Source organism: Miscanthus floridulus, chromosome 6 (genome assembly GCF_019320115.1).
Source record: "Miscanthus floridulus cultivar M001 chromosome 6, ASM1932011v1, whole genome shotgun sequence".
NCBI classification, from domain to species: domain Eukaryota; kingdom Viridiplantae; phylum Streptophyta; class Magnoliopsida; order Poales; family Poaceae; genus Miscanthus; species Miscanthus floridulus.
Window position 1 is genome coordinate 65817260 of NC_089585.1, and position 71147 is coordinate 65888406.

Consider the following 71147-nt stretch of genomic DNA (forward strand, 5'->3'; position numbering starts at 1 on the left):
AGCTTTTTCATGACAAGATGATAGTGTTCCTCATGCTCACTCTTAGTTCCCTCATGGAGCACACAAACGTTCGACCATAGTGCATGGGTGTCTTTGTGGTTCCTCACCCGATTGAACACATCTTTGCAAAGGCCTCTAAAGATGGTGTTTCGAGCCTTTGCATTCCACTTCTTATAATTTACCTCATCTCCTTGTAGGTGAGTAGCATCCCGAGGTTTTGGGAAGCCTTGTGAGGTGGCTCTAAGAATACCAACATCTAGAGCTTCTAGATACGCCTCCATGCGAATTTTCTAATAAGGAAAATCATCTCCCTCAAAGATAGGAGGTCCATCCCCGTGAGACATCTTGCTCTAGGCGGTTAAGTCTAAATACGTGAGCATGAGGCTCCGATACCAATTGAAAGGATCAAGATGCCCAAGAGGGGGTGAATTCGGCTAATTCTAAATTTCTTTGCAATAATTAAATCCTATGGTTAGCCCAATTAACCCCTTGTGCTTAGAAAGTGTTTCTAATAGTTCTACCGCACAAAAGACTTGCAACCTAAGTTCCAATCCTACTCTAGTATGACAATTCTATGAATGTAAAGACAAGAATTGAAATACTCAAAGTAAGTGCTCAAAGTGAATGCTCAAAGTAAATAGAGAAGGAGGAACGCGGCGATGTTTTGCCGAGGTATTAGAGAGTCGCCACTCCCCACTAGTCCTCGTTGGAGCACCCGCGCAAGGGTGTAGCTCCCCTCTTGATCTAGTGCAAGGATCAAGTGCTCTCTATGGGTTGATTCTTCGACACTCTATCAGCGATGAATCACCCACAACCGCTCACAACTTGAGTTGGGTCACCCACAAGCTCCACCGGGTGATCACCAAACTCCCAATCACCACCAAGCCGTCTAGGTGATGGCGATCACCAAGAGTAACAAGCATGAACTCTCACTTGACCATGACAAGCCTAATAAGAAGGTGGATGCACACTTTGCTACTCTTGATCTTCACTAATGAGGGCTCTCTTTGGGATTCTCAAATCTCAATCACCTCATTAGGACCTTACTCTTCTTGGCACTCTCTAAGGTGTTTCTCAGTTGTTGGAATGAGCAAAAGTACCCCCACACACGAGCGGAGGATGTATTTATAACACCGACTGAAAAACAAACCATTATGTGCCTCTGCGGGGTGACCGGACGAGTCCGATCATGTTTTCCCTTCACTAAAACCTTACTGATGTCGACCGGACTCTGGACCCCCAGCGTCTGGTCACTTGCTGAGCAGCGTCCGGTCAGTAACCGGAACCTGATCAGCGTCCGGTCAGCATTGACCGGACATGTCCGATCAGGATTCTCCCTCTCTAGGACCTTACTGGAGTCGACCGGACGCTGGCCCTCAGTGTCCGGTGACATGACCTCGCAGCGTCTGGTCACTTCCAGACACTTTCACCTTGGTCAAATGAACTGACTGGACCCTGAGCCAGCGTCCGGTCAGTATTTGACCCTCCATTCACTTCCAACTCTCGAACATTTGTGAATAAAGTTTGCTCTATTAGATCAAAGGGCTGTTATGGAGCTACCTTGTGCTAGTTTCAACAAGTGTGCACCACACCTAACTCACTATACTCACCTAGGTCAAGCTACCTGTTCATACCCCCCTTAATAGTATGGCCAAAGGAAAAACAAAGTCCTAAACTACTCTAAGTGTCTCTCTAACTGCAATCAACACTTAGAACTAGTCTATCCTTAACCTTGTCGTCCATCCTTTGAAAACCGAAACGATTTCCATCGTAGGGGCATGACAACCTTGATTGCCCAATCGATCTCCATTACCATGACCTAACTTAATTGTTTCTGCAAAACACACGTTAGTCATAGTAATCACGTATTGTCATTAATCACTGAAACCCAACTAGGGGCCTAGATGCTTTCAGTATTTGCGTACCTCGGTTGGAGACATGGGGTCAGAGTCGGAAATGGTGCTTTGGCCAGGCCTTTCGGTCGGAGAGGCCATCCGGAGGCGGGCTGGAGACCAAAGCGAGCGCTCTGGTCGGAGCGGTGGGTCGGAGTCAGAAGGCGGGTGTCGTTCCTCCTCGGCCAGGCCTTCCGGTCGGTGATTGGATAGCCTGCTTGGCTTGTCGTTTTGATACTTGGGCCGGCCCATGAGTTGCGCATTGTTTGCTTAGGTCGAGCCTTTGTTGAGAAGCCGGTCCACGAGGGACCCCGTGTTTTATGAACCCGACACAAATTGATTTGGAAATGTTGGCTTCACGCCAAGTGCCTGAGAAAAATGCCTTGACAGAATTTGGAAATGTTGGCTTCACACCAAGTGCTTGAGAAAATACGATGATGGAGCATATGAATTTAATTTGAAGCCTTAACTGATTCACAGAACTGAGAAGTAGACTTTCTTAGGTATTTAATTTTAAAGGGATTCTCAGAAACACATTGTACCATTTGTTGAATGGGTTATTAGAAACTTGTGGAAGTTGGTTTCAGATATTTCGATAATGATCTTTCAGCTGCTACCTTACTAAACTCATGTTCTGCCGTTGGAGCAGGGTGTGCTAAAAAGCAGGCCAGGGGTCCTAATCTACCCTCAACGTCGGCGTTGCCACTCCTAGGTTAGCTAAACCATCCATACATCTATCATGTCTGGACTTTGTAACAATGTGATTTGGTCCTAATCTACCGTCATCGTCAACATTATTTGTTTCATTCCTCGACATTTTTTATAAGGTCCTCGACACTGATTGTGTGGTCAGTGGGACACAGTTTATGTAGATCTAAAGCCACACATATTTATACGGTGAGTATAACATATTTTATTTTAAGGTTTTGTGAGACATTTATAAGACACTCAGTATTACCCATGTGACAGGCACTAATATTTACATATATACTCGAACCTGTGTACAGGATGGTGTGGAAATACAGCGAAACTTATTTGTGGAATTATTGACGCACGAAAGAAATGGATATCGGAGATTTCTTCCTGCCGATATAAAACATCATCTTAGTCGCATCACGGAAAGGTCTATACAGTAGAGTTTGTGTGACTACGACGCCGCGCTCTCCGTGACTATGTTAATTTCACGAATTTGCTTTTTTGATTAAATGTCACTTTAGTGTCGGTATTTATTTTCACAGTATTGTTATCTTATCGTGCGATCCGTGTGTTTTTAGTACAAAAATTTAGCTGTCCCATAGTAACGCACGGGCACTGTTACCTAGTATAAAATATATATATTAGATTCTAATATGTCATTCAAATGTCTACTTGTTTTACTTTTTTCTTTGCCCAATCAGTGTATAGATGCAAAGACTTGTACATGCATACACACTCACCTCTATAGACACAGCATATACATCCTATAGCTATAAGCACCTTTGAAACACTAAAACTGAGTCAGCAGATTTCGAGATCGGCGAAGTTACCACAAGCGTCTACCCTACTCCTATAAGCACCTCGAAAAATTGAGTTGGACGATCTCAAGATTTACGAAGTCACCATAAGGATCTCGCTATTGACAGGTACGTCACCTTCCACTGAAAGAAAATCTCGAGATTGACAAAATCACCAGTTAGTTCACTATCGATGGACATGTCGCCTTCCACAAAAAAAATAATGAAGTTGAATCCTGTGATTAATCCAGAAAAAAATACCATCACCCGTGTCAAGTTGAGTACTTAAATTATGTAATAGGGCACCTGTATTAAGTCAAGGACTTAAATCCAGGTGGCCAGGTCACACCATAAGTAACCCAACCAGCTGAGTTCACATCTACTCGTTTTACTTGATATTAAGTACTTATCCAAAAGCTCAAAGTTTGCGCCTAATAGTAGACGAAGGTTTCTTACTTGATTATGGTACTAATGAACACGGATATCATGTCTTCAATAAAACCACCAGTTGTGTCGAAATAGAGATAGATGTGACTTTTAATGAATCTGATGGCTCTAAAAAAATTAAGTCAATGAAAAGGTTAAGAAATGAAAAACCACCTCACCGAGCTATTAAAAGACTTGCCATTGGTGAAGTGAGGTCTAGGGAAGCTCAAAATCAAAATAAAGATGAAGATCCTCAAGTACAAATCTTTTATGATTCGGTCTTTCATAATGGATAATCTCATGTCCATGGTGTACCCTCTTCGTCAAGATGTGATCATGGAAGGAATGTAGACAAGACACGAGATCAACATCAAGCACAAGTTGATTGTTGATAGTCATTCACTACCATAAAATAGAATATCCTTGAGGATAAAAACTCTCAAGAAAACCATGAAAACCATCAAGAAAATTATTTGTGGCAGCCAACACTTAAGGATGGACCGCCAAGGATAGATAGGAAGGGAAATAGCTATTACCTTGAGGGTTGACAGCCACAAATGATTTCCTTGGGGATTTAGCTGCCAAGGAAACAAAGGCGAGGTCAAGACCACCCCCAAGGTATATCTAACAACCGCCAAGATTACATATTTTCTTGAGAACTGATAACCATCAAGGATATATATATAGCAAAAAAAGAAAAAAAAAGTCACACGTTTGCTGTAGCTAGTAATCAAACTTGTTCAAACTTGTGACCTGATGTTTCGCGTGAATCACACTTACCACTACACCACTATGTAATTTGTGACTTAGTGAATGTTTCTTTTTTTTGTATTCACTTTAGTGGATCTTATAATGAATATATGAGACTCTAAAAAATTTCAAATGAAAAATTTGAACAAAAAAGTTTTATATCCCGTTGAGTACTACAACTTTGGTTTAGGTTGTATGTCCATCTGAGGTTGTCTAGAATTTTTTTAAAAAATGAATTTCAAAACTCTGAGAACTTGAAACATAATTTTGAATACAAATAATTTCAAATGAAAAAGTCACCAAATAGAAATTTGTATATCTCTTCGAGCTCTACAACTTTGGTTTAGGTTGTATCTCCATCCAAGGTTGTTTAAAAAATTCAAAAAAAAAATGAATTCCAACACTGTGAGAACTTAAAACGTAACTTTTTCTTGATAGGTACAGCAATTTACTTATGGCTGGCACTCAAAGAAACTAGCACTTCCTTGGGGGTTTTAAAATACATTCAAGAAAATGTACAGTTTCCTTGAGAGTACGGAATAACACTCAAGGAAATGCAAATTGCCTTGGTGTTTTGTGATAACACTCAAGGAAACATACAATTACCTTGATGGTCCAGACTAGCACTCAAGAAAACATGCAATTACCTTGGTGGTTCAGACTAGCACCCAAGGAAATGTACAACTACCTTGTCAGTTTGATTTAGCAACTCAAAAAATATGCATTTCCTTGAAGGTTTTCTACAACCGCCAAGGTAATGGTATATTGCTTGAGGGTCCAATCTCGCTCCTCAATGAAATTAGGGGTGATTGGTTGCCCTGCTCACGCCATCCGGAGCCCCATCCGGCACCAAGTGGTGCACTATGGCCATGTTTGGTTCCCCTCCTCGCACATTTTGCCTGCTTTGTTCCTTTCATCTGCCCCCCTCCATCCCGCACGCCTTCGTCTTCTCAATTTCACCTTCCCTCGCGAGCCGGGATGACTTCATACACGCATGGTGCAGGGGCCCATGTGTCAGACACTCAAAACTTTGATGCATACGTGCAACCAAACATGATCTCGTTTCGTACTGAACCAACAACAAAGACAACCAAACACAGCAAAGTGCATAGTCTTATCATGGCTGGAAAGAGCCTAGACAACCACTCCATCCCGGCTCGCTGACCCTTGAGCAACCAATCACCCCCTTAGTGACCCTCAAGGGTATTCCATTTTATGGTAGATCAAATATGAAGGGGACGAGGTTCATGATCATTCATCGGGTGGAGATAACTATCTTTTTGGTGGATATTGACACAAGAAATGACTTTAGAGATCAAAAGAACCGAATGTTGCAACCTTAGCACCATGTCTCCTTTGGTTATCAACCGTATCACAATCCGGTTGACCTTTACCAAGAAAGCTAATCCTTGCTTGCGAAATGAAGAATATACGCGAGAACTCAAAAGTAGGCAACTCACTTGAAGTAGCAATTGCAGATGAATGATTAAGCACTTGAAGTTGGGCTTTCACAACCAAATGACAGCGATTGTTTGAAGATAGATTGATCTTGTCGGTGTTTCGAACAAATACCGGCTAGTAAATTTATAATTGTTGCGCGTTAGGCCCGGATGGTGCACTAAAGGACACAAGGTTTATACTGGTTTGGGCCGAATGTCCATACGTCCAGTCTGCTGCTGCTCGTGTTATCAGTACCGAAAAAGGGCTATTCGGCGATCCTCGGTACGGAATAACACTCAAGGAAATGCAAATTGCCTAGGTGGTTTGTGATAACACTCAAGGAAACATACAATTACCTTGATGGTTCAGACTAGCACTCAAGAAAACATGCAATTACCCTGGTGGTTCAGACTAGCAGCCAAGGAAATGTACAACTACCTTGGCAGTTTGATTTAGCAACTCAAAAAATATGCATTTCCTTGAAGGTTTTCTACAACCGCCAAGGTAATGGTATATTGCTTGAGGGTCCAATCTTGCTCCTCAATGAAATTAGTGACCCTCAAGGGTATTCCATTTTATGGTAGATCAAATATGAAGAGGACGAGGTTCCTGATCATTCAACAGGTGGAGATAACTATCTTTTTGGTGGAGATTGACACAAGAAATGACTTTAGAGATCAAAAGAACCGAATGTTGCAACCTTAGCATCATGTCTCCTTTGTTTATCAATCGTGTCACGATCTAGTTGACCTTTACCAAGAAAGCTAATCCTTGCCTGTGAAATGAAGAATACAAGCGAGAACTCAAAAGTACGCAACTCACTTGAAGTAACAATTGCAGATGAATGATTAAGCACTTGAAGTTGGGCTTTCACAAACAAAGGACGGCAATTGTTCGAAGATAGATTGATCTTAAGCAAAACTCAAACCCTAATATGAGAGGTGATGACTCAATATATAGTCCAAGGGGCTTGAATAACCCCTGGATGCACCACCAGATTGGCTCAAAGACGATACACGGCCTAGCAGACTAAAAGACGGTGTCGCAGCACCTTGGTAGATTCTTGATGCTGACTTGTTTTGAGGATCCCAATTGACTCCGATGGAATTCTGATGTCAAACCAACACCATTAGTTAGCTTACGAAATTATCTTTCCATCCATAGGTGGATCATAAAAACAGAGTTTGCAGGCTGGTTCTGGAGGACGAGGCAGGCTCGAACTCGAGTTGGACTGGGCCTCCTGCTTGACTCGAACATCCTTGCTGGTCTTATCCGCCTCCATACATCTTTCTCCAAGTACTTGATGGCCCTCTCCAATGTTCCTAATCATGATATCATCATTAGGTAGCCATCTATTCTCAAAACTATGAAAAAATATCACTTAAGAACATGCTCACCTCTAGATTTAGTTGTCCATTTGAGCTCTAGTCATTTGACCTTACATAGAGGTTGAAGGATCAGTGGGTGCATCCGAAGAAATGATGTCCTCATCAAAATATATCAAGATTTGAGAAGAATCGTAACATATCACACACATATCAAAATATGCTATAGAAACACATTTTAGAGAATACGAATGTGTCGGGACTCATCCGTTGAAATGGGCCGAATTGGGCTCTAGACGGGGTCGCCCAACCGGGAGTTGTGGCCAATCCACTCCAACTTTGGCCAACACACTCCAACACATCGTCTACGTACAATGGAGATCAATAAATCAGGATGTGCTTCACATAAATCAACAGACCCACCATGTAACCATCATCGACCAAATCAACTGGAGCAACCCATAACCATGACCCTAAGCAGTGGACCCAACACTCTGCAAAAGATGAGGGCCATTGGGGTCAATGGGGGCTCGACAGACCGCCTAGGTCACTCAAAGTCCCACGGAGGCCAAACCGTGTCATCTTCTACGACATGTAAGAAAGCACAATTGTGACCATTGCTAGGCATTGGATTGATGTCGGTTTGATGCGAAGGTCATCAAGGGGCTCTCTCATTGATTAAAGGGTCCACCTTCTCACTCTCCTGACACTACAAATAGAGAGACAACGCTCACTTGTAATCATTGCACAGAGGAGTTCCTACTTGAGTGACCTAGCCAAGTCCTACCTCTATAGTAGTGTTTAGAGAATAGGGAATGAGTGACAAGAAATCCGCGGAAGTGCTAGGTCTATTGACACTCTCTCCATTTGTACCTCGAGGAGAATAGACCCTACAACGGTAGGCTATAAAATAGATTAAATAATGTATCTAATGAAGGTTATTTAATATTATAAATATTATTGTTATTTTATAAACATTTGGTCAAACAAAGAATGATTTAACTTAAGACAACTATAAATACATTATATTTTAGAAATTTACCTCAATTTGAGTGCTATTTTTTTTGGGCTGCTCTCGTCCTAATATTCATCCGTACGTAATAATGATATGTATAAGCTAGATGGACTTGTAGCAGAAGTCTAAAAGGGAATGGTGTCATACAAGTTTCCTTTCAGAAAAAAAAAAAGAAAATTGTTCCTTAAAATGGAGAATATCTATGACAGTTTTATATATGCAGAAAGAATCATCTACATCCTAGCTAGTCGAACTGAACGCGAACTCAGGTCTTGGGGTCCGTATTCAAACAGTCCCACCTGACCTCGTCCCAATTCGTCATTCAACTAAAGACATTGCTAGGCCAGAGAAGAATTACATTACATGGCATTACATTACAATTATCATTTTCCTACATGGAACTTCCTATGCTGAATTTCCTGCTCAGCCTCCAACACAAACCTGACGATGCTAGCTCCTAGCAAGCCGAGTAGCCGACGAAGCAAAAGGCTCTTTCTTGGTCCAGTAAAGCCCCCCTCCCTGTTCCACAAAGCTAGCAAGGGCTCTATGAAGCCACACAAATCTGACCTGCATAGGCACACAGCCTGCCCGTTTCTTTACCGATCGATACGCAGGGGCCACACGTACAAGCCGAGACAGGCTCAGGCCGTGCCATTGCTTCTTAGAAATTCTCTTTGTGGAAATGGAATCGGGTCGTCGTGGTACTGCTGAACTCTATCGAAAGATCTCTCAGGGTCTTCGTAAGTGTTGGAGATCCACAGTAGAAGACGCCTGCGTTTCGAAGGATCAATTTCTTACTAAATATTTGTGCATTTGTTTAAGAAGCTACGTACGTCGGTTGATTTTCTTTTCTGCTTCATCAAAACAAGGTCGGTTCAATTTTAGTGTCATACATATTTAACTCACCTATGCGTGAGTTCTTGTGGGCACTGGCCAGATCAGAGAACACCTTTCTCCAGTTTGGCCTTGCAAAATGCGTTCGAATCTGCAAATCCAAAGGTCACTCAGAACTGGAAACAGGTACAAGCATATCTGAATTTTGTGCAGACAAGAGAGGCGGAGGAAATGAAAGGAGATGTTTGTTTGTTTCACCTTGCTGCCTGAGACGATATCCACGCCGTTCTTGGCATGTTGAAGCGACTGGACCATGGCAATCAGGGCTGACCTCGCGTCGCCTTCCTCGTACACGCTGGTCAGGTAATTGTGCATCTCTATTACATCCTGTATATGCATGGATAGACCGAGGATGTATCACTTTGTCTGGTAATGCTTAGGAATTGAGGGATTGTGAGTAGTACATCGCGATCACTCTCGGCAACGTCGTTCATAACACCTTTGAACCACTCGAAGGAGCCTTGCTCTCTGGTAACCCAGTAGAAGTAGGCTCTTCCTGGCCCATTCGTCTTGAAACTGCAACCTAACTCGGTGTCATGCATGCTCTGCGCCTCCTGTTTCAGTACAACCGAACCGAGCTAAACATATTTGCTGTCCATTTGGAAAAGATTTGCAAGAGCTCAGCACTGTTTTACCTCGTTTGACTTTATGTTGTTGAGGAGATCCTTCAGTATGCTGATGAAAGGAGTTGCACCAATCCCGAGCCCAATAAGCAAAAGAATGTCGTATTTCCGGTAGTTTTGAGCCGGTGCACCGTAAGGGCCATCTATGAAGACTTTAGGGAACCTAAATGAATAAAGCCAAGTCAGATGCATAGCCTATATTTAAAAAAAAAATTAGGCGACGTCTTATGACAAACTTCCCAGTTAAAGCCCTGTCCACCTGTTGATTAAAGTGTCACTTTGAGATAATATAACTCTCTCACCATAGTGTAGTATTACCAAATCTACTCAGGAAACCATTTGTACAGCCAGCATATATATGAAACAAATGAGGCAATCAATCACCTAGTGTCCTCTGCCAGACCATGCGCCACAACAGTTGTTTCAAGTCTAGCTAGTGTAGCCTTCTTAGAAGTTACTTCTGCTTCACAAGCCTGCATCAAACATATTTTTCATGTCAAACTTAGCCTACTATGATGAAATAGGCTCCATTTTTTTTGCCCTTTCTGATGTGCTCAGTCAACTGACCTTCCCAAACAGATTCCTGAGTTCTGATGTCCAATCACCTAATGTACGGATATGAACGCTCAAGTAGTCATCTCCAGGAGCCGAAGTGATGGAGAAGGGGTGCCTGCAGTGCAGATATTGACGAATCTTATTAGGACAGCTCTTTTTCTTTAGGAGTGTCATGCATGCCTTGGAAAATGACATTACTGCCTTATTGGTACCATTCAAAAGGTGAAACGTCTGGGCATTTTACAAACAGGTACATCCCACTTTTGTACTTGAAGCTTGGTGGCTTCTTCATGTAAATTGAGAGCACGTTTCCCGGGTAAATTGCTGCCTGTGTGACACATAAATATATGTATAATGAAAATTTACTGCTAGTAGTCCTCTTTGTGTGCAGAACTTATATAAGGAGAAATTTATTTATATTAAGACAAACAAACTGAAAAGAGACCATGCATATTACTTTACCTTTATGATGCTCACGCGATAGCTTTTCTCACGAATTTTTCTGATACTTCTCTCGGAGGCATAGAAGACGACAGGGACTGCCAAGTACATCCATGTCTGAAAAGGCAAGCAAAATTGCCAGTTCAAGCTTGGGCATCGCCAGGAGGAATATGAACAAAAATATATACGTACCGTTCTCTTGTACCACTGCTTGGTGAGGAATATGAAGTATGAGTGCATCACCAGGAGGACATAGGCGATCACCAGCAGGTGGTGGGCATACCAGAAGGCGTTGAAGCCGGCCAGGTGGTGCAGTGGCGACGGCAGCTTCACGACGCTCCTCCGGAAGGAGTGCGTCGCGAGCGTAAAGGAGAAGGACATTATGAGGATGAGGAGGATCCCGGTCCATCCCGGGATGCTCGTCAGCAGAATCGGCCATGTTGGCTGAACGTAGTTGAAGAAGGGCCCCAGCTTCTCCATGAACTTGTCCTTGGGGCACGACACCAGCCTGGGGAAGTCGCAGAGGACGTGTGAAAGCGTATGGGTTGCAGATCCGATGGCGATTGCAAGCGCGATGACCTACATTGTGATGGACAATGTCAATGCGATCGAACATGCCAGCCAGATAGATGCATTGCGAACATTGTGTGGGCAAGCTCAGCACCATACCGTACCTTGTGGAAGTTTATGTTGTCGTCGAACGGCACGACCTTGCTGAGCGCGGTGGACCGCAGCCTTGTGAGCGTGTTCCGGCACACCGGCAGCAGTATGAGCGCCATGTTGAGCTTGAGGGTCTCGGCTGCGCCCTTGGCGATGCAGACGCAGTAGCCCATCACCTCGAACACAGCGCGCCTCCGGTACTGGATGAACTTGAACACGAAGAGGGCGATGTTGAGGGCGACCCAGAGGGAGATCACCCATATCCTCTTCCAGTTCTCATGGACGAAGTCCACAGCCTTGTTGATGCGCCGCTGCAGCGGGCTCCGGTGGCTGGAAGGCACCATCGTCCTCGCGAGAGATGCTGACGCCATGTTCATCTTGTCCGGCGGCCCTGATGCCGTCACCATCCCGCGTAGCAGGGTCTCCAGCTGCCAAATCTGTTTTCTGTTTTCTGTCAGAACTGTATGCTGCTGCTCTGTCACTGACTGTCTGTCAGAGAGAAGCAAATAAAGCAGGGTTTCGATAGATGTCCTCGTGCACCTCAATGTAGCCGCGGTGATCAGGGTCCAGCTCTTCCATGATCAGAGAGGCGTAGGTTGCAGCATGTTTCTTCAGTTTGGCAAGCTTGTTTGCCGAGGCACTTAGCACGATGACCTGCACATGCATGATTGTGAAATAGAAATTTTATACTTACAAGTTAGAACTCGGCAGAACAGCTGCCATATAACTACTTGTGCAAAAAAACAAAGCTTCAGAACTGTAGAAACCGACCTCCTTGACCTCATCTTCTGTCAGCTTACCATCACCGTTCTTGTCGCACCTGGTTGCAATGCAAGCACATCTCGTCAAGAGGAAAGCAATCCGTATTTCGGTATGGAAAAGAAGGGAACAAAGGTAAGGTTTACATGTCGAAGAAAATGCGTAGCCGGGAATCAAAGTTCTGGTCTGTCATCTCCTCCCAGAATTCCTTCAGTTGTTCTTTTGTCACGCCGTCGTCCGGATTGAGGTGTCTTCTCCTAGCCAATGCCACAAATACCTCGCTTGCAAACTCCTTTGAATCAGCCATACCTTTAAGACGCAGATATATGTAGTGGAGCATCAGGTAATCATACATCCAATCCAGCACAAAACAGATCAACTTTTTCTCAACAAATTTACATGCATATGCCTTTCTCAAAGAAAAACTAGCATCGTTGAAAGGACGTAAACCGTTTGGGTACACGTTCTCATTCTACAGGATATAGACAGATCATATATGTCACAGCGACGAGACGACAAGCCGTGACAAGGCTCAGCAAGACTCACCGATGCACTTGGCGAAGTTCTCCCTCTGCAGCCGGCCGTCGTTGCTCATCTCGTCGAACCGCTTCTCGACGGACTTCCAGCCGTCCTTGCCGGCAGACGTCTTGTCGAGGAAGCGCAGCCCGCGCAAGCCCGACTGCGCGCCGGAGTGTGTACGCTTGAGGCCCCGCATCTCTGGCACCGCCGACGACACCTTCGACGCCAGCCGACGCATCCCCGACGCGATCCGCGACGGCTGCTTCCTCATCGGCGGCGGCACCGGGGGCGGGGGGTCCCCGTCGTCCAGACCTCCCGTACCGCCATCCGCGTACCCCGCCGACGATGCCATCTCCGGCGAACGTAACCGATCGAGCTCACCAACACAACCAATGGTTGTGCGTGCGCGCTCGCTCACCGCAGCGTGACCGTGGGCGCCATTCCACACACAAAGATTGGTCGGGTGTAAATTTGGCAATGGCAACGGAAGGGAAGGGAAGGGAAATGTGGCGCATGCAGCGGTAGATGCGCGCGCCAATTATAGCCGTTCACGCCCTGGCCGCTTTTGAACTAAATATTTTTGTGCCTCAAAGAATTGCGATGCACATTTTTGCACATGCGCGCGGTGGAGTATCCTTCACTGTGGTGAGACCTCTGAGCCGAGGCATATTTTGATCATTGGGTAAAAGGATGTCCCTACACTTTAACAGTAGTGAAAAGAACAATAACAGGTATAATAATCGGTGGTTCTTTCTGTTCAATATTGTTGTTGATAGCTTTGATCTTAGAGAGGTCGATTTAATTGGTCGACAATTCATCTGGGCAAATTCGCTATCTATTCCAACCTATGAAAAGTTGGTTTGAATTTTGATGACAACAGAATGAGAACTAAAGCACTCCGTTGTTGTTAGATATAGGGACACCATCTTTTACAGAAAATGGAAAATAGTTCAAATTAAAATTGTCTTGGTTTACTTGGGATGATTTTTATGACCATATCTTAGAAATTTGGAATAAACCAGTGAAAGGTCAAAACCTGGTTCAAAGATGGAATAATAAATTCAGCGCTTTGCGCAGACATTTAAGATGGTGGGAAGCAAATGATAATGGCCAATACAAAGCACAAAAACAAAGTTTACAAACCATTATTAATGAGCTTGATTTGGCGGCTGAGTTGCGTGATCTGTCTAGCTGAGCGAGATAAGCATGCTCTTGCTCGAGATCAGTTAACTCAGCTACTTAGAGAAAAGTAAATTAAATATTTCCAAAGGGACAAAGTAAAGGACGTCCTCCTAGGAGATAATAACACATTGTATTTTCACGTAATTGTCAATGGCAAGCATAGAAGAAAGCACATTTTCTCGCTTGATCGGGAGGAGAGAAAGTTTGAAGGATATGATAATCTTAAAGAAGTTATTTGGGCCACCAGAGGAGTCCTTATGTGCCCTTGATAGCTCTAGGATTGGTGATATACCACAAGTAACATAGGATGAAAATGAATCTCTAGCTTTCCCTTTTACAATCGAAGGAAATTCGGGATGCTATTTTTGGTATGGAACATAAGAAAGCACTTGGCCCTAATGGTTTCCCGGCTGAGTTTATCAAAAGTTTTAGAAAATCATTAAAGGTGACCTTATGCAAAAGTTACAAATCTACTATAGAGGGGATTTGCCATTGTTTAGTTTGAAGGTATTCTACCCCTCGTTCCAAAGGTGCTAGAAGCAAATCGAATATAGAAGTATAGACCCATCTGTCTGCCCAACGTCAGTTTTAAAAATCTTTACAAAAGTGGAAAGTAATCGAGTTATTTTGGTGCCTGATCACATTATAAGCCCAACTCATCAATTGGCTTTCATGAGAGGATGCACATCCTCGAAGGAGTTGTTATCCTGCATGAGACAATACACGAACTCCACTGGAAGAAGCTAAACGGGGTAATCTTCAAAATAGATTTTGAGACACCTACCACAAGGTTAGATGGCCTTTTTTGGTCCAAACACTGTGTATGAAAGGTTTTTCGCCCAAGTGGATCAAATGGCTTGAAACCCTTATCACTGGTGGGAGTGTAGCAATTAATGTAAATTATGAGATTGGGCACTTTTTCAAACAAATAAAGGGCTTCGTCAAGGAGACTCTTTTTAGATCTCTTGTTTTTAACATTGTTGATGACATGTTAACAATCCTCATCACTAGAATCAAAGAAGATGGGCAGTTAAGCAAAGTGGTGCCCCCATATAGTGGATGGCGGTTTATCATTCATGCAATATCTCTTTATGGAACAGGATCTAGAGCAAGCCCGAAACATGAAGGATTTATTTTACGCTTTTGAACAAGCTTCTGGCCTTAAAATAATTTTCCATAAAATTGAAGTATACTGCTTTGGCGTGGCCTCGGAAGTAGAGGCCCAATATAATGAGCTCTTTGGATGTAAATTTGGAGATTTTCCTATGACTTATTTTGAGATTTTGATCCATTTTAGAAAACTGAGGAATGAGGACCGGAAAAGGTAGTAAAACATTTTGAGAAGAGGTTAAGTAGCTAGAAAGGGAAACATCTGTCAACAAGGGGACATCTAACACTGATTAACTCAGTGCTAAGTGGCTTATCATTTTACATGATGTCTTTCTTTGCCATTTTAAGAGGGGCGCTGAAGAAATTAGACTACTTTTACTCAAGTTTTTTTTTTTTGGCAAAGTAACAACCAAAAGAGGAAGTATCACCTTGCTAAGTAGAGCATACTTTATCAGCCCAAGGATCTACGAATTCATGACCTAGATATTAAAAATACTGCACTCCTTGGTAAATGAATTTTTAAATTACTTACGACGGATGGAACTTGGCAATCCATCTGCTGCTGCTTCAGACGACGCAGCAGAGCTGGCAATGCTGGCATATTTATATATCGATCTCAAGCAATACCTTACAGACCTCAACCAACTAAATAACTTTCTTTTCCATTTCCATTATTGTTGGTGCAGGTCAAATTCAAATGGTATAGCAAACTGCAGAGTAACGAAGCAGCGAAGCTTTGAATCCATGGAGAACTCTTGAGATGTTAAGAATACTTCAAGTTGTAAAAGCTATGGAGCATGTAAAAAGAACGACCTGCTGATTAGCAACAAAGCTAAGTGGTTTGCTACAGTGTAAAACAACTGCAGTTCATTGATGACCTGCTGATTAGCAACCAGCTGGAACAGGGGAGCTGTGGCTAGAGAACGGAGGCTCAGCAACCTCTTCCGGGCCCCTTTGGCCGGGGACCCTGGCTAACAGCAACGGTCGGCAGCCAAGCCCGCCCCTCGTGCTCGTGCTGATCGGTCACTGCCAACCGGGCGGCCCACAGGGCAGTGGCCTGCGGACAGCTGGGTACGCGAAAGGCAAAGCTTTTCCGTTACAACTCACCCTGCCTCTGCCTCAGCATCATTCTCCTCTCCTTTCCTTTATTTTGAACCAGCGAACGGACGCTCCCCGGCGGGGCCCCTCGACCCGTCTGGTCTCTCTCTCCTCTGAGCTGCCGCAAAGGGAAGCCCCACACCACACCACCCCGCTCCCACTCCATACTGTCAAGAGCGGAAGGCCGAAGAAGCGCCTCCCCGAGCACCCCGATCTGCCCGCCCACCAAACTTCGGGCGCCGATCGGCCGCCGCCGCGATGGGGTTTGACGGGCTCGTCGTGGTGTCCGATCCCTACCTGCAGCGCCGCTTCACGCAGGCCGACCTTCGCGCGCTCCAGACCCAGGTATTTCCTCCTCCGCCTCCATCACCTCGTCGTCAGAGCTCGGGCTCCAACTATCACCTCGTCGCCACCAGCGGCACCGGCACCGCACTTATCATGCGTTGGGGTTTACGGGTTTTTGATGTCGGGCAGTATGCGGTGCTGCGAGACGCGTCGCCTAACGGGAGGCTGCGGATGCGGGACCTCCCTGCCGCCATCTCTAGCATCCGCGGCCGCGGTGCGGTCAAGGGCAGGGACGCCGAGAAGGAGAATAGCGCGCCGGAGCCAGGCCCCGGTCTGGGCCTCACTGACGAGGAGTGGGCCTCCGTGCTTAAGGCCGTCGCGCGCGCCGACGAGAAGCCGCACCAGGACGCCAGCTTCGAGCTCTTCCTCCGCGTTTACGCTGAGATGCAGCTGCGCCTCAAGGCAGCCAGCGGCAGCGGCGGCGCCGGCCGCGCCGGAGGAATCGCGCGCTCCTCGTCCTCCTCTGCTGTTGCCTTCCTCACGGCGGCCACAACCACGCTGCTGCACACCATCAGCGAGTCCGAGAAGGCCTCCTACGTCGGCCACATCAACGCCTACCTCGCCGAGGATCCGTTCCTAAAGAGCGCCCTCCCCATCGATCCGGCGACCGATCACATCTTCCACATCACCAAGGACGGCGTGCTCCTATGGTCTGTTTCTGTCTGATGCACTTTGTGCTTCGATCCGACACTCTGGTGTTCACTGCAGTCTGACGGGGTTTTCTTGTTTACTGTTGTTCCATCCAGCAAACTCATCAACTTGGCTGTACCTGGCACCATCGATGAGCGAGCCATCAACACCAAGAGGGTGCTCAATCTGTGGGAGAAGAACGAGAACCACACGCTTTGCCTCAATTCCGCCAAGGCAATCGGCTGCACTGTCGTCAACATCGGCACACAAGACCTCGCCGAAGGGAGGGTAAAGAATCTCCCCTGATTTCTCTGGGATTCTGATGAGTTACGGCATGGGATTCATCAGAGCAGAGCTGTCATGAATGTGTGCTTCGTTCCTTTTTAGTTGTGTACTTATGCTCTTTCAGAAGTTGCTGTGAGCCTGTGAGGACACGCTAGTGTGAAGTCCATGTGATGTGTAGGACCATAAAGTATTACCTGTCGCCTGTCTATATAAGTTTTTTAGTTTCATGTCCGTACTTCAGGCATGCTGGTGGTTGCCACTTGACCACCACGGAACAATCATCTAAAGTTGGAGTGGTAACATATGGTTAGTTTGATGGTTCCTGTGCAAATTCAAGATACTTGAAATTTGCGTCCATGGTACCATGAAAGAATCAATCAATCTCAATTGATCCCACTTGATTATCGGTCTGACAGTGAAGGTCTAGGGTAATTTAAACGACCTTTAGATTCTACGGCAGGTTTTAGTAGCATCCAAGCCTTTCAGGTATCATAATTTTCATTGAAGTTATGATCTGTCTGATTTGATTTACTTCGTTTTACATCCTCCATGATCAGATTTGGATGCTGTTTCTAGCAGCCACTGTATTGCTTACTGTTCTTTTTTAGTATTTTAAAGAATTCATACAAGTCTCTTAGTAATCTTACTGAACTTTTTTTCTATTTGCTTGCAGCCTCATCTGGTCCTGGGTTTAATTTCTCAAATAATCAAGGCAAGCTCTTGTCTTTTCGTACTGTTTCCTTGATAATATCTGTATGCAGTCTTGTGTTCGTTTCATGTAAAGAAACTGATTGTGCTAACATTTTGTCACAATAACGACCAGATACAACTGTTGGCAGATGTTAATCTTAAAAGCACACCTCAATTAGTTGAATTGGTTGAGGACAGTAAGGTAGTATATAATATCTCTTCATTCTACTATGCTTTCAAGACTATTTCAGTCTGTCATGGGAAATAACTCACTGCCAAAGCTACGAGTGCTCATTGTAGGAGATGGAGGAGCTTATGAGCTTGTCTCCTGAAAAGATTCTACTAAGGTGGATGAACTTTCAACTCAAGAAAGGAGGTTACCAGAAAACAGTAACAAATTTTTCATCGGATATAAAAGTATGCACATTTCATTCCCACTGCAGTCCTTCCCTTTTAGTTTTTATAACAAAATACAATTGGCTTGGTTAATATGACTAGTCACTGTACCTTAACTAGAAAACCCCAAAATGAATTTTTACAATGCTGCGAAATTTCCTAGTGTTATTCAACTTGTTCCAGAACATTGTCAATAAGCATATCTATTATCTATACCAAACATATTTTCCCCTGCATGATGACAGTTCCAGTTCTTGAACTTCTATTTTTTCTAGCAACAATGTTGAGTGATTCATGAACACTAACCTATATATCATTTTTCTAGTTTTAATCACAGTTTAGTGTGAAGATGTTCCCTTTACCTTTGCACCTGAAAAATGCAGGATAGTGAAGCGTATGCTTGTCTACTGAATGTCCTGGCACCTGAATGCAGTGCAAAACCATCCGCGATGTCTGTAAAAGATCTACTTCATAGAGCAAAGTTAATCCTTGAGCATGCAGATAGGATGGGCTGCAAAAGATACCTGACTCCAAAAGACATAGTTGATGGTTTACCCAATCTAAATCTTGCCTTTGTGGCTCATATTTTCCAAAAAAGGTATGTATGTATTGATGTTTTGCATAGGTCAATATGATGCTTAAAAACTGTGGTTAGCATGTGGTATTTGCTACAAGCTGCCTATCATTCTATAATATAGGTTTTTCTATGGCATTATGTTTCTTCCGACTTTTCACTCACTAATATAAGTTTGTTAGGTGTCTCCAAGGAAATTTCCTAAGTCAAACATATTTTTTATTCAGATACAAAGCAATTGCATTTTGCTTTATTGACTTGATGCAATTCATGCATAGATGTGCCTCAAATCAGATATATTATCTCTGCAAGAAGTTAAATATATGGCATTCATATCTCAACAACTAGATATGGTGCCTTGTTGAGAAATTTACAGTATGGTGAGTTAATATCTCAACTGTATGAGCATATGTTGAAAAGATCAGAATGCAACTCTTTCCTGTTGAATTTCCCTTTGATTGAACTATGTGTGTATTTGTCAGAAAGGGAAGTTTTATTGCCATGTCTTTGTTGCAATGCCCTGGACTGGCCTCTTGTTTACAGGTGTTTAGATTAGAGACACTAGGGGACAGGGTCGTCCCAGATGAGAATATATACTATTAACTATGTTAGGCAGTGATGGCTTGGGGGAGCCTGATTACACAATGTTTGCTGACAGCATCTATCCATGCCATAGGACAGCATGTGGAGCGCAAATCAGCAGTAAATTACTTCCACATTCTAAATGATTTCGCTTTACTTGACCTATTTATTGCAGAAATGGGTTGTCCAAACAAATGAAACAAGTTTCCTTTGTGGATGGACTCTCTGATGATGCTCAAGTTTCCAGGGAAGAAAGGTCATTCCGGCTGTGGATTAACAGCCTTGGAATTTCTACTTACATCAACAATGTGTTTGAGGACCTTAGAAATGGGTAGGACATACTTGTCTCCATCTTAATATGCGAAGAACAAGCTGATTCTGTCTCTTATACTTCATACTTGAGATGTAGATGGGTTCTGCTTGAGGTAATTGACAAGATTGCTCCAGGCTCAGTTAATTGGAAGATGGCAAATCGCCCACCAATAAAATTACCATTCAGGAAAGTCGAAAATTGCAATCAAGTTTTGAAGATTGGAAAAGAACTAAAATTTTCTTTGGTGAATATCGCTGGAAATGATATTGTGCAAGGGAACAAAAAACTGATATTAGGTAAGTGGTACTTTAACCAATTACGTAGAGCATATATCTCGGTAACATAGTATCTTGTAAAAATTATAAACCATATGTTCTTTCTGATTTTCCAATTAATTTGAGCTGGACAAATGTTCATAAACTTGAAGATAACAAATTTACACCCATGCTTGTACAAGTTTAATGTCAGTTTACAGATGCACTCATTTACATGCAACTTTTTCCACTGATCTTCTTGGAACTTTTATGCAAGAATGTCACGTAAAAGAATTCCTATATAACAGTATGCTGACATATCATTTTCTAGAGCATGCCAAACTACTGAATTGGTTAATTAACGATGAAATTCACATTTGTCATGATACAATTCCTATCATCGAAAATGTGGTATACGATCAATCATTAGTTCAAGCGTTCTTTTATTATATGCCATGCATCTGGTTTAGTTGGTTTGCACACCGTAGGTATAGTCCCTCCTTTGCAACTTCTGACTGGATCATATAATGAAATGGTGCATTTATCCCAGCTTTTCTGTGGCAATTGATGCGGTACAATATTCTTCAACTGCTGAAGAATCTTAGATTTCACTCAAATGGAAAAGAGATCACAGATAATGACATATTGGCATGGGCCAATAAAAAAGTAAAAGATTCTGGAAAGCACCACTCTCATATGCAAAGTTTCAAGGTACATATCATTTAATATATTTCCTAGTGTGCATACCTAATTATTGATATTGTATCACTATAAGCAGTTAAGTTGCTTGGTTGTTTATTCTTTGATAGCATATCGAATTATAGGTTGTAGATAATGAAATATATGCAATTGGCTAACTTATGTGCTTATCTATGTGGTCATAAGGTGGGTAAACTTCTGGAACTACTTTGAAAAGCTTCAAATATAGCTTGATCTTATCTGAAGTTTACTTCTCTCCTAAATGATGACTACCACTTTTAGTTTGTTGCGTTCAATGTTAAGTACATTGTGATGATATAATGCTGATCTTGAAGGACTAGTATTAATTACCTAATGTTACTGTCAAATCCAAGAGGACATAAAAAGTGTGTAATAGTTTCATGTTCAAAATTTAACTACAATTATCTTGTTCTTTAATCAAATTTTCTACCTGTGGTTCATGCATCAAATTATATTTACCAATTACAGGACAAAAGCCTTTCAAGTGGTACCTTTTTCCTTGACTTACTAAGTGCTGTGGAGCCTCGAGTTGTGAATTGGAGCCTTGTGACCAAAGGAGAAAAAGGTGCATCTGTTATGCTCCTGCAGTTTTTGAATTTTTGACATATTCTCATTAACCTAATGTTTTCCCTCGTGACATGGAATTATGTTCATCTCATTGATGAATGCAAAGTTTATAACCCAAATTGCTTAGCCTTTCAAGATTGTCTGAATAACTACCACCTATGGTACACCTTCCACTCAGCTCTTCTAGCATAGAAGCTATCTTTCATAGTCATTCTTGCTAGTTATATTAGCACAATGTTATGTCAAATCACCAGATTGACTAATACAAATGTTGTGCTCATTCTCTAGAAAATGTAAGCTTCCACGGAAGCAGAAGAAGCAAGATGGATCGCCTTAGATACTTTTTCTTGCTAGGGTTGTTTGTATTAGCAATTCTATTCTTTAGGAGGTTTGGTTTACTAGGTGTTTTTTAGTTAGTTGCTTAAGAAAATCAATTTACTAGCCATCCATATATATTCGTTAGCAAGATAATTCCAGACCCACCTAAGTGCTGCTCAGAGCCTTCATTTGGAGCATGAGTATGCCTCACCTCTAACCTTGCATCTACAATTATTCAACCAAAACAGTGGGTGTATGAAATTCTCTTCTACCAGTGTATATTTGTTACATCTTGTTTCCTGAAAATTTCAAATTTATTTCTGTATAGATGAAGAGAAGCAAATGAACGCTTCATACATCATTTCGGTGGCTAGGAAGCTTGGTTGCTCCATTTTCTTGTTGCCAGAAGATATATTGGAGGTAATAATTTGATTGAGTAAATTTAATCTGTTATGTTCTTTCGTACCCTACAATTATGGATGTTTCTCATGAATTATTGTCAGTATCAGCAACCAATGCTTACCCCAAAATATCCATTTGCATTCAGTTTTGTTGGTTGTAATGCTTACTCTAAAACATCCATTTGCATTCACTGCACCTTAAATTCAGTAAACTCAGGGCAGCTAGTGTCATCCCAAATTCAGACCACATAGTGTTATCCCAAATTCAGTTACAATCGAAGGTGTTGTCCAGAATTTAGGCTGTTTACAGATTCAGTTATAAAATATTCTTATTTCCCTTGTGATCTAAACATAGTTACAATCTACAGTATTTTTTATGTTTTATTTCTCTCAGGTGAACCAGAAGATGATGCTAACTCTGACAGCAAGCATCATGTTCTGGTATTTGAAAAGGCCAACATCACATTCACTGGACTCTGAAAATGGGAGTTCATGTGAGACAACCTCCATCACAATTTCAGATGATTCTGCATCTGAATCATCGATTGATGACAATACAACTAGATAAAAGTGCAGGATCATGAAGATAAATGATATGACCTGTGTTTTTGAAAACTTGGGATACTCATACCAGTGCAGCATCGGTTGTGTTCTTGATTGTTTGCTGTAATTTTAAGGGCAAATGCATTCAAGACAGAGGGAAGGGAGGTTAAGAGCTATGGGTATTCATTTGTGAGGTTTATTAGTGTGAAAGCTTGATTGGTGAAAGATGTGTGACATCCTGTAAATATTGATACAGGTAGCTATATCTGTAACATCATATAGTGACAGTGGATTGTTTAAAATCCACATAGTTTGATTTGCTCTTTGGGCATTTTTTGTTTTGCAACATGTCAAGATAGGTAGAACAATTTGAGTTGCAGTGTACAATAAATCAGTGCCCTAATTAGGATGTTAAAACTTTTAGGAGCATGTGAGGTGTCATACCTATACATACAGGCTTCTATAAATAGTCGATTAATGTTATGGACTAACTACAACATTTTGCTTGAACTATGCTTAAATTGACACAATTAAATCGCTCGATTTTGATTTATGACCTTTACTTGTGACTAAGAGAGTTTGGGTTTGGCTTGATTTGGTGTGATATCCTTAGTGGGCTTCTTGCATCCTCCTCAATGGTGTTCCTAAGGATATCACTTACCATTGAAAGCATCTAGGCCCTAATTATGATTTTGGTGATTAATGACAACGTTTGTGGACTAATAAATTCATTTGAGAAGTAGTCCACATGGAGAATTGAACTGCATTGGATATCATGTGCCTAGATTTGGAAAACATGATGACTACTTGGCTAGCCCAAGGCAAAGGTATAATGATAGATTTTTCAATTTAACTAGTCATGAGATGATTGGGGGATGAAAGATCCCTCGGTTAATAGGCTTGACAGTCTTACTATTAAGAGGGATTAATTTTGTAATGCCATTTTTAAATTGCGGTGACCCAGACGAAAGAAAACAGATTAAAAGGAATTTATTTTGAATAAAAATGGGGTGTGGATTGATATCTACAAAACCGAGGGGGTTTCATAAAAAAACCCATGGCAAGTGGGGTTCCCCGGTAGCCGGCTGACGTGGCACTACATGGCCGTGTGTGATTGGCTGGTCCACGGGACTGCCGTGAGCCGCGTGCGTGTGGAGTGGTGCACCGTGTTCACCAGCCCACGGTGGATCGGTTACGATACCTAAAGGGGTACACAATATAAGTTGTAGATCTGAAGATCTGATAGTGTGGATGAAATGGGGATATTCCCGGTAGCTCCACGTAGGGCGATTTAGGCCCTCATGGGATGAAGGAGCGCTCAAAAGGCGTTGGGGCACTGCCCCAGTCACCCCTCGGGGGGAGAGTCCATCACCGAGCCATCTCCTAGCGAAGAACTTGACGACGCTAGACCAACCATCCCCGCCTAATCGAGGGAAGCATCCACCTGAGGAGGGACAAGATCACCACAATCACCCACGGCAACATCAGGAGTCAAGCCCTCATGTGCAAATTCCGCCTTATCGCGCATGGGTCTGCTCGAAGGACCCTCAGGCATCGTCAACCATGGCGTCAAACAATACATTGCCTCTATCGGAATCATCACCTCCGAGGTCTCACCTTCGTGCAACCAGAACGACCACCAGTGGAGTTTCGGCCACGCTAACACCATCGTCACCTAAGCCGGCTCCGGTATTTTTATTGAGGTATCGAGAAGCACGCTAGCTCCCCCTAGTCCTCGTTGGAGCCACTCACAAGTCACAGGAGCCAAGCTCCCAATAGGGTAATTCCGTGGATAGCCCCTAGACCTTCCCCCACGCGCAAGTGGGTCTTCGAGATGGCCTCTCTCGGACTGCTCCTCACCGTCTTCACTATAACACCATAATCCATTAGTAGCCTATAGTAGTAGTGAAGTTGGCCCACGTGCCCCAAGTGGCACATGTGGAGTGTTGTTAGTGGCTTTAGTACCACCTTGGAAGTCTAGGAGGGTGAGGGGCAGCTTATAAGCCTTGTCGTTCCAAACGTAGCACCTAAGGGAGGTGCTACGCATATGCAAGCCCGTTTCACGTGCGGAGCTGGGCCATATAAGTAGTTTTGGACGCGGGGTGTTACATTCACCATTGAGCGCAGGCCTCGTTCATTCCCTCGGTACATGGTGGCGGCCATACCACAAACGTGATTACCGGTAAATATTTTATCATGATAATTATACTTATTAATAAAATACAACATGTTAATTAGCACCACTATTATTCTAATTAACACACCAATCAAAATCTATATCTATATATCTTACAATCTTGAAACCTATCTCAAGATACAAGCAATCCACATTATCAGCCCAGCACATGTAATTATCACACATGTCTATTCATGAAATACATCCAAGTTAACAAACCACATCATCCATTAACATGCATTTATTTATCCATGTCAATCTACCACGCTATCCACTAAAATTTCCTTGCAATTCCCGTAGCAACGCGCTATGCTTCTAATATCTTATACTCCTGAACCTCACTAGAGTTACATCTCTGTCGATGTTTGACCACCGATAGCCTGCCACGGGGTTACCCGGGACAGTATGTTCAGGCTTCAGCGTATGCAAAACTCGACGGTTAACGCAAGAGACAGTCGATTTATTCTGGTTTGAGCCCTCGATCTTTGATCGAGTAATAGCCCTACGTCCAGTTGGCGTTCGCCTTTGCGTTGGATTGATTGTAAAGTGTTGTGTTGTATAATTGTTGTCTGAACTCCCGATTCAAGGAGCCCTGCCCTCCTTTATATAGTCCGGAGGCCAGAGTCCTAGTCGATTTACAATGATAGTTCCTAGTAGGATTACAGAATAATACTACTACTAAGATTATAGGGGAAGAATCCTAGTTAGGCTAGTTCTCCTCCCTTCCTTGCGGGGTATCCCGTGGGTCCCCCACCGATAAGCCCCCGAGCACTTCATGGTTGAGTTCTGGAAGCCTCGTCTTGTTCCTTCAAGTCTTGTCGAGCAGGAACAAGCGTCGTCCGAGTGCTTTCTTGAGCAAAACCGTGCAGCGCTTCATGAGATCTTCGCGTGGTGTGTGTGTACCTTTTTGAAGAAAAAAGTACCCCCATTTGGATGTAGCCCCCAAGCCTCTTGCTGTTTGGCACAAGGAGCTTGAGGGTCTTTTCTTGAAATCTCCCTGATTCTTCGTTGAAAGGCTCCCGAGCATATATCCGGTTTCTTTATTGAAAAGAGCTCTGATTTAGCTATGTTCGGGTTCTTTTTATCGAGAAGAGCTCAGATATAGCTATGTCCGGGTTCTTTTTATCTTGTGGCCTTGAAGTCGTCTGTCTTGAAGAAGTGTTCTGAGTGACGTGCGCTTTTTTGAAGGAAAAAGTGCACTCACTGAGTGTAGCCCCCGAGCCTCTTGCTATTTGGAACAAAAAGTTGGAGGGTCTTGAATCTGAGTTGTTCGAAAGAACTGTATACCTTTCCTTTTGCAGCCCCCGAGCATATGTCTGGGTTGTTTTGTTTAGGAAGAACTCAGATGTAGGGTCTTGGCGTATTCTCTGGTAGTCTGCTGTTGTCAGATGTAGTTGTATGGTGGTGGTTGAGTGTAAATGCCTTTTGTTCACGGGTTGTATTATGTTGGTATATTCTTCCGAATATGCTCGTCTTCGAGTACTGTTCCTTCTTGCCTAAGTCTTCCATTATTGAGTCCTGCCTTTTCACTGTGTCCTTTGTTAGGCTTGTTTCGTTGGTACTCCTAGTCCATGTGCACTGCTCCTTCGATCTATAAATACCCTCCCGGAGTGCTTGTTTTCATCCATTGAACATTCTGTTGAAACCTTCGTAGTCATGAATATGGTAGTTTGTGAAGTAGAGCGGCCCCCGGGCACGTTTTGCAGTTCCTGTGTGACTTGTCGTAGCTGGAGGAAGTCTTGTGATAGGGATTAGAGGTAGGCTAATCCCGCAGCAGCAATGTACCAGGATGTACGTGGTGGTAGTTGGATGAAGTCTTGTGATGTGGGTTTCGCTCCTTCATCTGGCAGTTCTGGGTTGATCCTTGTCGCCTGTCCTAAGACTGTCCGGTGCAGATCAATACCATATCCAGCATCACATCGGTCTTGGGTAGACAGATGCCTGCCGGCCTTCTCTGCTCCATGTTGTCTCGCCGTGCTGCTAATTTCCGCCTTGGATGCACTGCGTCCGTCCTTTGAAGAAAATAGTGTAGCTGAGGGTAGTTTGTCCTTCCGAGTAGCAATTTGGGACACGTAGTCGTTCCAAAGCCTAGCTGTGTTCGGGTTCCTCTTTGCTACTTTGCTTTTTGTAGTACCGAGTTCGTTGGGTCTTGTAAGATTTGTAATCTTCTATTTTTGAAGTTGCTTGCAATGGAAAGAATCTTGTCTTTTGAGTTGTCATTTATTTTTCTGTTGTAGTCCTGGTTGTTCATGGGGTTCCTGAGTTCTTTCCGTAAGAACCAAGTTCTTATGTTCCTTGTGAGGTAGCCCTTCTTTTCTTCATGGTTGACGGGTTGTTTTTTGTAGTAATCTAATAACTCCACCGTAGTGCTGGATGGATAAGTCTGAAATCTGCCCGTTGAATTGTATCGTTGTGTGGATTTGTGCCCTCCGTCATTTTAGCTGTGTTAGTAAATGGACCGTTGTGTTCTCACACGATGCTTTAACGGGCCTGGTGGGCCGTTTTTATTGCTGTAAAATCTATTTAAAGACCCTTCATCTTCTTTTTCTTTACTGCCCTTCTCTTGCCTTGAAACCCTAGCTTTTAGAAATCCGCCGTCGCCATTGCCGCCGCTGTCTTAGCGCTACCGTCCAAGCCTTCTTTTCCCCTAGTTCCTTCTTGCCTCTGTTAGTACATGGGTAGGAAGAAGGCTGCGACCAAGTCTCAGGCAACCTTCGTGGACGAGGAGTCGTCTCTTTCCATGATTGAGAACCAGGAGTTCGTGGCCATGAGGGCTGCCCAGAAGGCTTGGCCGGCTCCGACAACAACTGAAGACTAGCTCCGCAAGCTTGCCGGTGATGGTCTGATCTAGAGCAAGGGCATTGCTGAATGGAGAGTTCCAGGCGAGCATCGAGTCCCTGCTCTAGGTCCTAGTGAGATTATCATTTTTGTCTCTTTTATCCGTGCCAGTCTTTGCCTTCCTGGTTCCGCCTTCCTTCATCAATTTCTTGGTTATTTTGGGGTTAGTCTGAACCATCTAACTCCCAATGCCATCCTCCATCTTTCTGTTTCCGTACATCTCTGTGAAGCTTTCCTTGGAATTTGTCCTTCGCTTTCTCTTTTCCGTCACTTCTTTCGTTTGAAGCCTCAACCCCGCCGTGAAGACACCAATGTTCTTGGCGGCTGTGGGATTCAGTTTCACTAGGGTCTTAAAAGCAAGTTCTTTGACTATGACCTGGTTGACTCTGTGAGGGATTGGCGTGCTGATTGGTTCTATGCCGCCAATTTGATTCCTTCTCTAGTCGTACATTCTAGATCTGGTCCCTCGGTTAATGACCGGTGGGAAAAGAACTCCCTGACGCCGGCTGAGGTTTAGGCGATCTAGCCATTTCTCGATAGGATAAGTACTCTAAAACAGTAGGGTTTGACCGACTTTGGTATTGTCTCGAGCTTTCTTCGTCGCCGTGTTTAGCCTCTAAAGGAGCGAGAGAACCTTGGCTTCGAGTACTCTGGGGCTGAGGATCCTTCATGCATGGTCCCTGCCCTTGAGTTGACCTACGAGGAGGTTCTCGAGCGTCTCCAGAAGATGTTGAAAGGAGCAAGCGTTGTCCCACTTACTGTCTTCGAGTTCTCTGCCAACAACCCACCTCCAGCTGTAAGTCGTTTTCTCTTCGTGCGGGTACTTTCTGTATTTCTCTTGCTGTATCCATTTTTGCTTAATTTTCCTTGTCTTGTTGTTGTATTCTTTTCGTAGGAATTGGGGCAGACCCTATTCCCCTTGATGTCCTCCCTGCCGTGGTGAATGCTGGGGAGAACCTTGCTGGGGCTTCTATAACCAGTAAGTTCCCCATCACCACAGTGTTTCCTGGAGTTTCTTTCGGAGTTGTTGATGTATATGAAGAATATGTTCTCATCTAGTCCCCCGAGGTCCTCGTAGTGTCTTGAAGAGGGGGCGAGTGGATGGTTCTTCATCTGGCTTACCTGCTTCCAAGAAGTCTCGCTAGCCAAGTACTCGCCCAGGTACTCCATTTGTAGCTAGCATGCTCTTAGGTGAGCATATTAATACACTCTGTCCATTTGTCTTTTTGTTTTTGTCTTGAACCTAGTTCTTTTGTTCTTTTTTTAGCTGGCGCTATGGTGGCCTTGGTTGAGACTAAGGAAGAAGAGGACGATGATGTGCCCCTTATGCGGCGGTGAGTTATTTTCTTATTTTGCTGCTGCTGAATCCTTCCTCTTTGTTTTGACTTTGGTCTTGATCTTTTTGTAGTAAGCGGTTGTTGGGTACGAGTTCTTCTGAGGCTCCTACACCGGGTTCTTCTATGGCTCCGGTGCCGAGTTCTTCCATAGCTCTGGTACCGAGTTCTTCCGGAGCTTCGGTACCGGCTATACCGCTCCTGCCGCCTAGTGGCGGGGACATTTTTGCCACCGTGGTTCCTCCTGTGAGGTCTTCTTTTTGTTTTACGAAGAAGAAGAAGATAGCCAGGTGAGTGGATTCTAGTTTTGTCTCTTTGTTTCTGTTCTCCTTTTCTCTTGTTCTCATTGGCGAGTTTCTTTATCAACTTTCAGGCCTTCGTCTTCTCTCGTCCCTCCGTCGACTTCTTGCCAGCCCTCCGTTGTGCCACCGAGTTATGAGCCTCAGGACTCACAGCGCACTGTCGGTGAAGTGGTTGTGGGGGCGACAAGGTTTTCTGGTGATGATGCTGCAGCTGACTTGGTTGCTCCGGAGGTGATCATGGCCATTGCGGTGGATTCATCTAGGGAGGTAGCTGGGACTTCCCATGATGTGTCCTTGATCCTGCCTTCTCCGCATCGGCCATCTTCTCCCTCCACTCCTCTTTCTACTAAAGATGTGGTTCATCAATTTGATGCCACTCATTGGTTGTCAGAGTTGACCGCTTCTTGGGGAGACTTCGTGACCTTTGTGACTTCTTTTGGAGAAAAACTCCAAGTAAGTTTTCTGAAGTTCTTTCTTTGGATGTTCGTCTTTCTCCTGTTGTTATGCCTTCTTTCTCTCTTTCTTTTTTGTTTAGTCCTTCTCTCGGGACCATACTGGCTTCTTCTTCTCGTCGAAAATCGAGAAGAAGTTGTCTTCTGAGTTGAGCACCCTGAAGGCAGAGCTGGGTCTCTGCCATGCCAAGATGGAGGCTGAGCGTCAAACGCATCAGAAGGAGGAACAAGGTCTTTGTGCCTAGGTTGTTGAGGCCGAGAAGCAGAGGGATGCCGCTATCTAGGAGGCCTTAAAGAATTCGACGGCCATGAAGAACTTGGACGCCGTGAGGAAGGAGTGCAATGGTATTGCGGGTTCTTTTTGTTTCCTTCTGCATTCAAACTCTCCTTTCTGCTGACTTGTTGTTTGTTGCCTTGTCCAGCTCTCCGGGTTGAAAAGCAGAAGCCCTTGGAGGGCATTGATGAAATGAAGACTCTTGTTCGTACGAGTCACAACAAGGCTGAGGAGGTAATTACTCATGCTGAGGAGGAACTTGCGCTTGTTAAGTTGATTAGGCATGGAGCTGATAGAGATCTTGTGCAGGCCCAAAAAACTATTGAAGACTTGTCTAGCAAGTTGGCGACAGCTACTGGAAACTAGAAAGCTTTGTGGAAATCCTTTCGTTCAGTAGCCGACGTTCTCCGAACTCCAGCGGATGATGGGCAATCTTGGTGTCGGATACCGTGAGAAGGTGTCGGATACCGTGAGAAGGGGTACCCTAAGCAAGAACCAAAAAACAACTGCTTAGACTTTGTAAAAATCAAAACCAGCTAAACACCGCTGGCCTCAGCCAATTCTCTGACTCGCCCGAGGCCCCCTCACCGCTGACCTCGAGTGATCCCCCACCAAAGGCCTCGGCCGACCCCCTCTCGTCGCAGGCCTCGGCTGGGCCGCCGACCCTCCGTCTCGCGCGAGGCGGGCTCGGCAGCACTCCACTGCCTCTTCCATCACCCGTCCCTCTGACAAAGCGTCGTGTCGCATTAACTCAGCCAACTGCTGCCCCTGACATCGGCCGCATGCTTGGCACAGTACAACGGAATGGCCGACAGGACAAGGGGCAGGACTGGGCAGAGGTTACCCGCCACTGTGCTAACCACTATGCACATGGTTGACGCCCATGCCTCACTATGCTGCCAACTCCTGCTCCGAGAACAACGCAGCGTGGGGAGCCACGTCTAGGATACTGTGGCCTCGGAATCAGTACCCAGGACCAATAATTCCCTCCAAGGCCTCGGCAGTTTGCTTCAGGGGCTCGGCAGCCCGAGGATCCATGTCCGCCGAGCCCCCCACGATGGCTCGGCCTCGCCATCCGCGGAGCCACAGCTCCCTACGACGTCATCGCACGATGACCAGCACGTCGCCCGCCATGTCCTGCGTCAAGCTGTACTGGAGCCCCACGACGCACAAGATCAAGTATGACCGGCGCGTCACTTCTGCACGACAAGGACGGGGCCACTCCATCGACCATACCACAACAGTGGCCGGCTACAGGGCTCGGACACGCCACCCCCATTTATAGAGCAGGAGGTCTCGGCATCCTGACGCCAACTCCGCTTCGCGCAAGGCTCCCCAGGGAAGGCCTCGGCAAGGAACGCCGTCTCCGCCCCGCCCGAGGCTCTCCACGAAAGGCCTCGGCAGGAAGCGCGTTCTCCGTATCGCGCAAGGCCTCTCGTGCAAGGCCTCGGCATGGAGCCTGATCTCCGTCTCGCGCGAGGCCTCATTCTCTGTGTCGCTCGAGGCCGGCTTGTCCGTGGTCTGTCACCCCCCGCCTCGGTCGACCCTCCCGACAGCGCGTCACGTCTCATTAATACCTTCAACCACTCTCGCAATCTCAGCCAGACAACGGCTCAACGTCACAGAATGGCCAACGCGACCCGAAGTTGCATCAGTGCCGTACCGGCTGGGACAGGGCACGGCGGGGGTTATCGGCCACTGTGTCCCAGCACTGTGTTCACGATCAGCGCCTGGGACAGAGTATGACGGGGGTTACCGGTAACTGTGTCCCAGCACTGTGTCCACAATCAGCGCCTGGGATAGGGTATGACAGGGGTTACCGGCCACTGTGTCCTAACGCTGCACCCACGACCCGCCGCCCGGTCAAGGCCTCGGCACTGTACACCGGGGCCTCGGCAATCTCGGGGTTCATGCCTGCCGAGACCCCCCACCGCAGTACAAGCCTCGGCACCGGCCAGGCCTCGGCCTCGTGCACAATCTGTCCACCAGGGCTTGCACGTTCGCCGCCACGTCCGCTCCGAGACATTCCCGGGGCTCCCACGACGCACAGGACCTGATGGGACAACCACGCCGCTCTAGTATTCCAAGGACGGATCGCTCCTACGGCCATGCCGCCACCGGAACGGGCCGCAGGGTTCGGACATGCCACTCCTATTGGCACGACGTCGCATAGTGATACATGTACTGCCCTTGTCCTCCCTTCAACTATAAAAGGAGAGGACTTGGGCCTCGTAGGGGGAGAGAAAAAGACGAACACACCGATAGAACTACACACTTCTACGCTGCTTGAGAACAACGCCTCAAGCAGCCCGCACCACCCTCGCCGAGACCTGGGGCTAGCTCCCTCTCTCACCTAGCTTGTAACCCCCTACTACGAGCACTCCGGTGCAAGGAACATAAGATCGATCTCTCAGACTGGACGTAGGGCCTCGATTGCCTGAACCAGTATAAACCTTGTGTCTCTTTGCATCACCATCCGGGATTAGGGGCACGCAGCACAAATTCACTCGTTGGTTGAGGGACCCCCGGTTCCAAAACACCGACAGTTGGCGCACCAGGTAGGGGACGCTGCGTGTTAGCTTCATCGTCCCAGCAGGACCCGGATGGCAGACCCTATACGACCATTGCGTCTCGGCACCGTAGTTTGGTTCGGGAGCCTAGAGTTCATGTCTCTAGGGCATGAGTACGACATGGTGCTCCTCGCCCCTCGAGCCCCACCGTCCGACGATGAAGTCACGCCCCGGCAGCCCAGGCGCAGGCGGCGCCCGGGCGGCCGCTCTCGCCGCGCTCGCCAGGCACGACGCGAGGAAGGCCACCCCGACGCTACGTGAACCCGGGGCGGCACGCCACTCCCCGCCGATATCCTGCAACCAGCTGTTGGTACGGGGTCCCTGGCTGGGGACCTGTCTGGCCTGAGCCTAGACAAAGGAAAATCACCAGTGGCTCACGGCGATGCCTAGTCGTCTAGCTCCACTCCACCACTCCCTGAAGAGTCGACCCCGGCGGGGCAGAATATGGAGATGGCACCGTCCCCATGCCCCTTTGGGTTGAGGAATGCCACCGCCTCTTATGCCTACGCCTACACTGCCGCTCACGAGCACCCCTCGGAACGCCGCCAGCGCTTCGCTCTCGACCTGAGCACCCACTTTGACTCCTCGGACGAGGACGAGGCATGGCCCAGGGTGGATTTCTCCGAACTCCACAACCCTGGGGCTTTGCGCCAATTCTTGGCCGCAAGCGACTACTGCCTCGGCTATTTCGACTCTGACGATGAAGGGACTTACGATCCATCTCGCGAGTGCTTCCACGTCGGGCTCGGGATGCCAAGGGCGGGCGAAGAAGATGAGAGGACAGGCAACCATTCCCCGCCCTAGGCAAGGGTAGGCGATGCCACACCCCTGCGTCTCGTTGCCCCAGCGGCGCAAAACGAGAATCCCATCCGCGGGGGGGCATCGACGCCTAGACCTGGAGCAGCTCCACGAGCTTCAAGCCAAGGTCGAACAAGACCGACTCCTTCTGCAACAGCTTCGGGACACTCTCAAACAGGAGCAGCAAGGGCGCGGTGAGGGCGGAGGAGCCCGAGGGAGGGCCCGCGACGTCCATCACCGCATCAACGACAATGAGGGGGGAGAGCCACCCCCAATCTTTAATCGGGCTAGCTAGAATGTCGCAGCGGCTGCGATGCTGGTCCGAGCAATGCCCGAGCCCTCCACCACCGAGGGGCGATGGGTCCGCGAAGAGCTCCGCGACCTCCTCGAGACCGCTGCAGTACAGCAGGCCAAAAGTTCCGCCTCCCGCCAGCGCGGAGGCACTTCGGAGCAACCCATGGCGCGACCTCGCCGATGCTAGGCTACCTCGGTCCGTCCCGAGCCCACTTGCGCGCCGACGGCCAATGCGGCCCCCTCGGTGCACGATCGACCTGGAGACCAGCACGAGGCACAAGGCGACCACAAAGTAGTTGGCAGGCGACGGCGCCGCGGCGACGGAGCTGCTCGGGGCTACCACCCACACCGAGGCGGTCGCTACGACAGTGAAGAGGACCGTAGTCCTTCTCCCGAGCCACCTGGCCCTCGGGTCTTTAGTAGAGCCATTCGCAACGCTCACTTCCCAGCTCAGTTCCGGCAACCTGCCAACCTCACAAAGTATAGCGGCGAGACGAACCCCGAGCTATGGCTAGCCGATTATCGCCTGGCTTGTCAGCTAGGCAGTGCGGAAGATGACCTGCTCATCATCCGCAACCTCCCTTTGTTCTTATCAGACTCAGCGCGAGCCTGGCTTGAACACCTTCCTCCCGCACAGATCCATGACTGGCGCGACTTGGTGAGGGTCTTCGTCGGGAATTTCTAGGGCACCTATGTGCGCCCCGGGAACTCCTGGGACCTCAAAGGTTGTCGCCAGAAGCCGGACGAATCTCTTCGAGATTTCATCCGGCGCTTCTCCAAGAAATGCACCGAGTTGCCCCACGTCGGTGACTCGGAAATCATCCAAGCATTCCTCTCTGGCACCTCCTGCCAAGACCTGGTCTGAGAATTGGGCTGGAACGTACCAACCACAGCGGCCGCACTCCTCGACATCGCCACCAACTTCGCCTCGGGAAGCCCTTCCATGGCGTCGTGCCAGGAAAGCGCACACGACCCCTCGGGCGCATCGACTTACCCGTCTGCTTTGGCACTCCCTCCAACTACCGCAAGGAGGTCCTCACCTTCGAGGTGGTTGGATTCAAGGGGGCTTACCACGCCATCTTGGGGCACCCGTGCTACGCCAAGTTCATGGCGGTCCCCAACTACACCTACCTCAAGCTCAAGATGCCAGGCCCCAACGGCATCATCACCGTCGAGTCCACGTACGAACATGCATACGACTGTGACGTCGAGTGCATCGAGTACGCTGAGGCCATCGTGGAGGCCGAGACCCTCATCGCCGATCTCGACCAGCTTGGTAGCGAGGTTCCTGACACCAAGCGGCGCGCCGGGACCTTCGAGCCCGCGGAGGCCATCAAGCTCATCCCCGTCGATCCCGCCATCCCCGACGGCCGAGGACTGAAGATCAGCGCCACCCTCGATAGCAAATAGGAGGCCATGCTCATCGACTTTCTCCGTGCGAACGTCGATATGTTCGCGTGGAGTCCCTCGGACATGCCGGGCATACCAAGGGAGGTCGCCGAGCATGCCTTAGATATCTGGGCAGGCTCCAGGCCGGTAAAGCAGCGCCTGCGCCGATTTGACGAGGAGAAGCGCAGGGCCATCGGCGAAGAAGTGCAGAATCTCATGGCAGCCGGGTTCATCAAGGAAGTATTCCATCCAGAGTGGTTGGCTAACCCTGTATTAGTCAGAAAGAAAAGTGGCAAGTGGAGGATGTGCGTGGACTACACTGGTCTAAATAAAGCGTGCCCGAAAGTCCCATTCCCACTACCACGAATTGACCAAATCGTCGACTCCACTACAGGATGCAAAACCCTCTCCTTCCTTGATGCATATTTCGGTTACCACCAAATCAAGATGAAAGAGTCCGACCAGCTCGTGACTTCTTTCATCACTCCATTCGGCATGTACTGCTACGTAACCATGCCGTTCGGCCTCAGAAACGCAGGAGCTACTTACCAACGGTGCATGATCCAAGTCTTTGGCGAACACATCGGGCGAACCATTGAGGCCTACGTAGATGACATTGTAGTCAAGTCCAGGAAGGCCGGTGATCTCGTCGGCGACTTGGAGGTTGCCTTCACATGTCTCAGAGAGAAGGGCATCAAGCTCAACCCCGAGAAGTGTGTCTTTGGGGTTCCCCGAGGCATGCTCTTAGGATTCATAGTCTCGGAACGTGGAATCGAGGCCAACCCGGAGAAGGTCTCGGCCATGACCAACATGGGCCCGATCCGAGACCTCAAAGGGGTGCAGAGGGTCATGGGATGCCTTGTGGCCCTAAGCCGCTTCATCTCGCGCCTCGGCGAAAAAGGCCTGCCCCTGTACCGCCTCTTGAGAAAGTCCGAGCGCTTTTCTTGGACCACCGAGGCCGAGGAAGCCCTCGCTAGGCTCAAAGCACTGCTCACCAACCCCCCCCCCCGTCCTAGTTCCGCCCACCGAGGGCAAGCACCTCTTACTCTACGTCACCGCGATGACCCAAGTGGTCAGCGCGGCCGTAGTAGTCGAGAGGCAGGAGAGGGGACATGCTCTACCCGTCCAACGACCTGTTTACTTCATCAGCGAAGTGCTCTCCGAGACTAAGACACGTTACCCCCACATCCAGAAGCTGGTTTACACCGTAGTCTTGGCTCGACGCAAGCTGCGTCACTACTTCGAGTCCCACCCGGTGACTGTGGTGTCGTCTTTTCCTCTAGGAGAGATAATCCAAAACCGGGAGGCCTCGGGTAGAATAGCCAAGTGGGCTGTCGAACTCATGGGGGAAAACTTGTCTTTCGCGCCTCGGAAAGCGATTAAATCACAGGTCCTATCCGACTTTGTAGCCGAATGGACTGACACACAGCTGCCACCCGCTCAGATCCAATCAAAATGCTGGACCATGTACTTCGATGGGTCTCTGATGAAGACTGGGGCTGGCGTAGGCCTGCTCCTGGTCTCGCCCCTTAGGGTACACATGCGCTACATGATCCGGCTTCACTTCGCCGCCTCCAACAATGTCGCCGAATACGAGGCCCTCGTCAACGGCCTGCAAATCGCCATCGAACTTGGAGTACGACGTCTCGACATACGAGGTGATTCCCAGCTTGTCGTCGATCAGGTGATGAAAGAGTCAAGCTGCCATGACCCCAAAATGAAGGCGTACTGCGCGATAGTACGTCGCCTGGAGAACAAGTTCGACGGTCTCGAACTCAACCACGTTGCACGAAAGTTCAACAAGGCTGCGGATGAACTAGCAAAGATGGCATCGGCATGGGCCCCGGTCCCCCCGAACGTCTTTGCCAGAGACCTCCACAAGCCATCCGTCGACTATGCCTCGGCGACGGAGGAGGGCATATCGGCCGAGCCCAATGCAGGGCCCGAGGCCCCCTCTGCCACCGAGACCCCGCCAGCCGAGCTAGAGGCCATGGCGATTGATGCAGAGCCTCCTAAGGCCGACCAAGGAACGGACTAGCGAGTCCCTTTCCTTGATCGCCTCGTTCGAGGAGAGCTTCCTGCGGACAGAACCGAGGCCCGGCGGCTTGCGCGATGAGCCAAGACTTACGTCCTCTGCAACGACGAGTTGTATAGGCGTAGCCCATCAAGTATTCTCCAATGATGCATCACCACCGAGGCTGGCCACTCCCTACTTTGGGACTTGCACGCGGGAGTCTACGGGCACCACACGGTGCCTCGGGCGCTCATGGGTAACGCCTTCCGCCAAGGTTTCTATTGGCCAATGGCGGTGGCCGACGCCACGAAGCTAGTACGCTCCTGCGAGGGATGCCAGTACTACGCTCGACAGACGCACCTCCCGGCCCAAGCCCTCCAAACCATCCCCATCACATGGCCATTCGCTGTGTGGGGGCTGGACATGGTTGGGCCTCTACAGAAGGCACCCGGGGGCTATACCCATCTGCTAGTAGCTATCGACAATTTCTCCAAATGGATCGAGGCTCGTCCGATCACTCAGATCAAATCTGAGCAAGCGGTGCTGTTCTTTACGGACATCATCCACAGGTTTAGGGTTCCTAACACCATCATCACTGACAATGGGACACAATTCACCGGTCGCAAGTTCCTAACGTTCTGCGACGACCACCACATCTGGGTGGCCTGGTCAGCCGTAGGACACCCAAGGATGAACGGCCAAGTAGAACGTGCCAACGACATGATCCTACAAGGCCTTAAGCCAAGAATATTCAACCGGTTGAAGAAGTTTGGCAAGAAATGGCTTGACGAACTCCCGTCAGTCATCTGGAGCCTACGAAACACCCCGAGCTGAGCCACGGGATTCACACCGTTCTTCCTGGTCTATGGAGCCGAGGCCATCCTCCCCACTGACTTAGAATACGGTTCCCCGAGGCTACAGGCGTACAATGAACAAAGCAACCGCACCGCCCACGAAGACGCCCTCGACCAACTGGAGGAAGCCCGAGACGTCGCGCTACTACACTCAGCCAGGTACCAGCAGGCCCTACGACGCTACCAAGCCCGGCGCGTCCAAAGCCAAGACCTGAAGGTGGGTGACCTGGTGCTGAGACTGAGGCAGAGCAACAAGGGCCGCCACAAGCTAACCCCACCCTGGGAAGGGCCGTACATCGTCGCTCAAGTGCTGAAGCCCGGGACCTACAAGTTAGCCAACGAGAAGGGTGAAATCTTCACCAACGCTTGGAACATAGAACAGCTACGTCATTTCTACCCTTGAATTTCCAAACGTCGTTTACATGGTTTCTCGAAATGCGATAAAGAAGCGTTCTTAGTTGTTATAATCTTTCGAGGAACCCCCTTATAGACAAGTCGATTGTATAGAACCTAAGGACAGTACAATCGTCTCAAAGGCGAAAAGGCCGGCCGAGCCGTGAGAACGGCCTACGCCTCCGGGCTACGGCAGCTCCCTCACCACCTTTTCACCCAAAGGACAGCGTAGGCTCTGAGGAAGTTCTGTACAGAGAGCTTGTCTATCAGTAGGGGCTCGACGTCACAATAGCGCTATAAGGGAGACTCGGCTCTGCCTCTACAAAGCCGAGCCTCCCTCGGGGGCTAAAAAGGGGGAACCCCCTAAGTCCCGAACATCATTTGTTAATGGTCTTTCAAAAAATTTCTACGCCAAACTCTCTCGCGCTTCGATGGGACCTTCACAAGAAACCCAAAGACCAAAAGCTTGTCTCGAGGCCAAAGGGCCGGTCGAGTCATGAGAATGGCCTACGCCTCTGGGCTACAGCAGCTCCCTCACCACCCTTCGCCGAAGGACGGCTTAGATTCCGAGGGATTTCTTTGCGGGTTCCCAAGATTGAGACAGAGGGCACAGGCTCAGAAGTAGAACAGAAAACGGTTAAAAGATTCACGTACGCAAATACTTTAAAGGCCTCAACGGCCACAAAAATGTCACGATACGGCAACTAACTCAATTCGGTTACATGGCCCCTTTTGGCCTAGGTCAAAGCTCAAGGATCGGCGGCCGGCGCGGGAGGGACCACCTCTTCTTCAAATAGACCAGCCAGCGCTGTGCCAGGTGCCTCGGCCGCCTCCAACAGCTTCGCGACCTCTGCATCAGCTTCCTCGTCATCTTCTGGCAACACGTAGCCGTCGCTGACAGCCTCGAGGTTGATAGCGTAGTGCGAGGAGACGACGGCCAGGGCGCGCTTGACGCCCGTGTGCAACGCCCCCCGGAGCCTCTCGTGGATGCGGCCGCTCAACGCAATCAGGCGGCTCCCAAGGGAGCTGGCCGATTGGACTCCCTCGACGTCCAGGGCCTCGCAGGTGGTACGGACTGCGCTGCGTAGCGCCTCGTGCTCCCGGACCTCAACATCCAGCGCCGCTTGCGCTACGACGGAGGCCTCAGCCGCCTGGGAGGCCTGTTTCTCTAGATCTACGTCGCAAAGAGGGGTCAGGAGTCAAACGCGAACCAGAACAAAAAGAACAAAGAGCACGATTCGGTGGAACTTACCCTCGGCCTTGCTCTTCCAGTCTAAGGCCTCGACCCGAGAGGCCTCGGACACCTTGGTAGCCTCGACCAAGGCGACTTTTGTCAGCTAATGCTCGCTCTGCTCCGCACCAAGCTGCCCGGCTATGGCCTTGGCAGAGGCCATCGCTTCTTGGGCTGAGACCTGAAGGCGTCTCGCTCCTCCTCCAGTTCCTTGATCTTCGCCACCAGAGGGGCAGACTGCTCTTTAGCCATGGCCAACTCGGCCTGAATGTCAGCACAACGAAGGCGGAGGTCCTCCACTTCCGCACTCCGCGCCGACAAAAGCCCCTGAGCATTGGTGAGCAGGCCCTTCTACCGCCGGAGCTGGTCCCAGATATCCCTCTCCCTTCGTAGGAATACCGATTTCCCAAGGGATCGGGTCTCGAGCTCCTAAAGAGGCAAAACAAAAAACGCACGTCAAACATTGCGAGGGGGCTCGGAGAGAAAACAACGCGGCACGGGAGAGGAAAGTACTTACCTGGGTGACACCGGGCAAGTCCCGTCCCATAATAGTCATCGCTGTCTGCAGCGACCGCACTGCCAGTTGGCGGTACTGCTCGAGGGTATCCCACCGCCCCCCCTCTACCATATCTTCAAGGGCGAACACAGGCTCCCCCTCGGGATCAGCCCGGTTCCACCAGAAAACATGCAGGAAGTTCCACCCATGGGGCTCGGGCCGTAGCCGGGCAAGGGCCGAACTCCCCTCGGCGGGATCTGGGACTGGCTGCTCCGTGGTACTGGCCGCTTCGACGTCCGCCGCCTCCTTCCCTTGGGAGGAATCATCAGACGAGATTGTCTGAACCAGGGGCGGCGCCAAAACTTGCTCCGTCTCCACCTCCATCGCCTCGGCCTCGACGGATCTAGGGGCTCTGGCCTCCGCCATCTCTACCTCAATGGCCCCGGCATCCACCGCCCTGACTTTGGAGGTCTCGGGGGCTCCGGCCTCACCCTCAATGGCCTCGGCAATGGTGGACGCCCTAGCCTCCTTCGCCCCAAGACTCACGACATCACGAGGCGTGGGCTCCTCCTCCTCCACTCGCTCCGCGGCCGCCTCGGCACCCTTTTCCTGGGCAGCCACCTCCTCCAAAACGGCCCCGCCCGACGCCGCACCACACTGCACGCCAGCCTGCGCCTCCACTGCCTGATGGGCAGAGGAGCTAACGTTCACCTTGAGCGCCTTATGGGGCGCCAAGGTAGGATCTTCCACCAGATGCTTCTGGCTAGAAGCAAAGACACTCCCAAGGTCAGCGTGCGACCAAGGGACAAACAAGAAGTACCACGGACTACACCAGAAAAGACGCTTACCGTGAACGGGGATGCAACCGCTTCGACACCGCCAGCCTCCTCTGCAACGGCGGCGGTGGTGGCAGCAGCGTGGCCTCGGTGTCCACCGGTGCCAGCTGGCCTCTGCCGGACCCCAGCACCTCCTCGACCCTCCGCGAAGACGACGGGGTCGCCCCCACCGTCGCTCGCTCCACCTCCACCGTTGAACCCATCGGGCTGACGGCACGCTCCTCCGACACCCGTGCCTCGGGCGTGTTGGCCTCGGCCCTGGGACAGGCCGCCACCGGCCCCGGGACACCTCCTCCTCCTAGGAGCGTCAGGCTCCATGCCAGCGCCCCGGGCACCATCTCCCTAATGTTGGGGAGGTGTTCCAGGCAGGCCGTCCCCACCTCGCGCCCGCCGCCGTCGCCCGAAGAATCCGACACCGACGACGAGGGAGACGGCTCCAATGGGAGACCGTCGAGCTTCTGACGCCGGCGACGGGCGTCCAGCTTTTCGCGCGCGAGGAGCTTCTTCGTGCGCTTCACCTCCTTGGCATCTTTCTTCTTCTTCTCCTCCTCGGCACGCGCCCTGTTCACGGCTCGCAGCCGGGCGTCCTCGAGAACGAGCGGCGGGGAGTCTCGCATGTCTCTTATCCCCTACGGGAACGACGAAGTAAGACAACAGACAAAAAAGGCGGAAAACAAGAAGGCTGCGAAAGCGTCGGCAACATCCAACTCACCAGTGAAATGTACCCCCGCGACGGGCGCATCGGGATCGGCATCAAATCGTCGATCTTTGGCTTCCCGTCTACCGCCTCTCTCACCCGACGTAGGGTCTCGTCGTCGGTAAGGGCGAAGGCGGACATCTTGGTACCGACAATCAGGTCGCTCGGGGTCATCTCGAACAGCCGCCGCTGCCGGGCCATCAGCAGCAACACCCTCCGGTGGTGAAAGGCCGCCACGACCACGGCCGCCGAAAGGCTGCGGTCACGCAGCTTCCCCAAGGCCCGCAAGAGCGGCTCTAGCCTAGGCTGATCAACCTTGATGACGCCGTATCCCCACTTCTCTGGTTGACTCTCTACAACCCGCCCGGTATAAGGAGGAAGTCCTCCGTCATCATTGCGGAGGTAGAACCAGCCGTCGTACCAACGATGGTTGGACGATGACAGCTGGGCCGGGATGTAGAGGGACTGCCGGTCTTGGCACACGTGAAGGGTGCAGCCACTGGCCCTCTGCACCTTCTGAGCCCCCCTCGTTCCCCCCGGCTTGGTGGTGAACGTCGCTCGGAACAAGTGGAGCCACAACTCCCAGTGGGGAGCAATCCCCAAGTACCCCTCACAGACGGCGACGAAGATGGCCGCCTGCGCGATGGAGTTGGGGCTGAAATTGTGAAGCTCCACGCCGTAGTAGTGCGGGAGCGCCCGCATGAACTTATCCACCGGTGACCCGAGGCCTCGCTCATGGAGGACGACGAAGCTCACCACATAGCCGTCGCGCGGCCTCGGCTCCGACTCGTTCCCCGGAGCAATCCACTCCAGCTCGCCAGGGTCGGTGATCGAGCGAAGAAGACTGGCCTCCACGAGCGACTGCAGCTTCTCCTCGGTGACGTCAGACCGCTCCCAGGGATCCACCGGGAGGATGACGGGACCACCAGCCATCGCGTGGTGGAGGTCGCTGCTACGACGGTAATCTCTCTCTCTCTTTCTTTCAGTCTCTCGCTCTCGCCCTTCTCCTCCCCGGCGCTCTATGCTCTCAGCAACGGCACAGAGGCAGCGAAAGTGAATGCGGAAAAGGTAAGGAGGGGGAGGGCGAGGCTCTTTGCGTATTTATGCAGGGATGAGACGAAACCACCGGGCGACAAAATCGGGGAAGTTTCCCCAAAAAATCCGGCGCGGTTATCCAGATCCGGTCTTATCGCCCACGCGCCCACTCCCTCCTCATTAATCGCGCGTGCAGGTACGTCCCGTTGGCTGACGCCATGTCGCGTCCGACCACAGCAGCAGCAGGCGCCGTTTCGCCTCCCCAAAAAAGCCGCCTCAAAAGACGCGCCTGCCGTTATTAGCCGTAGGGAGAGAAATAACCCCCCTGATTCCTTTCAGGCAAAGGAACTGGGCACCGAACCCGCTACGGTCCAGGGGTTCGAAGGCTAGGCCCTTAGGGGTTTCGACAGCCGCCCCAGGGCAATAGAGTTAGGGGCGACTACGGGCGAGCCTATACGAGGCCGAGGCCCAAGCAAGCGAAACGCTTGGGACGCCCTGTGTCGTGTCTGAGACCGGTAGGGAGGTCTCCGAATGGGATCCCACCGTAGGGAGGCACCGAGCCACCGAGGCCCAGCGAACGGCCTTGGCACCCACTAGAGAAACCCTCCGGTACTCTTGGAGCGCGTCTCCGGACCGCTAGCCGACCCCCAGCAAACAGGGTATGGGCCTCCACTCGGACTTACCCGATAACAGCTCACCGGAAATGCCATCGCTCGTGCCCACCGAGGGTAGCGCGGCATGTTCCACCCCTCCTTCTGAGCCAAAAGGAAGCGCGAGGGTCGAATAAAAAGTCAGGAGAATCCCTGACGGCCCTCTTGCTCCACGCAGAGGCTAAGGGACTCTTCCTGCAAACCATTGCCGAGGCCCAGCGACTTGGGCTCGCACACGAGGGGGCTCGGCAAAACAAACCCTCCTTCCGAGCGAAAAGGAAGCGCGAGGGTCGTTCGAAAAGCCAGAAGATCTCCTGATGGCCCTCTTGCTCCGTGTAGAGGCTAGGGAGCTCCTTCTGCAAAAGACGCCGAGACCCCGCGACCTAGGCTCGCACCCGAGGGGGGCTCGGCGGATAGACCCTCACGCGCGAGGGGCGAACCAAAAGCTAGGAGGACCTCTGACCGCTCTCTCGCTCCGTGCGAGAGACTCAGGGGCTCCTCCTGCAACTTTGCCGAGACCCAGCGGCTCAGGCTCGCACACAAGTGGGCTCGGCAAACAGCCCCCCGTCTGAGCAAAAAGGACGTGCGGGGGACGGACAAAAAAGTTGGGAGGACCCCTGACCACCCTCTCGCTCCGTGCGGAGGCTCGGGGGCTCTTCCTGCACCCAAGATAAAGACAAGCGACCTGAGCCCGTTATGGTCCAGGGGTTCGAAGGCTAGGCCCCCAGGGGTTTCGACAGCCGCCCCAGGGCAAAAGAGTCAGGGATGACTATGGGCGAGCCTGTATGAGCGCACCCTGTGTCGTGTGCGAGACCGGCAGGGAGGTCTCCGAATGGGATCCCACCGTAGGGAGGCACCGAGCCACCGAGGCCCAGCGAACGGCCTCGGTACCCACTAGAGAAACCCACCGGTACTCTTGGAGTGCGTCTCCGGACCGCTAGCCGACCCCCAGCGAACGGGGTACGGGCCTCCACTCGGACTTACCCGATAACAGCTCACCGAAAATGCCGTCGCTCGCGCCCGCCGAGGGTAGCATGGCATCTTCCACCCCTCCTTCCGAGCGAAAAGGAAGCACGAGGGTCGTACAAAAAGCCGGGGAACCCCTGACAGCCCTCTCGCTCCAGGCGGAGGCTAAGGGACTCTTTCCGCAGCATCGTCGAGGCCCTGCGATCCGAACTCGCGCCCACGGGCCCAGCAAACACAATGAAAACCCCTCACTTGAAAGAGAAAAAAGACCCTGAAGAAGTGAAATCACTCCTCCAGGGCCTCGAGGGCTACACCCAGCGGGTGCGCTCGCGCGCACCCACCGAAACCTCAAGTACAAAACACCATCCCAACAGGAACTATCAAGAGCCAATCCTCGTTAGAACCTCAGGGGGAGTGCCACCACTCCCCCCAAGGCTCGGGGGCTACTATCGGATACCGTGAGAAGGTGTCGGATACCGTGAGAAGGGGTACCCTAAGCAAGAACCAAAAAACGACTGCTTAGACTTCGTAAAAATCGAAACCAGCTAAACACCGCTGGCCTCAGCCGATTCTCCGACTCGCCCGAGGCCCCCTCACCGCTGACCTCGGGCGATCCCCCACCAAAGGCCTCGGCCGACCCCCTCTCGTCGTAGGCCTCGGCCGGGCCACCGACCCTCTGTCTCACACGAGGCGGGCTCGGCAGCAATCCGCTGCCTCTTCCATCACCCGTCCCTCTGACAAAGCGTCGTGTCGCATTAACTCAGCCAACTGCTGCCCCTGACATCGACCGCATGCTCAGCACAGTACAGCGGAATGGCCGACGGGACAGGGGGTAGGACTGGGCAGAGGTTACCCGCCACTGTGCTAACCACTATGCACATGGTTGACGCCCATGCCTCACTATGCTGCCAACTCCTGCTCCGAGAACAACGCAGCGTGGGGAGCCACGTCTGGGATACTGTGGCCTCGGAATCAGTACCCAGGACCAATAATTCCCTCCAAGGCCTCGGCAGTTTGCTTCAGGGGCTCGGCAGCCTGAGGATCCATGTCCACCGAGCCCCCCACGATGGCTCGGCCTTGCCATCTATGGAGCCACAGCTCCCTACGACGTCATCGCACGATGACCAGCACGTCGCCCGCCATGTCCTGCGTCAAGCTGTACTGGAGCCCCACGACGCATAAGATCAAGTATGACCGACACGTCACTTCTGCACGATAAGGATGGGGCCACTCCATTGACCATACCACAACAGTGGCCGGCTACAGGGCTCGGACACGCCACCCCCATTTATAGAGCAGGAGGTCTCGGCATCCTGACGCCAACTCCGCTTCGCGCAAGGCTCCCCAGGGAAGGCCTCGGCAAGGAACGCCGTCTCCGCCCCGCCCGAGGCTCTCCACGAAAGGCCTCGGCAGGAAGCGCATTCTCCGTATCGCGCAAGGCCTCTCGCGCAAGGCCTCGGCAAGGAGCCTGATCTCCGTCTCGCACGAGGCCTCATTCTCTGTGTCGCTCGAGGCCGGCTTGTCCGTGGTCCGTTGCCCCCCGCCTCGGTCGACCCTCCCGACAGCGCGTCACGTCTCATTAATACCTTCAACCACTCCCGCAATCTTAGCCGGACAGCGGCTCAACGTCACAGAATGGCCGATGCGACCCGAAGTCGCATCAGCGTCGTACCGACTGGGATAGGGCACGGCGGGGGTTACCGGCCACTGTGTCCTAGCACTGTGTCCACGATCAGCGCCTGGGACAGAGTATGACGGGGGTTACCGGTAACTATGTCCTAGCACTGTGTCCACGATCATCTCCTGGGACAGGGTATGACGGGGGTTACCGGCCACTGTGTCCTAACGCTGCACCCATGACCCGCCGCCCGGTCAAGGCCTCGGCACTGTACACCGGGGCCTCGGCAATCTCAGGGTTCGTGCCTACCGAGACCCCCCACCGCAGTACAAGCCTCGACACTGACCAGGCCTCGGCCTCGCGCACAATCTGTCCACCAGGGCTTGCACGTTCGCCGCCACGTCCGCTCCGAGACATTCCCAGGGCTCCCACGACGCACAGGACCTGATGGGACAACCACGCCGCTCCAGTATTCCAAGGACAGATCGCTCCTACGGCCACGCCGCCACCGGAACGGGCCGCAGGGTTCGGACATGCCACTCCTATTGGCACGATGTCGCATAGTGATACATGTACTGCCCTCGTCCTCCCTTCAACTATAAAAGGAGAGGACTTGGGCCTCGTAGGGGGAGAGAAAAAGACGAACACACCGATAGAACTACACACTTCTACGCTACTTGAGAACAACGCCTCAAGCAGCCCGCACCACCCTCGCCGAGACCTGGGGCTAGCTCCCTCTCTCACCTAGCTTGTAACCCCCTACTACGAGCACTCCGGTGCAAGGAACATAAGATCAATCTCTCAGACTGGACGTAGGGCCTCGATTGCCTGAACCAGTATAAACCTTGTGTCTCTTTACATCACCATCCGGGATTAGGGGCACGTAGCACAAATTCACTCGTTGGTTGAGGGACCCCCGGTTCCAAAACACCGACACTTGGGCTCAGTTAATTCCTCGGATTCTGACTCGTTTTCAAGAGTTCGTGAAGAGGTGCGCCCAACTGTATACCAAGAATGTCCTGGCCTAGGTCCAGGTTCTTGCTCCAGCGGCTCCTTTGTCCAAGATAGCAGAGGAAGATGATAGTCAAGAATATATTGATGCCATTGAGAGGATGGAGCCTGAGGTTGAAGACTTAGCTAGTAGGATTGTAGATAACCTTAATATTGTTATCTCTTCTCCTGATGATGACGCTTGATGTATTTGACCTTTATGCCCGTGCCTTGTAATATGATATTATACTTCTTTTTGAATGAAGATTTTTTGTTGATGTCTTCTTTGCCTGGATGCCTTGTTTATTCCTTGGATGATTTGTCCAATTGGTCAGAGTTACTTGCCAAGTACTTTGTCTTGCTTTTGTCTTTGCCTTGTAAACAATTCTGTGCGCTATCTTGACAAACTTTCTTGATTTGTCGAGTACTTTTCTATCCCATGTAAACAACTCATTATATATATAGATCTTTGTGTTGACAAACTTTCTTGATCTATCGAGTGCTTGTCTGGCCTTCTTCGGTGCCATGTAAACAACTCGTTATATGTAGGTCTTTGTGTTGACAACCTTTCTTGATCTGTCGAGTGCTTGTTTGGCCTTCTTCTGTGCCATGTAAACAACTCGTTATATGTAGGTCTTTGTGTTCTTGGGTATCTCCAGTGTAGCCCCCGAGCCTCTTGCTATTTGGAACAAGTAGCTAGAGGGTCTTGTCTTGAAATTGCTCTGGTCTATGCCCAGGCTTAGTTTTAGTCGTTTTGCTTTTTGTTTTGGGTGTTAGCTCGTTAGCTACCCTCATCAGCGGGCTCAAGCATCTTTTCAGCTATTTTGCTCTCGGCCGGGATGCTCAGGCGTATTTTCAGCCATTTTGCATTTTATTTTGGGTGTTAGCTTGTTAGCTACCCTCATCGGTGGGCTCAAGCGTCTTTTCAGCTATTTTGCTCTTGGCTGGAATGCTCAGGCATATTTTCAGCCATTTTGCTTTTTATTTCGGGTGTTAGCTTGTTAGCTACCCTCATCGGCGGGCTCAAGCGTCTTTTCAGCTATTTTGCTCTTGGCCGGGATGCTCAGGCATATTTTTAGCCATTTTGCTTTTTATTTCGGGTGTTAACTTGTTAGCTACCCTCATCGGCGGGCTCAAGCATCTTTTCAGCTATTTTGCTCTCGGCCGGGATGCTCAGGCGTATTTTCAGCCATTTTGCTTTTTTATTTTGGGTGTTAGCTTGTTAGCTACCCTCATCGGCGGGCTCAAGCATCTTTTCAGCTATTTTGCTCTCGGCCGGGATGCTCAGACGTCTTTTTCAGCCATTTTGCTTTTTAGTCCGGGTGTTAGATTGTTAGCTACCCTCATTGGCGGGCTCAAGCGTCTTTTCAGCTATTTTGCTCTCGGCCGGGATGCTCAGGCGTCTTTTCAGCCATTTTGCTTTTTAGTTCGGGTGTTAGCTTGTTAGCTACCCTCATCGGCTGGCTCAAGCGTCTTTTCAGTTATTTTGCTCTCGGCCGGGATGCTCATGCGTCTTTTCAGCCATTTTGCTTTTAAGAAACAACTCAGAGAAAGCCATGATGAGACATATGTTTGTCGAGAAAGAATCATCTTTATTGATCATGAATATTGATATGTCACAATGATACATATGTTTTTGTTGAGCGCTATCTTTGTTGATCATGAACGTTTTGTTGAGCGCTATCTTTGTTGATCATGAACGTTGATCTCTTGTGTCTTATATACATATTTTCCCTTGAGTTGTTTTCATGCGTAGAATCTTTGTAGCTGACTGATGTGCCATGTATTGTTGACTTCTTTTCTGTCTTTAGTTATGAGCTTATATGTGCCCGGTCCGATGACTTTTGTGACAATAAAAGGACCTTCCTATGGACTGAGTAGTTTATGGCGTTCGTCGGTTTTTTGTATTCTTCTTAGTACTAGGTCTCCGACTTGTAATGATCGAGACTGGGTATTCTTGTTGTAGTAGCGCCTTAGTCCTTGGAGGTATCTTGCTGATTGTAGGGTAGCGTTTACTCTGACTTCTACTGTACTATCAATTTCTAATCTTCGGGTGTGTTCTGCTTCTCCTTCGTTGTATTGCTCTATCCTTGGTGATGTCCAGATCAAGTCTGCGGGTAGTATGGCTTCTGATCCGTACACCAGGAAGAAAGGTGAGTATCCGGTGGCTCTGCTTATTTGAGTCCGTAGCCCCAATACAACCTTGGGTAATTCTTCAATCCATTTTGATCCATAGTCTACTAGTTCTTCATACAGTCTTGGTTTTAATCTAGCTAGTATGAGTCTGTTTGTCCTTTTGACCTATCCGTTGGCCTCTGGGTGTGCGACTGATGCGTAATCTATTTTGAAACCGTAGTCCTATGCCCAACTTTGGAATTCTGTGGCCGTGAAGGGAGAACCCAAATCCGTGATGATTCGATTGGGCATGCCGAAGTGGTGTATAATGTCTTGGATGAACTCGACTGCTTTGGCTGCGCTGTATTTTGCTAGTGGTTTGAATTCAATTCATTTGGTGAACTTGTCAATTGCCACGAAGATGTACTTGAATCCGCCTTTTGCTTTCTTGAGAGGTCCTACTTGATCCAGCCCCCAGCAGGCGAAGGGCCAAGCAGGTGGTATGCAGATGAGGTTGTGGGCTGGCACATGAGCCTGTCTTGTGAACAGTTGACAGCTTTTGCATCTTCTGACGAGTTCTTCTACGTCTTTCAAAGCGGTTGGACAGTAGAAACCAGTGCGAAATGCTTTGCCGACTAGTGTTCTTGAAGCGGCATGATTTCCACAGCAACCTGAGTGTATTTCGTCTAGGATTTGTTTGCCTTCTTCAAATGAGACGCATTTTAGGAGTACTCCTGATGATACGGCTCTTCTGTAGAGCTTGTCTCCTACTAGGACGTAATTCTTGCTTCTGTGAACAACTCGGGTGGCTTCCTATTTTTCTGCTGGCAACTTATTCTTTTTGATGTAATCAATAAAAACCTAGGTCCATGAAGTGGTGATTACCAAGATCTGGGTGCCTTTGGCTGAGATTTGAGGGGTTATCTCACCGGGTTGTTTGATAGAGGGGGCTGATAACTCCTCTATGAACACACTGGGTGGGACCTATGTCCTATCTGATCTAAGCTTGGCAAGGACATCTGCTGCAACGTTGGAATCCCGCAGGACATGTAGAATTTCTAATCCTTGGAAATGTTTTTTGAGTTTTCGAATTTCAGCACAGTAAGCACCCATGTTTTCTTTGGTGCAATCTCAATCTTTGTTAACTTGATTGATGACTACTATCGAATCATCGTATACAAGTAATCGCTTGATTCCGAGGGTAATTGCCACTCATAGCCCATGGATGAGAGCTTCATATTCTGCTTCATTGTTGGTAGCTTGCCATAATATCTGAAGGACATACTTGAGTTGTTTTCCGTCTAGAGAAATTAGGAGGACGCCTGCACCGGCTTCATCTAGCTTGAGTGATCCATCAAAGTACTTCTTCCAATGATCAAGGATGGTGCTTGACACGGGTTGTTGAATTTCTGTCCATTCGGCAACAAAATCAGCAAGAGCTTGAGATTTAATTGCTTTCCATGGGGTGAAATCGATGTTGAGAGCCCCGAGTTCAACCGCCCACTTATATATGCGCCCTGTTGCATCTCTGTTGTGTAAGATATCTCAGAGTAGGAAATCTGTCACCACGGTAATCTTGTGGCTTTCAAAATAGTGACGAAGCTTGCGTGAAGTGATCAGTAGTGCGTAGAGTAGTTTTTGCACATGCGGGTACCGGATTTTTGATTCTGACAGTACTTTCATTGATGTAGTACACTAGGGCATTGTACTTTATACACGCGCCCTTCTTCTTCTCTTTCCACTACTATCAGCCGTGCTGAACTACAGTAGAAGTTGCTGCAATGTATAGCATCATGTCTTCGTCTTTCTTTGGAGGTGTGAGGACTGGTGAGGAGGTGAGGTATGCCTTAAGTTTCTTGAAAGCTTCATTGGCTTCTTCTGTCCATTCGAACTTGTCTATCTTCTTTAGTAGTTTAAAGAAAGGTAACCCTTTTTCGCTGAGTCTTGAAATGAAACGATTGAGTCCGCCATGTAGCCTGTTAGTTTTTGTACATCTTTGACGCTTCGAGGAGGGACCCATCTCTGTTATGGCTCGAATTTGCTTGGCGCTTGCTTCGATTCCACGATGCCTGACCAAGAATCCAAGTAGTTGTCCTGAAGGAACTCCGAATACACACTTGTTTGGGTTCAATTTCCACCTCCACCTTTTCAGATTCTCGAAGGTTTGTTTTAAGTCTTTAATCAGTGCATTCGAGTTCTTTGTTTTTACAACCACGTCATCCATGTATGCTTCTACGTTTTCACCGATCTGATCACCAAGGCATGTTTGGATAGCTCTTTGGTAAGTGGCTCCAGCGTTCTTGAGTCCAAACGACATGATCTTGTAGCAGTAGGCGCCAAACGGAGTGATGAAAGATGTCTTGCTTTGGTCCTGTTCTTTTAATGCGATCTGGTGATATCCAGAATAGCAATCAAGAAAGGATAATAGGGTAGATCCTGCTGTTGAATCAACTATCTGATCAATGCGTGGTAGCCCGAACGGATCTTTCGGGCAGTATTTATTGAGATCTATGTAGTCGACACACATGCGCTATTCGTCCATATTCTTTTTCTATACTAGAACTGGGTTTGCTAGCCAATCTGGATGAAGGATTTCTCTAATGAATCCGACTGCCATTAGTTTTGTAATTTCCTTTTTAATTGCTGCCTTCTTGTCGGGAGAGAATCATCATAGTCGTTGTTTCACAGGCTTGGAGCCTTCATTGATATCAATTCTGTGCTCAGCCAACTCTCTTGGGACCCCTGGCATGTCGGCCGGCTTCCAAGCAAAGATATCCTTGTTGTCCCAAAGAAAGTTGGTGAGTGTGAGTTCCTATTTTGCTGATAGGTGTGCACTGATGGTTGCCGTTTTTGAGGAATCTCTGGTGCCCAGGTCGATTTGCTTGATGTCGGTTTCTTTTGGTGGTGCTAGGATGGTTGGTCTTTTAGCCAGTATCTCTAGTTCTTCTTGGCTTATCTCTACAGCGATAGTGGCTATTTCTTTTCTTCCATCGTTTGCCTATGCTTTTGCTATAATTTGGATTGCCTGAACATCACAGTCAAATACGCGCTTTAAATCACTCCGAAGAGAAAGAACTTCGTTAGGCCCTAACATCTTAAGCAACAGGTACGTATAATGCGGTATTGCCATGAATTTCGCTAGTATTGGGTGCTCGAGGATTATGTGATATGATGAATCGAAGTCCGCGACTTCAAACTTGATGAACTCTGTGCGATAGTTCGAGGGAGTCCCAAAAGTATCTGGTAGAGTGATTTGTCCAAGTGGCATTGCTGTCTTGCCGGGTACTATGCCATAAAAAGGTGTGCTTGTTGGTGTGATCATCCCGGCGAGTTGTAGTCCCATCTTCCTTAGAGTTTCTGAAAAAATAATGTTGAGTCCGGCTCTTCCGTCGATTAGTACTTTCGTAACAGTCATACGGACAATGGTTGGATCTAGAACCAGTGGGTAATGGCCTGCGTTTCCTACGCTGGTCCATTGGTCTTCTCTTGAAAATTGGATTGGATACTCTGACCAATTGAGATATCTTGGTGTAGCAGGTTCTGCTGCCATGATGGTTCGTAACGCTAGTTTTTCTTGATGTTTGCTTCTGGAATCTGGAACCCCTGGCAAATATTACTGCCACTGTCCCTCTGGATTTTTGGAATCCCTTGTCTTCATGGTTGTCTTCTTTTTTCTGATTGTCTTCTTTATTATTTCCCTTGCTATCTTTTCTAGTGTATCTTTCGTTGAAGGTGTAGCAATTTCCGATGGTGTGCTTTCCATTGGGGTGTAAGGGGCAACGTATGTTCTCGATGTCGTCATATCTTCTGGGCTTGGTAAATTTCTTTGATTTGTCAGCCATCGCTACTGTGTTGTCTGGATCACGTTTTCTCTCCTAATGTCTAGTTGTTTCGAGGGTTTTGCCTGTCCGAGTTGTCTCTGTTGTTTCTATCCGGGAATCTTTCTCTTGTTTTTTCCTCTGCGGTAATTATCTTTTCCACTGTTCGTCTGAATTCTTCATGGTTTCTTGGGTTTTCTTTGCAGAAGTCTTGAAATTGCCACATGTCCATGATTCCATGTGAGAAAGCTTCGATTACTTCTCGTTGGGTGATGTCATATACTTGAGCTCGTAGTTCACCAAATCAGTCGATAGTAATTTCTTAGACTTTCCCATCCTTTCTGCTTGATTCCTTTTAACTCTGCGTGGGTGATTGGATGTGTAATAATTCCCGTGAAATTTTCACAAAAAGCTCTTTGCAAGTCTTCCCAATTTCTGATTGATCCTAGATTCAATTTGTCAAACCATTGAAGTGGCATGGTTTCTAGGGCCATGGGAAAGAATAAGGTTTTGATGTCATCGTCTTCTCCGGCCAATTCAATCGATTGTGAGTAAATCCTGGGCCATTGCTTTGGTTCGGTCTTGCCATCATACTTGGAGTGGTTGGATGGCTTGAACTTGTGAAGTAGTCGTGTTGAAGCAAGTCTGTTTGCAAAATAGGGGAATCTATCGTGCATTCTGGCTTCTGTATATTCTGATTCTGTGCCCCCTTCTTGCCAACTGTCGTCTTGGTGAGAGTAGTTTTGCGTGGCTGTCCGAGTAGGTGCTTTGCTTCTGGCCTTTCTTGGTTGTTCGACTCGGTTGTTTTGACTATGATTTCTTCGGCTCTCTCCGTTGTGACTTTCACTTGGTCTAAGTCTTTCAAAAGCGGAATTCCTTTGATTTTGATCTTCCTATTCATGAGATGTTGCCTTTTCATTGTGTATCTTAAAGAATGTTGATCGGAGAAAGTCTCGTAGCTGTTCTTGTTTTTCATTGAGATATGAGGTCGCCCTGAGTTCTTCTAGTGCTTCTCGGATCTTATCGTAGGGTGTATTCGCTGCTCGTCCTTCTTCGACCTCTCGTTCTGATTTTCTTCTATTATACTCGGCTAGGTCTGATTCATATTTGATCCAAGTGTCCTTTCACTATTTAGCACGGCGTTGACGTCCTTGTTTCAATTTGTTCTTTCTTTCTCTCGCTTGCCTCTGACTCTTAGTCTCACCATCGTGCCCCTGGATAAATGGTGATATGTTGGATTCGGATTTATCTGAAGACCTCACGTCGGGTACTTCTAGGGAGGATCAATGGTGATCGAGGACAGTGAATCATGAATACTTCTCTAGTGTGAGTTGTTATATCATTCGTCGTTGATTTCCGTATTACAAGAGCTGTTGATAACTTCAATAGAGGTTTCAAGGTCATAGATTGAATCTCCTTCTTGGTAGGGTAGAGTTGCTGTTGTCGTATCGTTGACTAGTTGGGTGCTGTCATCCTCAGGAACGGTACCTGGCCAGTGAACGATGTAGTCTTGAGATGTTATAGTTAAAACGAGACCTTCCTGGGCTCCTTTCAGTGGCATTCTAAGCACGGGATAGGTGGATCCTTCGTGCCATGTCTGATAAGGTGTCGCCATGTTGTGGGGTCCGAACGGAAGAGGACCCGACTTCTTAGAAGTACTCTGAGTGTACTCTGAGTAGTATTCTTGATAGGTTGACGTCATGTTCTGGAGCTCTGTCAGAAAAGAACTCGGTTTTCTAAAAGAACTCGGACAAGACTTCGTCTCGGAAACGGAACTTGAGTCTGAATCGGATGCGTGAAGTCGCGGAATCCGAGTTGGATTGGACATTACGAGCTGCGCGAATCCTCCGGCAAGCTGATCTGTTGTTGTCACCGAAATGGAAAAGTCCTGATGATGATCTAAGTCTTCGAGGAGACGGCCTTGGAGCTTGCCATCGTCGCCTGCCTCGCAGATCCACGATCCGAAGATGAAGGTTGATCCCTTCGAGAAGATCATGTTGTCGAGGTCCATCGAGCTCTCGGATGCAAAGTCGCCGTCAGCCCCTACCTGGCGCGCCAGCTGTCGATGTTTGACCATCGATAGCCTGCCACGAGGTTACCCAGGATAGTATGTTCGGGCTTCAGCGTATGCAGAACTCGACGATTAACGCAAGAGACAGTCGATTTATCCTGGTTCGGGCCCTCGATCTTTGATCGAGTAATAGCCCTACGTCCAGTCGGCGTTCGCCTTTGCATTGGATTGATTGTAAAGTGTTGTGTTGCACAATTGTTGTCTGAACTCCCGATTCAAGGAGCCCTGCCCTCCTTTATATAGTCAGGAGGCCAGAGTCCTAGTCGGTTTACAATGATAGTTCATAGTAGGATTACAGAATAATACTACTACTAAGATTACATGGGAAGAATCCTAGTTAGGCTAGTTCTCCTCCCTTCCTTGCGGGGTATCCCGTGGGTCCCACAGCCGACAATCTCAACATGCAACAACCTGCTAGAACATGCAATTATGATACATATCTATTCATGTAAGCTTTCCTACGTGAGCAACCACATAATCCACTGACATGTGTTTATCTGTCCACAAGAGCATACCATAGCATTAACTAAAATTCATTAGGCAACGCATGGGTATCTTCTAATTAATCAACTTAGTAGCACTTTGCAAAACTAATTTTAGCATCATGATTACTAAAAATAATAATAAAACATAATAGTTATTACTAATCTCTTTACTATTGATCAAAATAAAGAAGGTGGATGAGCTTGTCTGGCCATTCAAGCTTGTCCACCGTCTAAAGGGAATATTCTCCTAATCGGATGGCTTCATTCACGCTGCCATAGAATTAAACACCATCGAAAGTTGGATTGCCCCACGAATCAAATTACATCCATAATCTCATCTTGTGTGGTCCAAACGCAGAAGTCTGGATTCTGGTGGGGGCTGCGATCGGCCATGGGTCCCGACTCCCGAGTGAGGCCTAAATAAACCAGAATAAGTCTGGATCCTGGTGGCCTGGTGGGTGGTTGCCGGCAAGCATGACTGCATGAGTAGTGTAGTAGTACTAGTACTGCTCCCTCCGTCCGGTATTATTAGCTACAGTTGAGCGTGAAAACTAAGAGCATGGTTAATAAGCCAGCCAGCAGCCGGCGGTACGCTGAGCCATGTCATCTCAAGGCCGCGTATGCAAATATGCGAATAATAAGCTGGCGTTTAAGTTGGCTGTTAGTTTTCCTTTATTGAATACTTTATTTGCATGTGCATCTCATCTCTTGTGGCTACATCTTTGTTGCCCCTTGCAATGCCAGGCAAGAAAACAGACCTGGTGGGAGCATAGGATCCAGAGGAGGGGACGGGGGGCCACCAAAACAGCAGCTCTGTCGCTTGTACAGGATGGGAGCAGGTGATTGTGTCTTGGGAAGTGCCCTTCAGCCGGGCGGCAAGGCTACCGCCCGCTTCCTTCTCTCTCATCTGTTCTCCCTCCTGCAGCTCAGATTCTGTTGACGTGGACTCCCTCGCCGTCGGTTTCTAGTCGATCAGTATACTTGCTCTAAGGCAGCTGCTAAAATGACGCTTTTGTCTCCGTACGAAAGTGACTATGCAGAGCCAGAAGCTATTCCCCAGACTGATTGGAAACATCGTCTACTTTTTTTTAAATACAGCTGATGATGGAACGAGTGGTTGAGAAGCCTCCAGTCCGATTAATGTTGGAAAAATTTTTAACTCAAGACGTCCGATTAATCCGGAAGGGAGGGAGTAGGTACATGTGAAAAAGCTGACAACGGCTACTTCTATCATAGCGTGGTCCGGACTCCGGACACTGCTGGTCCGGCCCTGCCTTTAGGGGTGGCCATTGCCGGCATGGCCCATGGAGCTCTCCTCTGGTCTCTGGTTCACCGCTCACCGTTCTAGTTGACGCCTTCTGGTGCCATGGCAGTTGCCAATCTACTAGCAGTATCACCCATTGACCTACGATTTCCCTTCTCGTGAACCAAAAAAAAAAAAAAAATCGACTGCCATTTGCTGTACAGCCGTGCCGTGGCTCACAGACGTACGGGTAACGGGATGTGTGGGGAGAGACGGCTCTGGTTGGACTCATCGATACCTTAATCGTCATTGCTGTACGATACCCTACCGTTGGGAGTTGGGAATAATTTGTTCCACCCACTGATTAACTATGCCGCAGCCGTACGGAAATTACAACGGACAATCATGATCACTCCTAGTGCTACACTGCTACAGCAGAAATATTTTAACGTGCCAAACACAAACACAATTATGCATGGACTAAGACCTGTACACCTGCCCGCGCGCAAGCTGTACGGCTGGACTTGCCTGCTTGCTTTTGATATTTCGTGCATGCCTGGACAACGGCCAGGCAGCCAACCTAGACCGGCATTTTGCCACCAAAGTTGTACAGGCCAAAATAGTTTCCCATGAAACTTGCGCATACAGGTTTTTGTTAGAAACAGATTCTACGCTATGCGTCTGGAGCTGCAGCTTCCAACAACTGATTGTGGCATTTGGCAAAGGTGTTCTTGGTTTGCGAATCCCCTTTGTTGCTCGAACACGTTTTTTTTTTCTTCAAATGACTATATGTGTCTCGACTCGGCACGTTTTCCATCGAGAGGGAGGGAATTGTTTGGACAAGTTAACATGAATACAGATAAGAGAATTACTAAGGACATGCTTTTATTTTATAATTTTTAGAAAAGTACTTACAACTTAATCTTGTTTCTTTTTCCATGCCCTACACTCTTAGAGTCCATTTGAAACACGGGAATTTCATAGAAATTGTACAAAAGGTTTACATGAATCTGTTTACTTTCATAAAAAATTTGTTGAATTTAGTAAAAAAAAATTCATGTTTTGGAGCTACTTTTAGACTACTAGCTTTTGGACTTTCCAAAAGTCAAACAGCTCTCATAAAACCAGAAGCCCAAAGAGTCATTCTAATGAGCTTCTAGATTTTGCCTTACAGAAGCTTTTTAGTTATTAAAAGATCCAAAAGCTGAGGTTCAAAAGTTCCTAGAAAGCCCAAGCAAACTGATCCTAAAACTCTAGTAGGTTATGTGCGTGTTTAGTTCGCGAATTTTAGGAATTTGGTTATTGTAGTACTTTCGTTTTTATTTAGCAATTAATGTTCAATCATGGACTAATTAGGCTCAAAACGTTCGTCTCGCAATTTCCAACTAAATCGTGCAATTAGTTTTTTTTCGTCTACATTTAATGCTCCATACACGTATCGCAAAATTCGATGTGATGGCTACTGTATCACTTTTTAGGAAATTTTTTAGGAACTAAACAAGCACTATGTTATTAGCATAGCTGTAGCAAGTGCAGTTGAGTAGAAAACTTATACTAATACTAACAAATTCTAATAAATCCAAACATTTAGGATCTAAAACTACTACTTTCCTATAAAACTATATACTAGTACTTTCTTATAGCCTGTTCGTTCATTGGTTTTAGCTAGGGCTTATCAGCCAGCCAATAGTGTTTTTTCTCATAACAAACCAGCACCAGTCGGGTTTATCAGTCTAGAAACCAACCAGCGAACATGCCGAACATGAGAACATGGCAACCATCCAAAAGGAGTCCTCAAACTAGTTACCCATTTGTTTTTTTACTGTCCTATACATTGATTGTTAATTTAACTTTCTATTGAAGTCTTGTTTGGTTAGGCTTCTTCGTGCTCTCACTCCACCCTGTAGTATTGGAGGAGAGAAAAATGGTTCTTTTGCACAGTGCTAGTGCTAGTTCAGCGTGGGGTTGAAGAGGAGGCAAGGCACACGAAACTGTACGGAACACCCCGCGCCACTGCTACATGGGGAGGGATGCGGCTGCCGACAGAGAAACTGCGCCTGCAGCGCCGCACGGCCCTTGAGGCCAGGACGCCAGGTCCACGCCGGACTACACGGAGAAACTGCGCCTGCAGCGCCGCACGGCCCTTGAGGCCAGGACGCCAGGTCCACGCCGGACTACACGGCGGGTGGACTAATAAAACTGAACCTAACTTTGTTCGGAGGATTCTGGTAGCAAGCCACGCTAAAAAACATCAGAAACGACTCAGAAATCCGCCCCGTTCTCGCGATTAGCCGTTTGCGCTTGGGTTTGGCAGTGGCCAGTGAGTGGGGTGCAGTCATCAGTCAAACCATCCCCACCACACCTCGACACCAGCGGCCAGCCCCGTCCCTTCCTCCGCACACTCTCCGCAGTCCGGAGTCCCCCCAGACTGCCCACTCGTCCGCCACCCAACGCGGCGCGTCGCCAACTCGCCATGGCGCTCCGTCTTCTGCTCCTCCTCCTCGCCGTCTCCACCGCCGCCGACGCGCTCACGCCGGACGCCCAGGCGCTGCTGGCGTTCAAGGCGGCCGTCCTGCAAGACCCCACGGGGGCGCTCGCCAACTGGGACGCCACCGCCGCGGACCCTTGCGCCTGGAACGGGGTCGCCTGCTCCTCCCCTGACCCCGGCTCCGCCCAGCCCCGCCGCGTCGTCGCGCTCTCCCTCCCTAAGAAGCGCCTCGTCGCGGCGCTCCCTAGGGCCCCGCTCCCGTCCTCGCTCCGCCACCTCAACCTCCGCAGCAACCGCCTCTTCGGGCCCGTCCCACCCGAGCTCGTCGCGGGGGCGCCCGCGCTCCAGAGCCTCGTCCTCTACGGGAACGCGCTCGACGGCCAGCTCCCCGAGGACCTCGGTGACCTGGCCTACCTCCAGATCCTCGACCTCTCCTCCAACGCCATCAACGGCTCCCTCCCGTCTTCGATCCTCAAATGCCGCAGGCTCCGCGCGCTCGCGCTCGCGCGGAACAACCTCACGGGCCCGCTCCCCGCCGGGTTCGGCGCCGAGCTCGCCGCGCTGGAACGGCTTGACCTCTCCTTCAACGGCTTCTCCGGCACCATCCCGGAGGACATCGGGAACCTGTCCAGGCTCCAGGGCACGGTCGACCTCTCGCACAACCACTTATCGGGCCCCATCCCGGCGAGCCTTGGCAGGCTGCCGGAGAAGGTCTACATCGATCTCACCTACAACAACCTCTCCGGTCCCATCCCGCAGAACGGGGCGCTAGAGAACCGGGGCCCCACGGCGTTCGTCGGCAACCCGGGCCTCTGCGGGCCGCCGCTTAAGAACCCCTGCGCGCCGTCGTCCAACCCTTCCCTGCCCAATGAGGGAGGGGACTCGTCGGCACCCGAGGCAGCCGGTGGTGGCAAGGGGAAGAACAAGGGGCTGGGGAAGGTTGCCATTGTGGCCATCGTGCTCAGTGATGTTGTGGGGATTTTGATCATTGCACTGGTGTTCTTCTACTGCTACTGGAGGGCGGTTTCAACCAAGGACAGGAGCAAGGGGCACGGTGCGGCTGCTGGTTCTAAAGGGTCCAAGTGTGGCAAGGATTGTGGATGTTTCAGCAGGGATGAGTCCAAGACTCCGTCCGAGCACGCGGAGCAGTACGATCTCGTGGCATTGGACCAGCATGTGAGGTTTGATCTGGATGAGCTGCTCAAGGCATCAGCTTTTGTGCTGGGGAAGAGTGGGATTGGAATCGTTTATAAGGTGGTTCTTGAGGACGGGCTCACGATGGCAGTTAGGCGGCTTGGGGAGGGGGGATTGCAGAGGTTTAAGGAGTTTCAGACTGAGGTTGAGGCGATTGGCAAGGTCCGGCATCCCAACATTGTTACCTTGAGGGCTTATTACTGGTCTTTTGATGAGAAGCTGCTGATATATGATTACATTCCTAATGGCAGCCTCTCTGCAGCAATTCATGGTAAGTACCTGCTTTTGCTGTGACTTGCATCCTGATATAGTGATTCCTTTGCTATGTACTTTTCCATTGGTTCTGTTGTTTCATGAACAAGTAATTACTACCAATTTTCACATCCTACTTGTGTGGATCAGGATCCTGGTAATTCCCGATCGCTAAATTTATTGTGATAGCTACAGTAGGATGGAAACTTGGGTACGCCCATGGTATTATTGTGCATAACCCTTTTATTGTTTTGTTTCTCGTGATTTGTATGTAGAGATTCAGGAATTCGGTCCGAACTAATTTCTCTGTGTTTCTGTTAACCATTCATTATATAAGTTTCGTACAGTTAGGTATTCGTGTTTGTCGAAGATTGGGATTTCTGAAGGACGTGGCCTGTATAATTGTCTTTATTCAGAAATTGGAGTTTTTATTACCGATTGGATTGGAATAAAGATTACTGGAGTATACTCTGAATTTGTAGTAGGACGTGTGCAGCTAGTGGTGTTGGCTGATTGCTTACTCTGACAAATTGCTATGGCTTACAGGTAAACCTGGGATGATGACATTCACCCCAGTTGCCATGGGAAGCCCGAGTAAAGATCATGAAAGGAGTTGCCAAGGGTATGTCTTTCCTGCATGAATTCAGCCCCAAAAAGTATGTCCATGGTGACTTGAGGCCAAACAATGTCCTCCTTGGAACAAATATGGAGCCGTTCATTTCAGATTTCGGCCTTGGGCGACTTGCAAACATTGCAGGAGCATCACCATTTGTGCAATCAGACCGAGTTGGTTTAGAAAAGGAACAGAGCCAGCAATCAGATGCCTCAGTGAGCCCTCTCACGAGCAAAGGGTCATGCTACCAAGCTCCGGAAGCGCTGAAGACACTGAAGCCCTCGCAGAAATGGGACGTTTACTCCTATGGTGTCGTGTTGCTTGAAATGATCACTGGCCGATCACCCTCTGCTCTCTTGGAAACCATGCAAATGGATCTTGTTCAATGGGTCCAATTCTGCATCGAAGACAAGAAACCATCTGCTGATGTGCTGGACCCTTTCCTTGCCCAAGATTCTGAACGGGAAGATGAGATGATCGCAGTGCTGAAAGTCGCCCTTGCATGCGTTCAGGCAAATCCTGAGCGGAGGCCGTTGATGAGGCATGTTGCGGAGACCTTGGAGCGCCTCAATGGTTCAAGCTAGCGAAGTGTTCCCCTGATAAAATTGTGCGATTTTCGGTGGAATGGGATGGTCGCGTTCTAGAACTCAGTTGTGGGACCAAAGCTTAGGAGGAGAAGGGCATGAAGCTGCCTTAGTGTACTCCACCGTGTAAAATTATCATTTTCCTAGTGGCCACAGATTGTACTGGACTACTGGGTTGTTAACGTGTTTGGCACTACCGTATTAGCTAGCTAAGGTAATTAGTTTGCTGTTTAGACTTGAGAGGTGGTATTTTCACGTGCTTATTTAATATTGTGGGGATATGAATTAGTTTAACCATATGTGTGCTGGCTCTCTGTTATATGTATCGTTTTGGGCATTTTCTTTGGAGAACGGGACCATATGGTTCTCTCCATGTGGAATATTCTTCTGATGGAAGCTCAAAGCATGTCTGGCCCATGATTAAAGATGGCGTCCCTATGCTGGGACTCAAAAAAAAAAGAAGAAAGAAAGCAATGCCGGTGTTGATACAGCTCATTAGGGGGTAGTTCATATTTCTAATTTGTTTTTGCTTTACCAAAACCGGCTTTAGCCGGCTTAACACTGATAGCTGTGCGAAGTAGTTTTAACTTGTAGGTTTCACCTATTCACTCCAGCGGCGAATCTAAGAAAATAAGTTAGAGCATCCATAACAGTTCTTAAAAAACTACTTGTCAAATCTATGATTACTCAATCCTAGAAACAATTAGGGAGAGGATTATTATGTTTCTATGACTTTTGCCAATAATAGGCTCCTATAATCTCTTCTCTACACCTAAAAAAAAACTCTAAAGTAATTATCTATCCGGTGATACAAAAAATCATATACTATACGCTCACTGTTCCTCCACACCAGAAATCCAAAGTCCGCACGCCTCCACGCCGCGTCTGAAATCCAATATCACTATATAAAGTCTGTGTCGGAGTCAATTCTGCAGAGTTCGCGTCGGAGACGGTCGGCAACCTCATATCTATCTACACCTAAAAAGGCTCAAAGGGGCTCCGTATGAATCCTAAAAAATCTCCTCTCCGGTAAAAAAAAATAATAAAAAATTAAAGGCTCTATCCACAGCAAACCGAATGGAAAAAAAAAACGGCCGGGCTCTGTACGAATCTAAAAAATTTCCTCTCCGGTAAAAAAACCAATCGTCAAATCTCCAGCCAAAAAAAAAAATACTCGATCAGATTTAAATTTTACCAGCTAAATTGGTGAGAGTAGTATATTTCTCGGAATTTTAGGTACGGGTAATAAATAATTTTTATAAAAGTTGAATGAATATTGACACTTAAGAAGATTGTAATGTTATCATCTACCTGATAATACAGTCTCGATCCCTACTTTCACGTCCGCATCTAATACGAATCATCCTCCACTCAAAGCTCACGTGTTCGTGTTCAATACGAAGTTCTCGGAGCTCAAACATCCGCGTCCTATTATTAAGGTTTAGTTAAAAAAATTATGACCCAGACGCAAGGGCATATATCTATAAAAATAAAAAAGGCCCACCTCGGTCCTCCTTGGGTGTAGCAGTTCCCAGGTGCACGCGGCAGCACACGGTCACCGTCGTCGGTGTAGAGATTTTTGCAAGGGAAGAAAAATTGGTGTGGGATGGCCTCTACTTTTTCGTTTTCAATTTGTAGAGATGTTTTTTAGCCGCAAATCAAATTTTAAGGAACGGCCGACAACAAGAGACGCCTGTAAAATTCAATTTGTAGAGACAAGTTGTATTTTAAACCAACCCTGCAAATCATGCGCATCATCGCAAGCAGGAGCGGAAGAATATGTTGGAGTGTAAGCAACACACTTTGTTGGAGTTCATAGTGAAAAAAGGTCTCAACTATGGCCTACAAGTGTTCGGATCGCAAGGTTAGTTCTTGTTAGCAAGCATTTTTTTATGATTTTTAGCCATTTTTGTGATGATTTTGATTCGAAGTTGATGATTTGGTGTTCGATTTTCAGCAGGATGGTAGTGGATGCTAAGGCTGGTACCGAGAGGAAGAATATGTTGAACTGCTGAAAAAAATGGCTGAGGAGGCTGATGGGAGTGCACCTGCATGATGTGCCTGAAGAGTTGAATCAGATGAAGTCTATCGATGAAGAACTGTTGAACAATTTGTCTCTTTTAGTTGGAATTGGAGGTGAAATCCTTGTTCTGTTGAATTGTATTGTAGGTATAATTTGTTTAGTGCTATTTGGGATTGTCTATATTATATCGAGACTCTAAATGTTCTGTTACATATTGTGTATCCATCCAAGTTTGTAGTTAGAATTATTGAAATAATTCAAAAATTTATGGAACACTCAGGTGCAATTTGTAAGTGATGCTAAGTACACAAAAATTAATTTAAACTATAGAAAATAGAGAATCATTTGAAGTCTAAAGAATAGTACGGAGACTACAAACATATAACATTTCACCAACTAGATCAATGTTATAGTTGAAGTCCATAAACATATTACTATATAATCACCTCACAAACATTCTTCTAGCACCCGAGTGCTCAATGGTGTAATAACATGCCAGAGGGGCGGGAAGAGCCAACCAGAGTGCATAAGGGTTTGGAACCCGTGATGAGCAAGTGGCCATTGCAATCCCAATGCATACCAACTACCAGTTGAAGCCGTGATGGGCAAATCTGGGCTGCTGGCTCAACGCAGTCCGACAACCAATTGGGATGTCGAGTAGCATTATATTTGCGAATAGCACCTAACCTTCGGCGTGGTCTCCATCTTCACAAACATTCTTTGGGATATCTCTCTTGTGCATTATCTTGACTACACATAATAAAATGTGTATGTGGAGGACTCTATCCTATAAAAGAAGCCATATATGTGGATACTATATATAGTGGCAAAGACATTATGATGATGTATCTTGCATACTAAATCAGCCTGCATTGGGGACCTTATCTTAGGCTGTGGAGGCATAAGGACACCACTTATAACTAGAAGCAATGGTGGTAGGTCAGATCAACAGTGGAGAATCAATCTTATGATAGTTAGATGGATATAATGGCCGGAGAAAATATCGATGCAACACAACAAAAGCCGGTAGTGATATGCAAAATGGCATTGCCGAGTTGAGGCTTGACTAGACAGTGATATATCACTGCCGCATTGTAGCATGTGCCAGTAGTGATATCTTAGATATCACTGACAGCTCTTAGCTTGAACCGGCAGTGATATATTACTGTCGGTGGTGGTTTCACCCGATAGTGATACGAATCAGCACTGCCAGGGTGTTTACGATGAGGACATCACATGCCCGGATACAACCACATTAGCAACTTTTGATTTACAGGTGAAACAATCCTTTACCATGACTGTATTTGATACATTTGATGAATTGATGCTGCACCATGATGTGCGTTCATTGTCATTTTCAGAAATACATACATGGATCAAAAAGAGTGTTAAAGACACAAGGAAGGCATGGAGAACCAAAGAAGTTGATTGGGGGCCAAGTACAAGTATTCCCAACGTCCTCCACCAGGACACCACATCACTTTTGGCCCAAGGAAAGAAAGAGATCAAATCCAACACGTTTTGGGGCTAGATTCGGACTGCAACACTACGCCAAATTGTGATGGCCACCACGACCTCATCCGGACTCCATTTTGGGCGTTCAAGTACTCCATGGAATCCTTATGAAGTCTATTTTCATATGGATTTGGACTCATGTCTATATCTTTCCTGAGGCGACCGCAATGATAAAATTAGTACCGAGAGGTTTTTCTATCAAAGGTGCTGCGTCGCCTTATTTTGGCTCGATGGGCCTTGTATTAAGTCAGGTCCAATAAGGACATGTCCTAGGGTTGGAGCATGACACCAGGACCCCTAGTCCTCCTCCTAGGTATTAATAAGGATTAGAGCCGCCATAAACAGATTAGGTTTTGTTTTATTGAAAGTTTAGCCATTGCTACTTCCTTGTAGACGCGTGTGTTGACTAGACCATCCATTCTACTTGATTCAGAACCCCAACTTTGTGAGTTCAGATTGGTTTTCATCTCCATATTTGCAATTGAGTTGCTTGTTCTGCTTGTTCCTCGATTGCTTGTAGGAATTACCCTAGTGGTTTGGTTGATCGTGCTCCACAAGATCGCGACGGCCATTGGAGGTGGTGTATCGGTTGCTAAGGCATAGCTTGGAAGGCTGTAGTCAGACCGTGAATGTCGTCTCCATCCACCAATCAAGTTATCCCATGCCCTCTCATTGAAAGTTTGGGATTCAATCCTAGTGGGTTCATATCAGTTGGTAATCAGAGCAAGGTTTATCGGTGAGAGACTTCTAATCCTTCGTTGTTTTAATTTTCTTGGTCCAGAAAAAGCCAAAAAATATATAGTAGATTAGTTTACCCACAATCCTATAAACCCTTTGAGCCTTTGCTAGCACTACTTAGTTAGGGCTTGTTGAGTTTTTGGTTGCATCGGTTGTGTCGAGTTGCTGGTCTTAGTGTCTATTCCTTTAGAGTTTTGAGTTCTATCACATTTTGGTCACCACCAGATCCACCATCACCTATATACATCTTTGCTTCGTTTTTGCCACCATGGATCCATATGATGTCCGATTTGAGAGTTTAAATACAATCTGGAAAGATAAAGTTGTCTTCTTTCCAATGCATCTAACCTTTAAGAAAAATTCATTCTGTGTGCTCCACAATCTTCCTAGAGATTTCCGCATCTGTAGTAATAACAAGAGTTGTTAAATCTGAATTCAAAGGGGTTGTGTGCAATAGCCTTATTGTTTGGGTTGTCATAGTACCAAACAAAATATTTAGGGCCCTGCCAAAAAAGAAGAAAAAAAGACAAGAGAAGGAGAAGAAAGAAGGGGCTGAATCTATTATTTTCTGCGTGCTGTGCTAGTTGCTCTTTTTCATTGACTATCTTTGTGCCTAGGCTCACGTCTCTAGCATGGTTAGCCTAGGACCAGCACAGTACCGCCATTGAATGATTACTTCAGCTTGCTTTTGTGACTAACGTGGTGCTAGTACTTCCTTGCTTTAGCCCACCTACAACTCCACATATTCGACTACAGCTTGATAGTTTTTTTTGTTGCTGCGGCACTGATACACTTCGCCCCACTGGTTGTAGACTTGTTGGTTGTCAGTCATCTCCTATTTGACTTGGTAAGAACTTGTAAGGGCTTGTTTTAACAAGTTGAGTTTTAGAGAATTACAACCGAGACATCCTAGTAGTTGATAGGAGGATACATATTATTTTTGTGTTTCTTGTTTTCTACTAATCATGGCTGGTGATATGGATATTTTTGAGCTGTTGAAACTAGACCCTCATATTCAGGATGTCATTCAACACTTATCGTTATGTGATGGTAAGTTTGATCCTAAAGCTTACATTGATTGGGAGCTAAAAGTAGATAATGAATTTGATGAGCATGACCTATCCGAGAAACAAAAGATTTGTATTGCCTCTAATGTTTTGATTGAATATGCTTTGCTAGAATGGAAACACATTTGTAGGCACAATAAAGTTCCAGAATCTTGGGAAGACTTCAAATTTCTTTTTAGAGATGCATTCGTTCCTGCATATTATGCTGATTATTTGCTTACAAAATTAGACAACTTGAAGCAAGATAGTAGAACTGTAAAAGAATACTACCATGATTTTGAGATTTGCATCATGTTTGGTGGATTAGATGAATGCATGGAAGATGTTATGAGTAGGTTCATGAGAGGGCTCAATTCTGAAATTCGAACCTTGTTAATTAGTAAATCATACATACATATTGGTCAATTGTTTTGTCTTGCTCTCAATGCTGAAAAGGAGAGTCTATTATCTGTGAATACTTGGAAGAATGATGTGAACCATAATGTCCAAAATTTGTCCACTCTGCATGCTAATGAAGAGCAATAAATAGTGGAACCCACTGTTGATTTTCCTTTGTCACAAAATGAATTACTTGCTGTTCCTTGAGATAAAGAGGACTTGTGTGCTAATGATTCTTTTACTCCTATGCCACAAGTAGCGAATAAGTGTGATACTTTTGGCTTAAAACCATACAAATATGCTGAAGAAAAGCTTTTTCATCCTATTACTTGTGTACAAGATGAACTGAATTTGCTGTCCTTTTTAAATACTTTGGGTTATATTGAATTTGATATTCTATGTCATCTAAATTGTCCAAAAGAGAAACTTAAATTTGATTCTGGTTTGCCAAGTTTTAATCATTGTTCGCTTCATGCAATTGGCAAATACGACAACAAAGGAGAATATTTGGTGCATAAAGTTTATATTTGCTCTAATCTGAAATATCCTTATGGGCTACAATACCATGAACGAATAGGGGGCTGCACTAACACTAATAATGTCTTGCAAAGTTTTCCTAGTTTTTCCCATATGCAACAGGGTAATCCTAAAGAAAGGGAGCATTGCTGGTTGTGGCCGTGCAGCATAGCCATCGCTCTGTGTTCCAACATCGAAGCAAGCACTTTTGAATGCCATTGGAGCAAGTCGAGGATGACTTGCAGCCAAGACAGGGAGAATGATGAGAACATCAGCTGCCCTGATACAACCACATTAGCAACTTTTGATTCACAGGTGAAACAATCCTTTACCATGATTGTATTTGATACATTTGATGAATTGATGCTGCACCATGATGTGTGTTCATTATCATTTTCAGAAATACATACATGGATCAAAAAGAGTGTTAAAGACACATGGAAGGCATGGAGAACCAAAGAAGTTGATTGGGGGCCAAGTACAAGTATTCCCAACGTCCTCCACTAGGACACCACGTCACTTTTGGCCCAAGGAAAGAAAGAGATCAAATCCAATACGTTTTGGGGCTGGATTCGGACTGCAACACTGTGCCAACTTGTGACGGCCATCACGACCTCATCCGGACTCCGTTTTGGGCGTTCAAGTACTCCATGGAATCCTTATAAAGTCTATTTTATATGGATTTGGACTCATGTCTATATCTTGCTTGAGGTGGCCGCAATGATCAAATTACTACCAAGAGGTTTTTCTATCAAAGGTGCTGCATCGCCTTATTTTGGCCTAATGGGCCTTGTATCAAGTCGGGTCCAATAAGGACATGTCCTAGGGTTGGAGCACGACACTAGGACCCCATGGTCGTCCTCCTAGGTATTAATAAGGATTAGAGCCACCACAAACAGATTGGGTTTTATTTTATTGAAAGTTTAACCATTGCTACTTCCTTGTAGACACATGTGTTGACTAGACCATCTGTTCTACTTGATTTAGAACTCCAACTTTGTGAGTTCAGATTGGTTTTTATCTCCATATTTGCAATTGATTTGCTTGTTCTATTTGTTCTTGCTTGTTCCTCGATTGCTTGTAGGAATTACTCTAGTGGTTTGGTTGATCATGCTCTACAAGATCGCGACAGCCATTGGAGGTGGTGTATCGTGTAACAAAACCGACCAATTTATAAGGAGCACAAGTAGGAAAGCAATCACTGGAGTGATCGAACCGTCATACTTGAACCCATATAAACCCGGTAGTCAACTGAAACCACGAAGGATTTCAAACCAACTTGCATACAACCAAGATCATAGTAATTCAACATAACAAGCCACATGTTACATCCATTTCACAAGTAGTTCACAAGTACCTCATACATCGGAGTTCACATAGTTATTACAAAATGAGTTCACAAATAGGGGAAGCAAAGTAGTTTGAGACCATCACACACACACTTAGTTCAAATACAAGCCAATTCCATAGCCATATCTGGCAAAAGCACATGATAAGATAACATAGATGATCATGCCCCATGACCTAGTCTTCATCCCCCACAGGGTGGAGACAATACTTGCAGTAGCCGTTATAGAGCACGTCATATGCAACAAGGGGGAATAAACCCTGAGTATGAGAATGTACTCAGCTAGACTTACCCATCGTAAACCAAAAATAAATGACACCAAGGAGTCTTGCTTGACAACCACTTTGAATAAAAGCTTTAATGATACAAGAACATAACTTAATTTATCAAGTAAGCAGCAAGTTATCAATATTAACCTGTCATCTAGATTAGCTCTAGATTAGCTCCTATACTAGAGCAAGCAATTGATTAACTCCAAACATTAGTAACCATATCAGGTACAATGTTGTAACATCATCATCATCATTATAACCATCAAGTTCAATTAAGTGTATCTACATTGCCGCTGCTCAGTCAAGTTCTCACTATCTAGGGGAGACGACGATTCGAATCGATTCCTATCTAGTTGAAGGGGTATTCTTAACACAAACCCAGGTCTACTAGCCACGGTATGCCATAGGTCACCTTTGGTACAACTCAGGAATCATGGTTCCGAGCAGCGTCGTACCCTCAGGGAGTCCACTCTGCTAGGTGGTCAATCTCACCTAGGACTTACGCCAATAGCTCCCCGCACATCCTTACTACCGCCAGGGTGCGCACTTTCACTTCCTAGACTTCTGGCCTAAGTTGAGCTACTTGACTTCGTGGTCGGAACGAGTCATCCGGCCAACTAAGTGATAGGCATGCGTTCAACATGACATGAGGACGTACAATGAATCGGTCCTTAACCGACACAGACGGGGATAGGTCCATACCCAAGACCTCCTTGCCTTGTTGCTTCTATATCGACATCCCGCCCAGTCTCCATTCATTATTAACACATGGTTATTTCCACGATAGCAAATATAGCTAACCATGACCAAACATCATCCTAACTTGCAGGTGATAGGAAATCACTTGACTTTTACCGGTCTAAGCAAGGCTAAGCTTTGATTCGCTCCTGGACCTAAATAGGATTCAGGGTACGTTTACTGGACAAGGAATATATATATATATATATATATATATACAGCAAGTGTTTGCATCCAGTTCCAATCACTTAATGCATCAAACATATAAAGATACTCAAGTAATCATTTTCAAAATATAGGAGACTTAGAATGCCTCCGGGGCTTGCCTTTCAGAAAAGATGAAGGTTGGTGATTCGGGACACTCAAGAACTTCTTCGTTGGCTCCTTCTTCGGGGACCTGCACCTCTTGCTCCTGAGCTTGCTGCTGCTCCTCTGAAAATCCTTGCTCGAATTCCAGAAGTGTGACTCCCTCCGAAACACCTATTGCATGCATATGCATAGCATAAGAGTCATGCATGGACAAGAGATGGAAGGTGATGATGAAATGTACAGCCATGTATAGATGGACGCATGTAAGACACGATGATGCAAGATTAACATCTATTTTACTGAGTAGGTGCATATCTCTTTTAGAAAACAAGAAATACGCACTCACCAAGCTCTAACAACCTAAGATAAAGTT

General features: G+C 47.7%; 3 protein-coding genes across 5 annotated transcripts; 2 read left to right on the forward strand and 1 right to left on the reverse strand.

Moving 5' to 3' along the window:
* Positions 1-8547: 8547 nt before the first annotated feature.
* LOC136458315 (putative respiratory burst oxidase homolog protein H) lies at positions 8548-13245 on the reverse strand. Of its 3 annotated transcripts, none has more exons than XM_066458276.1 (15): positions 12820-13245; positions 12420-12582; positions 12286-12334; positions 12055-12168; positions 11529-11951; positions 11047-11433; positions 10876-10971; positions 10626-10741; positions 10426-10528; positions 10243-10331; positions 9871-10021; positions 9675-9789; positions 9434-9562; positions 9248-9326; positions 8548-9112 (listed from the first exon to the last, which is right to left on the reverse strand). In XM_066458276.1, the coding sequence occupies exons 1-14, from the start codon at positions 13142-13144 to the stop codon at positions 9280-9282; spliced, it is 2307 nt and encodes a 768-aa protein (XP_066314373.1). In that variant the 5' UTR covers positions 13145-13245; the 3' UTR covers positions 8548-9112; positions 9248-9279. The 3 variants fall into 3 exon arrangements, with proteins under 3 accessions (XP_066314373.1, XP_066314372.1, XP_066314371.1); XM_066458275.1 differs by having other exon boundaries at positions 9640-9789; XM_066458274.1 differs by having other exon boundaries at positions 9640-9789; positions 10876-11433.
* Positions 13246-16273: 3028 nt separating this feature from the next.
* On the forward strand, positions 16274-23287 carry LOC136458316 (fimbrin-2-like). Its single transcript, XM_066458277.1, has 13 exons — positions 16274-16527; positions 16657-17177; positions 17274-17445; positions 18116-18154; positions 18266-18334; positions 18433-18549; positions 18912-19126; positions 19860-20015; positions 20094-20293; positions 20802-20962; positions 21440-21536; positions 22185-22276; positions 22652-23287. Exons 1-13 carry the CDS (start codon positions 16441-16443, stop codon positions 22823-22825), a joined length of 2100 nt encoding a protein of 699 aa, XP_066314374.1. The 5' UTR covers positions 16274-16440; the 3' UTR covers positions 22826-23287.
* Positions 23288-59073: 35786 nt separating this feature from the next.
* On the forward strand, positions 59074-62217 carry LOC136458318 (receptor protein kinase-like protein ZAR1). The gene is given in 3 exon segments (XM_066458278.1): positions 59074-60692; positions 61220-61239; positions 61241-62217. Coding segments are annotated over 3 exon segments (2130 nt in total). The 5' UTR covers positions 59074-59212; the 3' UTR covers positions 61871-62217.
* Positions 62218-71147: the final 8930 nt, after the last annotated feature.

Bases quoted from the DNA above. Each gene is read 5' to 3' on its own strand.
- LOC136458315 (XM_066458274.1), bottom strand. From the start codon at position 13,144: ATGGCATCGTCGGCGGGGTACGCGGATGGCGGTACGGGAGGTCTGGAC. The intron at 12,583-12,819 runs GTGAGTCTTGCT...TGCGTCTTAAAG, and splicing joins GAACTTCGCCAAGTGCATCG to GTATGGCTGATTCAAAGGAG. The intron at 10,022-10,242 runs GTGATTGATTGC...TTATTCATTTAG, and splicing joins GGTCTGGCAGAGGACACTAG to GTTCCCTAAAGTCTTCATAG.
- LOC136458316 (XM_066458277.1), top strand. From the start codon at position 16,441: ATGGGGTTTGACGGGCTCGTCGTGGTGTCCGATCCCTACCTGCAGCGC. The intron at 20,294-20,801 runs GTAAGTGGTACT...CATTTATCCCAG, and splicing joins GAACAAAAAACTGATATTAG to CTTTTCTGTGGCAATTGATG. The intron at 20,963-21,439 runs GTACATATCATT...TACCAATTACAG, and splicing joins CTCATATGCAAAGTTTCAAG to GACAAAAGCCTTTCAAGTGG.